Source organism: Coffea arabica, chromosome 3c (genome assembly GCF_036785885.1).
Source record: "Coffea arabica cultivar ET-39 chromosome 3c, Coffea Arabica ET-39 HiFi, whole genome shotgun sequence".
In the NCBI taxonomy this organism is placed as follows: domain Eukaryota; kingdom Viridiplantae; phylum Streptophyta; class Magnoliopsida; order Gentianales; family Rubiaceae; genus Coffea; species Coffea arabica.
Window position 1 is genome coordinate 33,597,328 of NC_092314.1, and position 72,089 is coordinate 33,669,416.

The 72,089-nt window shown below is 37.7% G+C and overlaps 1 protein-coding gene and 1 pseudogene across 1 annotated transcript; both read left to right on the forward strand.

The window, feature by feature from the left end:
• The first annotated feature begins 36,951 nt into the window (after window positions 1-36,951).
• Window positions 36,952-37,752, forward strand: LOC113735820 (uncharacterized). Its single transcript, XM_027262802.2, has one exon. It carries the CDS (start codon window positions 36,952-36,954, stop codon window positions 37,750-37,752), a length of 801 nt encoding a protein of 266 aa, XP_027118603.2.
• A 3,603-nt stretch (window positions 37,753-41,355) lies between these two features.
• On the forward strand, window positions 41,356-55,219 carry LOC113735296 (protein FAR1-RELATED SEQUENCE 5-like; annotated as a pseudogene).
• The last annotated feature ends 16,870 nt before the right edge of the window (window positions 55,220-72,089 follow it).

The following is a 72,089-nucleotide window of genomic DNA, read 5'->3' on the forward strand; positions in this document are numbered from 1 at the left end:
GGGACCCCGCAACCAACTAAGACTAACCCTGGACAGTCGGAAAAAGAATGGACTGGATTGAAGGTACTGGCTCGGGTATATTCTTTAGAGCACCATCAGGTCCCTGACTCGTTTGGGGACGTAGAAGGTACAATCCGTTAGGTACCTTAGATTTTGAAAGATTCCGTTGATAAGAAAATTTCGAGAACGAAATTTCTTTAAGGGGGAGAGAGTGTGAGAACCCGTAATTTTCTTAATTGTTAGGTTTTATTTTCTATTAATTGCACGCTTTTCCACATTTTATTTATTCAAAAAATTGTGAAAATAATTTTTATGAGTAAAGATGGTTTTGAAATCATTTTTTTCTAGTATAAGTTAGTTTATGAGATTTTAAGAGTGTATACCGGATGTGGGACCCACTAGTGCAGTAAGTTAATAAAATTCGGCCAATTAGATTAAGTTTTGTATACCGGGATTAATGTACTAGGTGATAAGAGGTAATTCGAGGTTACTTAATTGTATTATTGTTGGATTAGCATTGGAGGGAAAAAGGATAAGCTTTAGGGCCAAAAGGTGACAAGTGTCACCGTGCCATTTATTCTTGGACTTTGACTAACTTTCCTACTTTACCATTTAATCAAAATTTGACCAAAAATTCATCACATTTTGCTCCCCTTTGGCCGAACCTCTTGCTCAAGAAAATAAAAAAATTCTCCAACTTCCTACTTCATAATCTTGCTCTAATCTTCAAATCAAACCGATAAAACTTCAAATCACTCCATAAAATCCCTTTGCCAAGTGGTCTTGAGGTAGTTGGTGAAGTGGTATGAGAAACAAAGGTGCTTAGTTGGCTCTTCTCTTGAGTTGCAAGGTGAGTAGCTAAGGAGTTCATTCTTTGGTCTTGCTAATATGAAATTGATAGCTTGTGTTAGTCAAAGATGTGATTTGGTGGAAGATTTCATGACTTTTAGTTGAGAATGGTGACTTTTATATTTATTCTTGAATTTTTCTGTTTTCATAGGTTTAATATTGTGTGGCCATGGATGATGACTTGGGATAGTTTAGAATGAAGCTACTGTGCATAAATTGCAGCTAATTGCGGAAAATTTCCACTTTTTGCTGAAAATTCCAGATTAGGGTTTCATTTTTTCTCCAATTCTACCCGGTACTGTTACACCTAGTTAGAGAATGAATTGGCCTTATCACAAAACATGAAAGTTATAGGGAATGATGTTTTATAGTAGTCTGCAAAATTTCAACTCAATCGGAGCAACGTAACTTGTGAAAATATTGAAATACCCCTACTACCCTGTTTCTATCCAAATATGCTAATCAGCTTCTGTAATTGGTTGTTTTGACCAGGAATACTACTGATTTGGTTGTCAATATCTTCTTAAGACTTATAGACTTGTATCTTAGCTTTCAAATGGCTTTGGAATCACTTGAATTGGAATTGTATATGCTGAGATATGACTGCATGAATCAGGACTGCCACAGTAAACTTCGAATGGGAAAATCTGGGGTTGTTTTGGTGAATTTGATCTATATACATTGTAAAATGGACTGAGTATCCTTCATCAAAGCTGTAACCCTCTGTTTTAGCTTCTCAACGGTATAAATTACACCCCAATCCGATAATTTGAGCGCCGGTTGTGTTCAATACGCTAAATGACGTCAAATCTATTTTTGGGTTTTAGGACTTAACTTTCATTTCCGATCATTTTCCTAGCTAAATTTTGTACTTGAATGACTTTGAGCCTATTGAACAGCTGTTGTGATGAATTTATATTGCATTTGACTTTGGGATTGATTGAGGAAAATAATGAAGCCATAAGTGGTTGGGAAAAATAGGTAAATACAGAGGGCATGCTGTCCAAAATTTTAGGGCTACACGATTCCTTCAATTGGGTTGATCTTAGTACAAATGTGAGATTTTGGGAGTTGTTTGTAACCCTAGGACCAACTGTTATCTTTTTGCTCAAAAGTCATATTTTATTCTTTTGTACTAGTACTTAACCTGGAAAGGTGTACGACGTGTAGTCGAGTCTCACTTGTACATCCCGTTTACTCGATTTTGGATGTGAAACCTTCAATTGTTTTATTTTGATGATTTTAGGGTTTCTTGGCGATTAAAGCCAGTTTGAAGTGAAAACTTTTGAAGTATCTGTACTTGAACCGGTAAGTGTACCACTCCCCTCATTTTCTGTTTAACTTGGTTCCTGTCCCTGCAATCTGCGATTTAAATGACTGCACTATCTGTTTATTCTATTTGAGACAAGGGTGTACTTTATCACACTCGTTCTCTTGTCAGTCCATATGCCTATTTACTGTGTATAATCTGTTAACTGTATCTGAATCTGTTCGGACGTCGTTTGGAGGCTGGTATCCAACGACCTTTCTGTGACCTCTAAGCTCAACACCTGTGGCTAGTTACTCAAGTCGGGCCGGCAAGGGTCTGGTCGATTAGATAACAAACCACGGTAGTCTGTTTTGGGAATCTTTGGGTATTGAGACTCTTGATTCCGGTATACTCGAGTATTACCATTACTGTTCCTGAATGGAGTTCGGGCCCAGTAGGGGTATGTTTGATGGACGGACATTGGTGTAAAGTGGAGTCTACGGATATGTTGGTTCTATTGACGTTGACGGAGTGTCAACGGGTTCGGATCAAGTACTGCAAATGAAAATCTGACTCCTGAGAGTCACTTGTATCCTTTCCCTTTGAATTACTGTGTCTAAATGCTTTCCTTGATATTTGGTATATGTATCTGATTGATTAAACGTGAAAGGCCATGATTTTACCCCTATATGTTTGGTACCTCATTGAGCGTAAGCTCACCCCCTTTCTGTTACTTTTGTTTTCCTTACAAGGGACAAACTTGAAAATCACAGTTTTGGAAGAAAAGGGGCAAGCTAGTATATATGTCATGTTGTTAAACTCTTTAAAAACGAAACCCTAAATGTATTTTGTGTAGTGTGAGTACCTCGGCTCGCACTGTATGTTAATTTGTTCAAGACTTCAATGTAAATATATGTATAAGTGTTTGACCTTGTCGATTAAATGTATTCCATTGAGACTATGATTTTATGGTTTGGTAGGCATGTTCTCACCTTAGTAGTTTCCGATTGTTCATTTTCTTTGGGTCCTATCGCGTGTACTATGCTGAGTTTGTGTGAATCGAGTCCGTAGTGCTGGCGAGAGCTGGGCAGGCGGTCCGCCGAACCCTTTGGTTCGCCTTAGGGTGAGGTGGGGCTGTCACACAAGAACTTTCTTCCTCAAGTGACTCCACCAAAAGCTTCCCTCCAAGCACAGCTTAAGATTAATCGGTGTAGATTTGGGTTGGTGTTTGAATCCCTCATGGATTGAGCATGAAATCAAGGCAAGGAAAATGAAAGTTTTTCTCTCTTATCTTGTCTCTTAAATTCGGCCAAAAGGAGGGGAAAATGATAGAATTTTGGTGAAATATTCAAGATAAATACTAGGGAGGTCTTTGGTCAAAGGTGGTGTTGTTTGCCAACACTTGGCATCCCCCAATTTTTTCTTTCTTTTCCTTTTCTTTAGTCAATAATGGTGGCTGACCTAAGGGTTAATTTAGGGAGGATTAGATGAAATAAAAATAAGAAGATTAGGGTAAGAAAGTATTGGTCAAGTGGGGTACTCAATCAGAAGCAAACGGTGCACGTCGGTTCTAGTCTATTTTTATTTAACTCTCTTGTACTTGTATTTTTTACTTATGGTTCACTAGCTTATTATTATCACTTCTAATCACACACTTTTTTTTATCTAAAACTCACTCTTAACCACTACATTTAATACACACACCTCACCAAATGATCAGACGGCCAAAATATGCGAAAACCCTGATTTATGCTAACTATAAAACTAAAGGTACAACCCTTGATTCTATGATTTATTGTAACTATTGAGGGAGTAAATGAGTAGTAAAGATGTTATAAAGTAATCTAATCAAAATAAGAGGGAATTTTCAGAAAATATGAGCGAATTTTCCAGTCGTCACATTTTGTACCATTGATTTGCATGCATGCTTTAATTTTTTTTAAATTAATAGGGATGCCATCGCTTAATTTATTTATATCCGAAAAGAGTACAGCGAATTAGAGGGGGGCCAAACCTGACCTCTGTTAAAGTAAAAGAGACAGCTAAGGATCAACAATAATATGCACATATGGAAAAATCTGCGAATCTAAACACATAATAGATGAATCGAAGGAAATCATCCACATGAGGGTGCCCCACATTTGTGGGATTGTGAGTGAGCATGGGAATTTGATTTAACATCTTGATGTGTTTGCATTGTTTTACCTTTTTTTGAAAGCTGCTTCCTAGCTTTCTTTGCATGCTTTAATTCGTTTCGGCACTTTGCATGTGATGAAGCTTTACATACCAGTTTGCCATGTCTTGAACTTGGGAAATTGAATCATCAACTTATTCGAAGATAATGTGGCTTTCGGATTCCTAAAGCTTGTGAGCAATTCCTTCATGTTCTGTTGATAAATCAGAAGTATCTCAACCAACTTGCATTGAAATCTCACCACTTCATAATTGTTTAACAAATCAAAGTGACAATCAGAGTTTCACCATGAAATTGATTAATACATTGGCCACCTTAATTGCATGCATGACTTCTTACAATTGAAACTCCACCGATTCATGTGTCTGGTCAACTTGCCATCCGAAGTCTAATACTCAAACATGCCTTGATACATGATTGATTTGCTAAAATAATATATACTCTAACCTCTTTATCAATTGTTTGTCAACATCCCATCTCACTTTTGCTTGCATAATATTGTTAGAACCAATTTCAATAGAAAACCAGCACCCCGCTCAAGGAATTTGAAACTCAACAACTAGGTAACTTGATTACCAAAGTTTCACAAAAACAAATTCTTTTCGTCCACTTACGTTTGTTTTTACAAAATTTCAGCAACCATGTAAATTAAGAACTATGCCACGGCACTACCACATATTTCATTAACAGATGAACGGAGAGGATCTCAATCGAAGAGTTTGTCATTATATGTTAATAAACCCACAATTGTCATCTTTGTTGAGTTTTTTTTACCTCTTGAATGATCCTTTCATCTTGAAAATTGGACCAGCAAGTGGATTAAGAAAGTTGTACCACCATTGACTTTTTCTACCATGTCACGAAAGGAGGAAGTGGTTGTGTTAAATTTATCGTTTCACAATAGAGATCTAGGGATAGCCAAATTCACGCTTGTGAGAACCCGTAAATTCCCTAATAATTTTCTAGGGTTTATTTCCTTTAATGGCATGTTTTCTGCATTTTCTGGTTTAGGAAAATTCTCCTGATGCATTTTATGTGTAATTATAGTTTTTATATGAATTTTCTAGTATTGGAGAGTTTTTGAAAAATTAAGGATAGATAACGGACGTGGGACCCACTAGTACGATAAGTTCGGAAAAATTCGGCCAATAAGTTTAAGTTTCGGATACTGGTTGAAATTTATCGGGTGTTAAGAGATAAGTAGAGGATGTCATTTGGATTGCTATGAGGGGGAACAAAGAGATAGAGATTCATTAATTAGGTGACAAGTGTCACCATTTGATTGGATGGACACTATTCACTTTTTGACTTTTTTTTCCAAGTGATTAAATATCTTAAAATTTCACAAAAATCACCATTTCTTCTCTCTCTCATGGCCGAACCTCTTGCAAGGAAAAGGAAGAAAACTTCTCCAAGTTTCAAGCTTCAAACTAGCTCAATCTTCCATTCCAACCGATTAAACTTAGAATTGTTCCATAAAATCCCTCTAGTTGGTGCTAGTAAGTGATTTGGTGAAGTTTTTTTGAAGAGCTAAGGTGGTCTACATCTCTCCCTCTCTTGTTTACTTGGTAAGTGGTATATGAACTTCCTCCTACACTTAATGATGTTTAATTTGTGCCTAATGGGAGCTAAAGTGATGGATTATGTGATTTATTTCTTGGTTTGTGATGAATTGGTGAAGTTTTTATTTTTTTGAGGAATTTTCTGGTTTGATATGATCATGGTGTTGTGGTTGTTTATGATGGTTGATAATGAGGGGTAATGACTATGGTAGGTGTGAATGATAGATAATTGCAACCAATTTTGGATTTGGAAGGAAAAGTGAAAGTTAGGGTTCTATCATCCCCAATTTCTGTCCGGTTTTATATCATGTGGTTAGATGCCGAATTAGACTTTACTCAAAACATGAAAGTTGTAGGTATTGATGAGTTTGAAGTGCCTGCAAAATTTCAGGTCATTTGGATGAGTGTAGAGTGAGTTATGCCATTATTACTGTAGCTGTTCTGCTTTGGACAGAATGCGAAAACTGCGATAGTAATTGGCTATTTTGACTGGAATTGGTTTGGATTTTTGAGTTGGTGTCTTCTGATGAAATGTAGCTGAATGTCTTAGCTAACATATGCCCTTGGAATTTCGGTATTTGGACTTGTATGGACTGAGATATACCGATTACAGTTTTCTGTGTTTTGCAAACCTGTTTTGGGAATTCTGGGTTAGTATTTGGCATTTTCGACCTAGTTAAGCTAGGAACTGGATTGAGTGACCTTCTACATTGTTGTAGCCCTGTTTCATAGCTTCGAAACGGTGGGTCTTACACCCCCATCCGATAATCGTAGTGAAATTGACGCCATTACCGCATTAGGAGGTCAAAACTGTTTTTATTGTTGGAACAAATGAGTTACATTTCCTGATTTTCTGGTTTGCTTTAATGCTTATTTATGCATATGAAACCTTACTGGGGTTGTGGTTGGCATGGCTATATGACTCGTTATCGAGTCTCTTTTGGGGCTTGCTTTCATTTCGGTTGTTTCCTAGCTAAGTTTTGTACTTGTACTACTTTGAGCCTAGTGAACGGCTTTTGGGAAATGAGATGACTTTTGTGTGAAATGTTGGGACTGATTTGAGGATATAATGAAGCCTTAATGGCTGGAAAAGTAAGAAATTTAGGGGAAGTGCTGCCCAATTTTCTAGGCCGTTTGGTTTCTTTAAGTTGGATTGGCCTTTTTGTGGAAATGAAAGGCTTTTGGGTTGTTTGTGCCTAAGTCTTCATACTAACTTTTCGTTTTCAAGAAAATCATGTTTTTGTACCCTTGCATTAGTATGTCTCACTTGTGCATTCCGTTTATTCGATTTTAGATATGAAACCTTCAATTGGTTTATTTTGATTATTTTAGGGTTTCTTGGCGATTAAGGCCAATCTGAAGTGAAACTTTTTGAAGTTGAATTGGTGAGTGTACCACTCCCCTTCATTGCTGTTTAACTTGATTTCTGCTCTGTAATTTGTTAAATTTGTTTGAGACGAGGGTGTACTTTATCACACTCGTTCTTTTATCTGTTCATATGCCAATTTTGAGTGCCTATCTGAATCTGCCGTCTGAATCTGCTATCTGAATCTGCTATTCTGTATCTGTATCTGAATCTGTTATCTGTATCTGCATCTGTTCGGATTTCTATGACTTATGAGCTCAATCCTGTGGCTAAGTTATTCGAGTCGGGCCGGCAAGGGCCTGGACGATTAGATAACGAACCACGGTAGTCTGTTCGGGGATTTTTGGGTATTGAGACCCTTGATTCCGGTATACTCGAGTATTACCATTTCTGTTCGGTTACGGTGAGCGGGCCCGGTAAAGGGGTGTTTGGTGGACGGAATTCGGTGTAAAGAGGGGTCTACGGACGCGTTGGTTCTATATGCGTTGACGGAGAGTCAACCGGTTTTGATCAAGTACTGCACTGGAAATTTGGCTCCTGAGAGCCACCCGTATCCTTCTGATTTGACTCATTAGTTCCTTTGCTTTACATCTGACATGTGTATCTGATTTGTTAAATGTGAAATGCCATGACTTTATTGCTATCTGTTTGGTACCTCATTGAGCGCAAGCTCACCCCGTTCTGTTCCTTTTGTTTTCCTTACAGGAAAAATAAATACTTTTGGACTGGATTTGATAATCGGTTGCCGACTTGAGCTAGTTGGACATATCTTTTGTATAGCTCATGTATTAAAACCCTAAATGTACTTTTGGTCCGTTTCTCTTTTGGATTTGGCAAACCGTACATGTATCCACTTTTGAATCACTTTGGTATGCCCCTTTTGGGAAGTATATGCTAACTTGTGAGATGTAAATATTTGCTTGACGTTTGGTTGGGTTTTGACGTGTCGGTTCCTCTTCATGGCCGACTCCGACTTTGTTTTTTCTTATTTTGTGGATTCGACTGGTTTTCACGCGGTTGTATGACCCGAAAAGTATTAGATCGCGCTAATCTGATCCGTAGTCCTGGCGAGAGCTGGGCAGGCAGTCCGCCAACCCCTTTGGTTCGCCTTAGGGGAAAGTGGGGCTGTCACAAGTGGTATCAGAGCCACTTCGCGTGGTCTCTGCGCGGAGTGAGACTGGGCCAAGTGGTGTTGTGGTCCTAATTTCATGAATATGTCTAAGTGCTCGTTTGAGCGTAAGTTATGAACCGGGCATGTGATAAGTGTACGAATCATTATCATGGGACTCGAGGAAGCTAGGTATGTATGTCGGTAGGAATCCTTAATAAAGATGGTTTACTCTTGGGACCGGCCGGCTCGAGTTGTGAATTATCTTAGATGGGATTCTTGCGCCCGGATACGAAAGATATGAGGGCCTAGGTTAGAAAGGATTTGGTGAACTAGAAAGGCTATTCCTCGGTGGATTGTCTATGTTTGTACTTGACTTAACTGGCTGTATATATGTGTGTGGCTTAATTTTGACCGACTTGTATATATATGTTGTGATCATGTTTGCAATGTATAAATGTGTGTTAATGTGAAAGTTTTGCGTATTACTTACATGCTTTGATATTGCTTTGGTTTAGCATTCTTGCCTAGACCGAGTGAAATTTATGGAAGGAACACGAAGTGGTCGGGGACGTGGGCGCGGAACTAGACAACCCACGCCGGTTAGGGAAACGGGGGAAACCTCTACTGGACCCAATCCTGAACCCCAAATAGACCCCAATGTGCAGATAGCTGCCGCTATGCAGCAAATGACAAACCTACTAGCACAAGTAGTACAACAACAGGGCCAGAACCCAAACCTTAACCCTGGAAACCCCGGAAACCCTGGCCATCATATCGAGAGCGAAGATAGAGCTCTCGAACGATTCCAAAAGTTTGCTCCGCCAAAGTTTGTTGGGGGACCTGACCCAGACGTTGCCGAAAGATGGCTTGAAAAGATGGTGGATATATTTGCAGCCCTACACTACCCTGACGAACGGCAGGTGACTTTTGCCGTGTTCCAGCTTGAGGGGGCAGCCCGTTCCTGGTGGAACGTAATTCGGCAGAAGTGGGAACGAGAACAGACACCTAGGACTTGGGTGAACTTCATCAGAGAGTTCAATGCGAAGTTTTTCCCTCCTCTAGTTCAGGAGAGGAAGGAAGACGAGTTCATTCGACTCCGCCAAGGAGCTCAAACTGTGGCGGAATATGAGAGCCAATTCACCCGCCTATCCAAATTTGCGCCCGAACTCATCATGACCGAGCAGCGGCGAATAAGGCGTTTTATCCAGGGCTTGAACGTAGAAATTCAAAAAGATCTGGCGGTAGCCCAACTTAATGCCTTTAGTGACGCTGTGGAGAAAGCTCAACGGGTTGAAGATGCGAGGCTACAAGTTAGAAACTTCCAAACCAAGAAAAGGGGCTTTCCGGGGAGCAGCTCAGAACAAGCGGATAATAGTACAATCTCTAAGGTTCGCAAGGGAAACGGGGAAGTACGGCAACCAGGGGTGTCGCGTGATGTCCCTCAGGGAGGACGGGTCTCTGCTACACGTGGTCCCTGTGGGTATTGCGGAGGACCAAGTCATACGGAAACAAATTGCTGGAAGAAAGAAGGAAAATGCTTGCGCTGTGGAAGCGCTGAACATCGGATTGCTAACTGTCCAGCTCGCCTGCGCGAGCGGAGAGGGACTCTGCCACCAACCAAGCCTAATTCTCAACAACCCGCCAAGAGCAACCCTGGACAGACGAAAGGAGAAGGGACGGGATCGAAGGCACCAGCTCGAGTATATTCTCTAGAGCAGCATCAGGTCCCTGACTCGTCTGAGGATGGAGAAGGTATGGTCCGTTGGGTACTTTAGATTTGATAGAGTCCGTTGATAAGAAAATTTCGAGGGCGAAATTTCTTTAAGGGGGAGAGAGTGTGAGAACCCGTAAATTCCCTAATAATTTTCTAGGGTTTATTTCCTTTAATGGCATGTTTTCTGCATTTTCTGGTTTAGGAAAATTCTCCTGATGCATTTTATGTGTAATTATAGTTTTTATATGAATTTTCTAGTATTGGAGAGTTTTTGAAAAATTAAGGATAGATAACGGACGTGGGACCCACTAGTACGATAAGTTCGGAAAAATTCGGCCAATAAGTTTAAGTTTCGGATACTGGTTGAAATTTATCGGGTGTTAAGAGATAAGTAGAGGATGTCATTTGGATTGCTATGAGGGGGAACAAAGAGATAGAGATTCATTAATTAGGTGACAAGTGTCACCATTTGATTGGATGGACACTATTCACTTTTTGACTTTTTTTTTCCAAGTGATTAAATATCTTAAAATTTCACAAAAATCACCATTTCTTCTCTCTCTCATGGCCGAACCTCTTGCAAGGAAAAGGAAGAAAACTTCTCCAAGTTTCAAGCTTCAAACTAGCTCAATCTTCCATTCCAACCGATTAAACTTAGAATTGTTCCATAAAATCCCTCTAGTTGGTGCTAGTAAGTGATTTGGTGAAGTTTTTTTGAAGAGCTAAGGTGGTCTACATCTCTCCCTCTCTTGTTTACTTGGTAAGTGGTATATGAACTTCCTCCTACACTTAATGATGTTTAATTTGTGCCTAATGGGAGCTAAAGTGATGGATTATGTGATTTATTTCTTGGTTTGTGATGAATTGGTGAAGTTTTTATTTTTTTGAGGAATTTTCTGGTTTGATATGATCATGGTGTTGTGGTTGTTTATGATGGTTGATAATGAGGGGTAATGACTATGGTAGGTGTGAATGATAGATAATTGCAACCAATTTTGGATTTGGAAGGAAAAGTGAAAGTTAGGGTTCTATCATCCCCAATTTCTGTCCGGTTTTATATCATGTGGTTAGATGCCGAATTAGACTTTACTCAAAACATGAAAGTTGTAGGTATTGATGAGTTTGAAGTGCCTGCAAAATTTCAGGTCATTTGGATGAGTGTAGAGTGAGTTATGCCATTATTACTGTAGCTGTTCTGCTTTGGACAGAATGCGAAAACTGCGATAGTAATTGGCTATTTTGACTGGAATTGGTTTGGATTTTTGAGTTGGTGTCTTCTGATGAAATGTAGCTGAATGTCTTAGCTAACATATGCCCTTGGAATTTCGGTATTTGGACTTGTATGGACTGAGATATACCGATTACAGTTTTCTGTGTTTTGCAAACCTGTTTTGGGAATTCTGGGTTAGTATTTGGCATTTTCGACCTAGTTAAGCTAGGAACTGGATTGAGTGACCTTCTACATTGTTGTAGCCCTGTTTCATAGCTTCGAAACGGTGGGTCTTACACCCCCATCCGATAATCGTAGTGAAATTGACGCCATTACCGCATTAGGAGGTCAAAACTGTTTTTATTGTTGGAACAAATGAGTTACATTTCCTGATTTTCTGGTTTGCTTTAATGCTTATTTATGCATATGAAACCTTACTGGGGTTGTGGTTGGCATGGCTATATGACTCGTTATCGAGTCTCTTTTGGGGCTTGCTTTCATTTCGGTTGTTTCCTAGCTAAGTTTTGTACTTGTACTACTTTGAGCCTAGTGAACGGCTTTTGGGAAATGAGATGACTTTTGTGTGAAATGTTGGGACTGATTTGAGGATATAATGAAGCCTTAATGGCTGGAAAAGTAAGAAATTTAGGGGAAGTGCTGCCCAATTTTCTAGGCCGTTTGGTTTCTTTAAGTTGGATTGGCCTTTTTGTGGAAATGAAAGGCTTTTGGGTTGTTTGTGCCTAAGTCTTCATACTAACTTTTCGTTTTCAAGAAAATCATGTTTTTGTACCCTTGCATTAGTATGTCTCACTTGTGCATTCCGTTTATTCGATTTTAGATATGAAACCTTCAATTGGTTTATTTTGATTATTTTAGGGTTTCTTGGCGATTAAGGCCAATCTGAAGTGAAACTTTTTGAAGTTGAATTGGTGAGTGTACCACTCCCCTTCATTGCTGTTTAACTTGATTTCTGCTCTGTAATTTGTTAAATTTGTTTGAGACGAGGGTGTACTTTATCACACTCGTTCTTTTATCTGTTCATATGCCAATTTTGAGTGCCTATCTGAATCTGCCGTCTGAATCTGCTATCTGAATCTGCTATTCTGTATCTGTATCTGAATCTGTTATCTGTATCTGCATCTGTTCGGATTTCTATGACTTATGAGCTCAATCCTGTGGCTAAGTTATTCGAGTCGGGTCGGCAAGGGCCTGGACGATTAGATAACGAACCACGGTAGTCTGTTCGGGGATTTTTGGGTATTGAGACCCTTGATTCCGGTATACTCGAGTATTACCATTTCTGTTCGGTTACGGTGAGCGGGCCCGGTAAAGGGGTGTTTGGTGGACGGAATTCGGTGTAAAGAGGGGTCTACGGACGCGTTGGTTCTATATGCGTTGACGGAGAGTCAACCGGTTTTGATCAAGTACTGCACTGGAAATTTGGCTCCTGAGAGCCACCCGTATCCTTCTGATTTGACTCATTAGTTCCTTTGCTTTACATCTGACATGTGTATCTGATTTGTTAAATGTGAAATGCCATGACTTTATTGCTATCTGTTTGGTACCTCATTGAGCGCAAGCTCACCCCGTTCTGTTCCTTTTGTTTTCCTTACAGGAAAAATAAATACTTTTGGACTGGATTTGATAATCGGTTGCCGACTTGAGCTAGTTGGACATATCTTTTGTATAGCTCATGTATTAAAACCCTAAATGTACTTTTGGTCCGTTTCTCTTTTGGATTTGGCAAACCGTACATGTATCCACTTTTGAATCACTTTGGTATGCCCCTTTTGGGAAGTATATGCTAACTTGTGAGATGTAAATATTTGCTTGACGTTTGGTTGGGTTTTGACGTGTCGGTTCCTCTTCATGGCCGACTCCGACTTTGTTTTTTCTTATTTTGTGGATTCGACTGGTTTTCACGCGGTTGTATGACCCGAAAAGTATTAGATCGCGCTAATCTGATCCGTAGTCCTGGCGAGAGCTGGGCAGGCAGTCCGCCAACCCCTTTGGTTCGCCTTAGGGGAAAGTGGGGCTGTCACAAAGAGGTGCTCACACGTACTGGCAAATTTGAACTGTCTACACGTCAAGGTTCTCCTACGATTGTTGTGAGAATATTTTATGAGCTTTCTTCAAATACTAGTGTCCTTCGATGAACACACTTCATATACCTATTAGGGAGTTATCCATCACACTTTGGGACCTTTATTGACTTGGTGGTTTTCCAGTTAATGGCTCATTCTTCGATGAAGTTGTCCCTTCTGCGTAGGAACATTTCACTTCTAATAAGGAAGAAAAACCGCTTCTCCCTGGGAAGTTGCAGGCAGCTCTTTTTCGCTTACTACCATCTTTGGACAAATGACTAAGGAGTGTGGATGAAAGGCTGGATCCAAAGGAGAGGCTAGATATAAAGCTCCTCCAGATAGGGCGAATAAAAGAAAGGCCACATCTAGGCCAAAACTGACATACAATCCTTCTGGAAGCGTAGAGTCTCATCACCTTGCTGATACAAAGGATTTTAACATTCATTTTGACACATTAAATATCACTGGGTCATTGAGAAAAGAAAGCTACATTGCGGCATTCATAGCATATTGGATTTGCAAGTTTCTTTTACCAGAAAGTTGATCACATTCGGCCAAATGTCTTCAAAGTTGCATGCTTGATAGCCATAGGAAAGAAATTTTGTCTTAGAGTTCCCGTCCTTGTGAGCATATATAGTGAGTTGAAGGAGATCGTCTACACTCCTAACATTGGAGAATACGGTGTTGCTTTTCCAATCCATTTCGTCTATGCTTGGGTTGGCCAATACTTTGACATATACTGTGAAAATAACTAAGCGAGTAGTTGCTACGTGCATATGATAAGATTTAGTGGTGAGAAAATGATAATATTCTATGGTAAATCAAAGGCTGAGAAAGTTTTCAAAGAAGTAAATCACTTGACGCTCTCCAAATTATGCTGGAATAGAATGAAGAAAAAGTGTCAATTGACGATTAATCCTTATCATCAAAGCTTATGAGCTACTTTATTAGTCAACGATCTTGCTACTATACTCTACGTAAGGATAATGTCTTCATTATTAAAAGATATAATCCTTATAAATTTAGTAGACAATTTGTCTTCTGTCAGGACATTCCAAACAACTTGAAGGAGATTACTCAAACCTAAACCTTTGGTGAAACTATTCAACTATGGGATTGCTCAATTCGCATGCAGACACGACCTAGAATGACAATCCCAATGCATAGGAAGCATCCATTAATCACAAAAAACTATGATACCTAGTGGTCAACAAGGTCAAATAGCGTTCCTTCAATTTCTTTTAAATTCACAATCAAGATTCCTCAACAATCACCAAAGAAGGGCAAGACTACCTTTGCTAATGAATCAACGCATCACAGTGGAGTTATAGAGATTGAGATGGATCCTACTACATCTTCTTTGCAGAAGGGCAAAGTTACTAACACTGGCTTAAAAAATGTTATCATGAGATGCAAGTCTTCTAAGGATTCTCAATGGACCGTTAAAGAGGCGAAACAAGCGACTCCTATAGAGAAAATGTCATCAACAATTTCAAAATCTTTGACAGTGACTTTTACGTGAGAAGATGTCAAAATTGAAATATTGGATTATCAAGATCCTGCCAAAACTATTGAAAAGGAAGGAACTCAAGTCAAGTGTACCAGATCTATTCAAGAAGGAGTCCATTCATTAGCAAGCGGTAGAAGCAGCCAAGGCCGTCATTCGAATCGCTGAAAGAAGAGAACAAAGTCTTCTGATGTGAAGGAGATTTCATTTTTATTATCATTGGCTAGAGTGTCGCCACTTAAGATAATTAAACTTATATCATCTCTTATCATCCTCCTTTTCTTGATTTTCATGACTTCTTTAATTTTTAGCCCTCTTTTCTTGAATTTTGCCGAGCAGAAGTTGGCAATAATTCACCGATTGAAGCTGAAACTGCTGGTGCAGTTTCAAATAAAAAAGATCATGAAGTCATCATCAACAGTCCAAGACAATTTACCATCAGTGGGTCTACCCATCGATGTATAAGAAAGAGTTGATCAGTTCACATGAGATCCGAAAAAAACCTAAGGTAGCATTGATATCAGAATTTCATGGACAAAAATTGATTCAAACACATCAAATAAAATATTTGTAAAAATTGATTCAAATATACCAGTGGATGAATTTTCGCGAGCAGATTCTTGACACTCCTATAGAACAAATTTCGTCATTGAAAGAGTGTGCGGAAGAAATTATTAGTGAGATCATGTAGGTAGATCCTACAAATGGACTTCCTTTAAAGGAATTATTGGCAGAATTATTTGTGAAAGCCGCAGCATATGATTCTTCAATGTGTTCATCAAAGGAAAAGATGATTAAAGAAAATATGCAAAACTTCTTTCCAAAACGACCACTCAACTTAAGGAAGTTGAAAGAGGGGAAGAAGAACTGACCACTGGTATCCAAAGCCTTAAAAAAAGTTGCAATCTAATAAAGATAGAAAGGTAATTCTTCAAAAGGAACTTGCTGATTTGAAAGAACAGAGCACGAAAATCAGTTCAACCATTGATGAAAAGCATAAAGGCTTCAAGAAGATCCAAACCAAAGTAGTTCAAGTGCATGATGATATCTCTTCTCTTGAAAATGCCAACATGGTAACTGATACTGCAGTGAAATAATTAGAAGATATAAAGTGTTTCCTTAAAATATAAAAAGTAGTTGTGGTAGATCATAAGTTTGACATTTAAATGTCTTTTCTCATGTTCTACTTTTTTTTTTGCTGAAAATTCCTTCGCCTTTTCCTTATGTAATGAAACTTTTCTTTAAGTAATAGAACACCCCTTTTTTTATCTTGTGATTTTTTGCTATAAGGAACTTTGAATTTAATACTTTAATATTAAAGAAAATGTTTATAAGGAAAAAAGATTTGATTTGAAGGGTGTAACTAAACTTAGAGGTTGCCTCCTGAACTGCCTACATATTCCAAAGGAAATCAAGTGATATATAGTTCTTACCATTCACAGTTTAATGTCATGCAGGTCAGGAGTATCTATTTGTTTATCATCTTAAATTTGGTGGAGTGTTTCAACAGTCTAGTTACATACTACACTATTAGTGGTTGCCCTTCACAGTTTTAGTTTATGTGGGCTAGGAACAACATGCAATTTTAACTCATGTGTTATGGAACTTTCAAATTATGCATAGTACTTCTTTAGGTATTTGCCATTGATGAGGCCAACCTTTAATCCATTTTCAACAACAAATTTATATGAGCCATTTGTATATATTTTTTGAACAATATATGGACCATTCCATTTAGGGGTACATTTCTTTTGTCTACCATGAATAAGAATGATTGGTTTCTGAATAGCAAGTTCTAAGTCTCCAATTTGAAAAGAGTGGGATCGGACGTGCTTATTGAATGCTTTTAAAAGGCGAGTTTGATAGCACTCAATTCGTTGTTGAACTTCTAATCTCTTTTTATTAAGTGCTTCTAACTCCTCAAGGGAAAGACGAACATTATCTTTTTCATTGAGCCTTTCTTGAATTGCAATTCTTAGTGAAGGTATTTGACGCTCAAGTAGAAGAACAATTTCAACACCGTAGACAAGTACATATGAGATTGCTTGCGTAAGAGTTCGAAAAGTAGTTCTATACGCCCAAAGAGTTTTTTCAATTCGAAGATGCCAATTTTTTTTGACTTATCCATAATCTTCTTCAATAGATTACACAAGGTCTTATTGAATGTTTCGACAAATCCATTTGCAGCAGCGCAGTACATTGAAGAATTATATTATTTGAAATTAAATTTTTTGCAAAACTTAGTTATTACAGGTATTGCAAAAAAACTTATATTATCAGTGATGATGTAACGTGGCACTCCATATTGGTAAATGACTGCTTCAACCCACTTTGAGAAATAATCTGTTGCCAGCAAAATAAAAATATGTCCACAAAAGATTTTTGAAACCGTCTAACTATATCCAATCCCCAAGTGTCAAATGGCCAAGAAGCCACAGTTAGGTGCAATAATTCAAGGGATTGATGGATGAAATTGTCATGAAATTGACAAACTTGACATCTTCTAACAAAGTCAATACAGTCTTTCAGCATCGTTGACTAGTAGTATTACATTCTCTTAATGCGAATGTGTAACTTAGAGTCAAATTGATGAGCACCACATATTTTAGAGTGAACTTCCTCCATTGCTTGCACAGTTTCATCTTCTCCAAGACATCATAGAAAAATACTCCATCAAATGATTTTCGATAAAATATCTCCTTGTAGTAGATAAAACGTGGCACTCAGCGGTGTATATCAACTCTTTTCTTGGGATATTTCAATAATTTTTCATAATTAAGGTAAGCAATGATGGGATGACGCCAATCCTCCTTTTCAATCTCATGAATAGAAATATGATAGGCATTCTCTTCCTTATCATTATCTTCTTCACCAAATATCGGAGATATGACCTAATTTTGACATATTAAAATTTGATTTCGATGAGAAGATAGATTGAGTATGGAAGCCAACCTTGCCAAAGAGTCGGGTTGTTGGTTAAATTTTCACGAGATATGTTCTATGGTGATATTGCCTAAATATCTCATGAGTTATTTTGCATAATTATAAAATGCGATCAATTCAGATTTCTTAACATTATAAATATCAAAAAGTTGATTTACCATTAATTTGGAATCACTGTAGACCCTAAGATGTAACTGTTTCATATCTACAGCCATCTCAAGACCAAAAATTAATCATTGATATTCGAATATTAACGTGTCAAAATGAAAAAGTACTGCAGCATATCTGTTTGAGAAGTATAAAAGACGATTCCCGCACCAGTCCTATCACAAGGGGTAGCCTCATCGAATACATCGATTACGGAGATTCAACCGTAAACACTTCTTTATCAGGGAGTTCATCAGTCAACTCTCATTCGGCAAGTATAGAATGATCAGTTAGAAAGTTTACCAATACTTGTCATTTGACAGCCTTTGCAGGTACATAGATAATTTTAAATTGTTGAAATTGATGGTACCATCTTGAAAGATAATCAAACAGCACAGATCTTGTCATAACATATTTAATGGGATTGGTCCTGGATATCAGTTGAATAGTATGTGTTTGAAAATAATGCTTTAATTTTTGAATGGCAAACATAAGTGTCAAGCATAACTTCTCAATAAGTAAATAATTCAACTCATTTGATGTCATAATCTGGCTTAATTACCACAATGCATTCTCCTTACCTGTATCATTTTCTTGAATAAATAGAATCCTAACTGATCGTTCTTGAGCGAAAATGTAGAGAATCAATGGCTTTCCGGGAACTGACGCAGCTAACACATAAGAATTTATGAGATAAGTCTTAATACTTGTAATAGCATTTTTAAACGCTTTATCCCACTTGAGAGGTGTCGCGTCCCATTTTTTGAAAATGAAAAATAAAGGTGTTTATAAAAAAGGAATTTTTGATTTATTTTGAGTGAACAGGCATTTTTAATTAGAAAGTGAATAAGGAAATGAATTTTGATCAATTTTCGAGCGAAAATGAGTTTTGATAAATAGAGAAAATAAATTAAAAAAATGGACCTAAATATGGGGTTTGAAGGTGCGACGATTTTTGGCCCAAAATATAGTTTAAATAATAAAAAAATAGGAGTTGCCACTTGGTATGGAGTTAAGGTGTACCAAGTCACCTAAAATGAATTTTTAAAGAAAAAGTAGAGAAAACCCTTTTTAAACGAGTCCAAGTTTTCGAAAATCAGAAAAAAAGAATCGTAAGTCACGGTTGAAGAAAAGAAAGGCAAGGATAAAATCCAAGGCACCCTTTTAACCTAACCAAAGCTAGTTACGTGATTTAGTAAAAACTTTTCTTAATTTAACCTAAAAATTTATCATATTTGGATGTCACTATATGAATGTAAACCTAGATCTAATGGTTATCGAAAGGGTCAATATGTCTCTTCAAAGCTCGATTGGCATTAATCGCATTAATTGCAATGTCCAAAAGTGACTTTTTGAAGAGATCACGAATATGCAAAAATATGAGACTCTAAGAAAAAGAAAAAAAATAATATACAAAAATACATGACTTAAAGGAATGCATCATGATGGGTACGGAGAACTAAGATTCGTGACTAAATTTTCCCCTTTTTATAGAGGGAATACAAGCATGTTAAGGTTATAAAAGCCACACTCGTCCATATCCCATACTCAAGAGATATTTTTCCAATCTAATCAAGTAAATGTACTAATCTATCTCTAATTTTTCTTATATGAAATGTAAGTCTAATGTCATGTCCCACACATAGGGTTATATAGAGGGAAATATGGGATAAGGGATATATATATATAGGAGGAATATGGGATAAGGGATGTGTATACAAGGGAAATGTCATGCGAAAATGATAAAAAAACCTTAATGAAAAATATGCATGAGAGTGTAGTGATTGTCACACAGACATGGTCTAACGTACGAATGGTTCCTAAGGGTCTAGTGTTGGACTAGCCCATGTCTTTATTTTTTCACTAGCGTTGGACTAGTAAGAAATCGGAAAAAGGAACCACAACTAGCGTTGGACTAGTGTGGAATCGGGAAAAAGGCCACAACTAGCGTTGGAATAGTGTGGTGACGTCACACATTGATTATAACTAAATTAGTCATATAAAACATAATAAAGCAAGTAAATACATACGATCACATAAACACATAACACATAAGCATGATATCTAGATGCAAGACCCTAAGAAAGCGGTAAACACATAGCATACAAAACACACAAGGCAAATAAAGCAAATAAAACCCTAACTATTATATTTGGGGGCCCTAACTACAATCTAAAGGGGGTCAAGAATGAAATAAAATAGTAGCCTAACTATTACAATTTTGGCATTTAACTGCCTTCCAAATAATTACAAATTAAATTAAAATAAATATACAAAATCGAAACAATTAAAGTGACTAAATAAATAAATGAAAATAAAATAAAACATTCAAAAATCATACAATTACACACATAAAATCACATAGGAGCACATAGGATTAAGTAAAATCAAAATAAAGGAGTAGAGTATACCTCCCTTAAATTGGTGACCCAATGAAATGAAAATTTTCCTTATTTACCCTCCAAAACAAAGAAAAAGGTTAAGGCATCACTTTAATTAACAAATAATCATAACAATGGAAATAAACACGAAATTGAATCAATCAAATCATGCAAATAAAAATAAACAACCCATATTTAATAAATTAAAACAAACAAGGACCCAATTGCAAGAATTAAAGAAATTTGAGGGGTTCAATCATTATTATTACAAATATTAAGGGTCTCAATTAAAATAAAATAAAGTTTAAGGATTTAAGACAAAGCCTACCAAAACAAAATGCTAAAGTTCACAAAATAAATCAAAATCCTCTCATTAAACCCCAAAACAAAAATATTACCCAAAGATTTAATTGTTTTACTAAAAATCCAGATAAAAACAATAAATCTAGAAAAGGTTATTAAACCTTCAAATTCGTCCTAAAACTCACTAAAAATCTATCCAAAAATCATGTTAAGACATATTAAAGAAAAATAGCATGTTATAGGGACAAAATTGATTAAGTTATTCAATTAATTGGGCCATAGTATCATTACTTAGAAAATTAGGGGTCAAAGTGCAATTTGTTAAAAATCCCATGCAAAACTTCGGGCAAGCTTATGCTTTTGCAGTTCCATTTCCCACCCACCATTCTTCCTGCAACTTTCATTCATCCGAAACATATTCACGCGAAGCAATTCAAAGAAGCCTTAACTGATTCGACAACTAAACCCGAATGCATGAACTTGGGATGAGGGAAAAAGGAAAGATAACATGCAACAAGGCTCTCGGACATAAAATACAGCAAAGTGATATCAACATTTGCAGCAACTTTCAACCCACAGATCGTCAAAAAAAAAAAGCAAACAACCTAAGACCCGAGCTTCACGCATGAAAGAGAGCTAATGGCTTCTGTCCCTAAGTTCCCAACAAGAAGATTCTAAACACAGCTTTGATAACAAACATGTTCATGGCATCCCAGTCAAGCAGCAAACAAAACAAGGACGTCAAACAAGCCACAACTTCAGCAACCAAAGAAAGAAAAGATTATCTGCCCGTACTGCTGCAACAAGCCGAGAGCTTCGATCTTGTTGCAGCAGATTTTATGCACAAATCTCAGCCAAACGCAATCTAAACCCAGGCAACAAGATCATCAAACATTCTTCATACTTTGCAACATAAAACCTTTGGATTTAAGCATAAAAAAATCAGAATAAAAACATGCAAAGCTAGAAACTTTCTGTGACTTCACAAACCGAAAGAAAACTTCTGCAACCTCCTTATGGGTTATTTATTAGTCAGTAAACCCTACCAATAATCGCCAAGATTTGACCCAAAAGAAGACTATGAAACACCATCCACTACACAACACTTCAGCATCTAAACACAAACATTCTAACCGAACCATTAGTCAATCTTGCGCAGGAAACAAAACCGAAAAGGAAAGCATAAACATAAAACTATCATGGGTAAGGGATGGAACGACTCTGGTTGACACCTTTTACCCCTTTTTGCAGCAAAGAAAACACTACACAATGCAAGAATCATGGATCAAAACCTTTCTTCTTCCCCCCCCAACCAATGTTTTGAAAACCGGACCGGACCGGCCAGTTCGACTGGTTGAACCGCGAACCGGCCATGGCAGCGTTCCGGTTCAATGACATTGTTGACTTTGCTAGAAACCCGGTCAAAGACCGGTTGAACCGTGAAAACCGCCGAACTAGATTGAACCGGCGGTTTTCCGGTTTTCAGCTTTCCTTTTTTTTTTTTTAAAATTTTTAAATTTTGCAAAATGCAACAATCAAGATTCGAACCTAAGACCTTTGTAATAAAAGACCAATGTATTAACCGTTGTACCATCACATCTTATTAGTTTTTTTTGATAACTTATTTATATAAAACAAATACTCATATTTCTTTTTTCCATTTTTCTTACAAAATCTCATCCCCTCATGGCTCTTTCTTTTTAATTTTCAACTCTCTCTCTCTCTCTCTATCATCTTTTCTTTTGTCACTCCCTTTTTAATCAAACCTCTTTATTTTTAATTTATTAATATTTTCTTCCATCTTTTAATTTTGTTTTTGTCCATTAAATTGAAAAAATTTAAAAAAGAATTTTTTTAACCCAAATTATTTAATGCTACAACCACTCACTTTTATCTTATTTTTTGTTTCTTATCAAGTTTACATTTCTATTTTCGATTTTCTTGATTTCCTTCGAACTCCAAATTTTCTTTTTTAAATTACAATATCTAAATCTCAAAACGTAAATTAAAATTAAAATTCATAATATCTAAATTCTCAGAGACATGAATTTTGTATAATTTCAAAATATTGTGATATTTTGGGGTTGGATTTAGATATAATTGAAATTGAGATGAAATTTATTTGTTTTAACTTATAATTAAAAAAATTTATTTTTAAAAATCCAAGTTATTAAAAAATAGTAAACTTTTCATCATATAAAATATTAAATTAGTCCATTACATGTCTTATTTTGTACATATATATATTTATATAAATTATTTTTAAAAAAATTCATTGAACCGAGGTTGAACCGGTCCGACCGGTTGAACCTCGGCCCTTTCACTTCACCGGTTCAATTAACGGTCCGGTTTTTAAAACATTGCCCCCAACCAGATCCACGAACAGAACGTACAAGAAGGGAGGAAAACAGAAACAGCTATGAACAGACAAGGTAGAAAGCATCACCTTTTAGCCTTTTAAAAGGCAAAACAAGGTATGAGATGATCGGAAGAGCAAGTCTTTGCAAGGACTCCTGCGCTGCCATTTTCCTCCACGGACTAACGATGTCGTGTGTTTTCTTTTGATCTCACTGATTCTCCTAGGTTTTCCCCCCCTCTTGTTCTTCACTCAGTCTTCCCTTTTCTTTCTTTTCTTGTTTTTCTCCACCGCCCACCCGAAGCTCTTCCCTTTCCTTTTTCGGAGCTCCCTCTTGCTCTACCCCTCTCTCTATCTTTTACTCTCGGTAGCCTTTTCTTTTTCTTACCTAGCCGCCAACTCCTTTTTTCTCCTCCTAACCCTCTCGTTTTGTGGCCTTTTATAGGCACTAGATACCCCCAAAACTTAGCATCAATGGTAGTTGTTTGCTGCATTTTTCTGGCCAAAATTTGAGCCCTTAGATGGCTCTTGATTCTGGAAAGATCTTGATGATTCATGCTGATGAAGTATCCTCTTGTACTAAAGTGCTGGAAAAATGCCAAAGAAAAATGAGTAAAAATTGGACAAATGGCCGCTGCAATTTTTGAGCTTGCTCCTAGCTTCCGTACGAATGAAGAAGAAAATGGCACGCGTGGAATAGTTTTTTTTTTTTTTTACACAAAATTGATTTTCATTTTTTCTGTTTTCCATTCTTTCTTTCTTTCTAATTCTTATCTTTCTAATTTTCTTTTTTTTTTTAATTTTCTAAAATGATTTTCCTCAAGAAAAACAAAATAAACAAAATTTATGAATAAAAATGAATAAAATAAAATAAAATGATGAAATTTTGGTGTCTACAGTTTGCCCCTCTTTGTCCGGATTTTGAAGAAACTTGAGACAAAGACGTAGACACCAAATTACTTACCTGTCTAATTCTGCCGTGAGTTGAAACATGCAAACATATGAATGTCAGTGGGATAAAACCCGATCTTATCGAGGTTGGTGGGATAAGATTCAAGACCAACGATAAAACGGTTAGTGGGATACAACTCAAGCCTACTAAGATTCGAAATCCAACACGATAAACGGTCAGTGGGATACAACCCAAGCCTGTCGAGATTCGAAATCCAACACGATAAAACGGTCAGTGAGATACAACCTAAATCTGTCGAGATTGGTGGGATACAACCCAAGCCCAACAAGTGATTTGTCAAGAAGAGAGATAGAAGAGTACGCGGCAGACTCTGAGACTTTACCAACAAGAAATTAAATTTGATTTTGTCAAGAAAGGGATAAAAGGGTACGCGGTGGACGCTGAGACTTTACCAACAAGAAATTAAATTTGATTTGTCAAGAATGGGGGGTAGAAGGGTGCGCGGCGGGCGCTGATACTTCACCAACAAGAAATTAAATTTGATTTTGTCAAGAAGGGGGATAGAAGGGTGTGCGGCAGACGCTGAGACTTCACCAACAAGAAATTAAATTTGATTCGTCAAGAAGGGGGTAGTAGGGTGCGCAGCGGACGCTGAGACTTCACTAACAAGAAAATTAAATTTGATTTGGCAATAAAGAAGCGTTAGTGCATGAAGAAGTTTTTGAATACTCACCTGGGGAATTTTTTCAGAAAATTTTGCCCTAGTTTCAACCAATTATTGTGCAACCGATCATTCGCTTTGCATTATGACATTGTTGCTCCCCCTTAAGACTTTGATTCACACCTCTTCCTCGGTCTGAACCATGAATATTCAATTCTTGGGCGACATTCCACAATTACATAAAAATTTGCCCCAATTTTGTTATTTGAAACAAGTATGGACTTGCAAAAGAAAGAAAAAATAATGCCACCACCATTCGATCAATTCCTCCTTCAAGAAATGTGTAAACATGAGTATTTTGATGTTTTCCCCTTGACACTGCAAAACTCAACTTTGCTCTGTGAATTGTATCGAGTTTCGTTGACTTCCAACGCTAATGAAGTAAGACATTTGGTATCCAGGGAATTTCAATAAATCAGAGAGATTGCCATTTGATAAGCCCAAAAAGATAAATGAGACCATGAAACACAAGAAAAATATTTTATTTACACAACAAATGATGAAAATTTTAGTAACAATCACTTATTTTTATTTGAAAGAAAATTAATTTTAGAGAAATGAACCTGTAAACTTAACAATTTATGTTGGATAAACCAAAACACTTTGATCTCGAACAAATTGCCATACTTGACCCTTTGGATATCGTCTTTTCGGAGTTCAATGTTGACGACCGAACCACAAGGTGAATAGAAACTTTAATGAACTAAGTCTCCAGCCATTCCATTCCAAGCTCATCTTTCCTCATAAAACCCTACATTTGCGCCCTTTCGGGTTTTTACTAAGACTACCCCCACCTTTTTAATTTTCTTTTTCATTTATTTTCATTTTTCATTTTTACTTTTTCATTTTTCATTTTTCTTTTCAAATGTGCCCTTTCGGGTTTTCACAAATGAACCAATCCTGTTAATAGCCTTTGATGGCATCAGTGCGACAAACTTCCCTTGCAAAATTGATGAAAGTGTATTGACATCGTTTGCCATTTGATTAGAAAATCTCCTAAAAGAGGTGATGCAAAGAACGAAAGCCAGGACTTTTAGTTTTTGTAATGAGGTCTGGTAGGGTGCTTAGAAAAAGTTAAGGCTTGAAGGCGGATTTCCAAAAGAAGTTTAAATGATCTAAGATCACATTGTTGCGCCAACCCTATTTTGGGGTTAAATCAAAACTTGCCTGTGACGACCCCACCTCTCCCTAGGACGTACCCTAAGATTTAGCGGACCGCCTGCCCAACTCTCGCCAGGACTCACTCACTTATGTCTGGAAAATAGGGTGCATCCTCAATAATGAAGGAAATAACAATTTCCAAGTTTGGAACGTATAAATACATTCATTTCTATCTCAAACATCCATACAATCCCAAATATATCAAAAGATTTAAGTTCTCAGTACATTCAACCCTATTTGAGCGACTAGAGCCAGTACAATTGCAAACATTCAAAACTAGACTATGCTAACTTGTACCAGTCTCATGCCTTCGCTCGTATCCCCTGTAAGAAAAACAAAACTAAAGGAATGAGTTAAAAGTCCAGTGAGGTTCCCAAACAAGAAATCAAGTATAGAAATCAAGGAAATGTTACATATAGCAATTTGCATATTTTGCACAGTAATATCCAGTCATTCAAGAAATAAACACTCAATCATTAAAAGGATATGTGCTCACTTGGAGCCATTCATTCAAGTCGTTCATTCATTCATTCGCCAGTCATATTTCTTATCCCTCCGACATTAGAAAAACATTTGCAAGTGAAAACTCCTCCCATTCTTGACATTCATTCATTGATTTCATTTCTCGCCACTAGCCAATTCACTAGCCAGTTCTCCACCAACCTTCATGGTCATACTTGAGTATACCAAAACACTGTCCCAGGGTCACCAGCCGCCCGACCGAGTCCGCTTCTGGCTCGAGTCAACTGGCAACGAAGGGCAAGGGCCCAATTCAGCGAAAAGGCTTACATTCGTGCACAAGTAGCATTCAATCATTGAAAATCAACTTTAGTTTGGATCGAGTGTGATAAAGTACACACTCGCCCATCAAAAATCCATTTAACAATCCTTAGAAAGCATTTAACATTCAAGCAAACATTCACAAATAGTCACATAGTCACTTATTGTACAAACACACAATGGAACACTCACCCGTCTAAGCCAAAATAACGTCAAAAGTTTTCTTCCGAATTATGCTCTTGATCATCGACAAACCCTAAGAATAACCAATCCCAAATTGAAGTGAGCAAATGTAATTTAAGATCCAACTAACCCTAAATCCAAACCTTACATCTTACTAATATTCATAAGAGCAAGTAATAGAAATTTGGGCAGCATGTCCTTTGTATTTCACTATTTTCAGCCATTTATGGCTTTATTATTTTTCTCCATTCAGCCCCAAAACCTCACATAAATAATCTTACCGCAATAGCCTTTCAATAGGCTCAACGTCATTCAATTACAAAACAATGCTAGCAAATTGACCGGAAATAATGGGAATGTTTGGATAGCACAAATATCTTAAATAATATTTCGCTTGCATCATAAAAACATTTCCCAACCCACTTTTTATATTCTCAATTACCTTTTTATTTCACATACATCACATCACAAAAAGTGCTACAGTAATTATTCCAAATAATACTCTATCCAAACAAACCCATTTAAGACAAATAACAAAATAACAGGTTTGATGTCTCTTAGCGTTTCGGTCATAACCGAAGCTATGCTTATCAGATTGGGGTACACTTTATATCATTTTGAAGCTAAGACAAAGGTTTACAACTTTTATGAAGACAAATCAACCCAGTTCATAGTTGATCTAGGTCGAATTTGCAGATTACCGAACCAGAGTTTCATTGTCAGTCTAGTTATCAGCACTGGATTTAAATGGCAGTAACTCAAACTACAAAATTCCGATTGAGGGGTTTTTAGATGCATTGGAAAGTTGAAATGTAGGGCTAAAATTTTTATGTTTTGGCCAAAGGCTGATTTGATACGGATCAAAGTGAAAAACAAAGCCAAAAATGTGAAATCTCAAAACTGCCCACGGAAAAGAACATTTGGCAGTCAGGGGTATTTTAGTCATTTCATATGTTACAGTGCTCCGATTGAGTTGAAATTTTACAAAACGCTATATAACACCATTTCCTACAAATTTGATGTTTTGACCTAAGCCTAATTCGGCCTCTAACATGGACTAATGAAGCTGGTCAGAAGCAGGGCAGTTCAATCTTGAAGCTAGAAATTTGATGAACTCAAGGTATAAAATTCTCATTCATGTCTTGAACCACTACTCCAACTCCCTATATAATCTTATTAACATCATATGCTACATAATCAACAAGAAACACAATTGAACAACTCAAACCCTAGCTCAAAAATCTACCATATCTATCAAAACTACTTAAATAACTATCATTAGCCAAGAGTATGAGTTGCTATACAAACTTAAACAAGATTAAGGGAGAGAAAAAGGAAAGACAGCCTTAATACCTTGCCAAAGATGCTTGCAAGAGAAACCTCAACCTTTCCTTCCAAACCTTAAGCACACCAAGCTTCCCAAGTTCCCAAATAAGACCTTAATCGGTTTAGATTTTCGGTTTCACTCAAACTAAGCTAGAAATCAAGATTGAAATGAAGAGGTTTTTCTCTCTTTTTTTTCTCCCTTAAGTCTCAGCCACAATGAAGCTAATGAGGCAGAAATAGAGCTCCAAAAAAGGATAAGAAGCTAGGACTTGTCTTGGGTTAAAGATGGTTGGATGACTTCCAAGTGTCACCACAAGGTCAACTCTCAAAATTTTTTCTTTTCCTTGGTTTTTATTAATCAATAATTTCGGTTCTCTTGAGCTGATTAAGGGCTGATATTTATGCACTAATAACAATGATATTAAGTTAATAAAGTGGTGGTCAAGTACTGTGTTCAATCGGTGGTGAACGGTACATGTCTGTTCAACCCGATTTTCCTTAAATCGCGTATACTAATGTTTTAATGTATGATTCACTAACTTATTATTATTACTTCTAATCACACAATTTTTCTTATTTAAAACTCACTCTTAATCACACAATTTAGTACACACTCCGTACCGATTACTCACACTACGAAAAGACTTAAAAATCTTAGTTTACCTTAACGATGAAAGTAAAGGGGAAACCCTTGATTTTATGATTAATTGTAACTATGGAGAAGGTAAATGAGTAGTAAAGCTATTATAAAATAATTTATTCAAAATAAAAAGAGAATTTTAAGAAAATAAGAAGAATTTTGTGAGTCCTCACACTCTCTCCCCCTTAAAAAAATTTCGTTCTCGAAATTTTTACCTTCCATCTTCTCAGATGACTCCGGAGTCTGTTGCTTGTCCAAGGCATATACCCGGGCTAGTACTTTTGGTCGTCTCCCTCTGTCATTAGTTTGTCTAGATTTGGTTCTATCCACTTATTGAGCACTATTCCCTCGTGACTGCTTCTTCGGACAGTTGTTAATTTGATGGTCGATACTCCCACAAATCAGACACTTGTGCCCTTTCACCCAGCATTCATTTTCAGTATGATTTGTCTTCCCACAATATCTACAAGCCGAGCGGGGAGCCACTTTTTGGCTTTCTCGAGAAATTCCCTCTTGTTGCCCTTTTCCTATTTGAATTCCTCTTGAAGAACCTTCTTCCAATTGTCCTAATGTCCAGGGTGGGTAGTGTGGAAAGTCCATTCTTCTTACTTTGGAGGGCGTTACATTTTCCTTAAATTCCTCAGGTGCACCAGTAGGTGTACTCCTCTTTCTCGCATGAAAAGCCTTCACTTGCGCCTTCGCAATTTCAATTCTTTGAACTTTTTCAAGGGCTTCCGTGAATGTATTAATTTGTGCAGCCGCCAAAGCTTCTTGCATTTCCACATTTAACCCCTGTACAAATCGTCTCACCCTCCTTTGCTCCGTAGCTATCAACTGGGGAGCAAATTTAGATAGTTTCGTAAACAGAGTTTCATACTTAGCTACACCTAGGGTTCCCTGACGAAATTTAATAAAATCATCTTCCCTCTTCTCCTGGACTATCGGTGGAAGATATTTCTCATTAAACTCTTGCACGAAATTCAACGAGGTCCATGCAGTTCCCTCTCTCTTCCACTTAGCTCTAACTACATTCCACCAGGCTCTGGCTGGTCCTTCAAATTGAAAGAGGCAAAAGCCACTTGTCTTTCCTCTGTATAATGCAAGGTTACAAAAATATTTACTATCACCTCCAACCAGTTTTCAGCTACTTCTGGGTTAGACCCTGCAAAGAATTTCGGTGGAGAAAACTTTTGGAAACGCTCTAAGGCCCTATCCTCTCCTATCTCAGGTTTCTTAGGCTGATTCACTGGAGCTCGGCCTTGTTGCTCCACCAATTGCGCTAAGATATTAGCCATTTGTTGTATTGCCGTTGTTGCTTGGTCCCCAACTTCAACCCCTGGTTCCTGTTGCTGCTCTGCTGCCGCATCTCTTGTTTCTCTGGGTTCTTATACTTGTCTACCGCCACATCCATGGTTAGCCCCTCGTCCTTGATTTCGTCTACCCTCCATACCCTTCTCTCTCTTTTATTTTTTTCAAAAGGTGATATAGTACGTAAACAAAATGAAGTGGCTAAAGCGGCAAGATAAAGACAATTTTAAACCATAAATCCAAGGATAAGGAAATATGCTTAGCATATCTATAACACACCAAATTCACAAAGATACATATCAAGTTGAACAAAATCAAGTGCAGCAAGTACTATACATGTAAGCATTGACATGTCACGAGCAAACTACATATAGTGGCAATACAGTGGCAAAACAAGAAGAAAAACACGACATGCCGTTCCAGCCACCCTAACTTACTTTCTACAGCCCCAAGGTCTTACGTTTCTAGCTTTGGTCATCACTAAACCAGTTGATTCCACTTCTCTCTGGCCGATATTGTCCCACACTCGGTTAAAATATCATCTGTCCAATCTCTCACCTCTCTTACTCCTCAAACTAGACGTCCATTCACCCCTTGCACTTGCCCTCTCAAAACATTAGCCCGTTCTTGTTTTCCCGCGGTGGAAATCTCACGTCCTTAGCATTACCCTCAACTCTTGAGTAATCGGGTACAAGAATCTGAAATAAGATAATTTACAACTCAAGCCGGCCAGTCTCAAGAGTAAATCACCACTTTTGAGATTCCTACCCAACATACATATCTAATATCCTAAACAATGGACATTTGTTCCATACTTAACAAGCCAATCCGCACAGTTTGACAACCCTCTCACGGCATGAGCTTGATAAGAGTTCTGATACCATCTGTGATGACCCCACATCTCCCTAGGGCGTACCTTAGGATTTAGCGGACCACCTGCCCAACTCTTGCCATGACTCACTCATTCACGTCAAGAAAATAGGCTGCAACCTCAATAATGAAGGAAATAACAGTTCCCAAATTTGGAATGTACAAATAGATTCATTTCTATCTCAAACATCCATACAATCCCAAATATATCAAAAGATTTAAGTTCTCAATACATTTAACCCTAATCGAGCGACTAGCGCGAGTACAATTGCAAACGTTCAAAAACAAGACTATACTAGCCTATACCAATCTCACGCCTTCGCTCGTATTCCCTGTAAGAAAAACAAAACTAAAGGAATGAGTTAAAAGTCCAGTGAGGTTCCCAAACAAGAAATCAGGTATAGAAATCAAGGAAATGTTACATATAGCAATTTGCATATTTTGCACAGTAATATCCAGTCATTCAAGAAATAAACACTCAATCATTAAAAGGATATGTGCTCACTTGGAGCCATTCATTCAAGTCGTTCATTCATTCATTCGCCAATCATTTTTCTTATCCCTCCGACATTAGAAAAACATTTGCAAGTGAAAACTCCTCCCATTCTTGACATTCATTCATTGATTTCATTTCTCGCCACTAGCCAATTCACTAGCCAGTTCTCCACCAACCTTCGTGGTCATACTCGAGTATACCAAAACACTGTCCCAGGGTCACCAGCCGCCCGAACGAGTCCGCTTCTGGCTCGACTCGACTGGCAATGAAGGGCAAGGGCCCAATTCAGCGAAAAGGCTTACATTCATGCACAAGTAGCATTCAATCATTGAAAATCAACTTTGACTTGGGTCGAGTGCGATAAAGTACACACTCACCTATCGAAAATCCATTTAGAAATCCTTAGAAAACATTTAACATTCAAACAAACATTCACAAATAGTCACATAGTCACTTATTGTACAAACACACAATGGAACACTTACCGGTCTAAGCCAAAATAACGTCAAAAGTTTTCTTCCGGATTATGCCCTTGATCACCGACAAACCCTAAGAATAACTAATCTCAAATTGAAGTGAGCAAATGTAATTTAAGATCCAACTAACCCTAATATCAAACCTTACATCTTACTAATATAAAAGCAAGTAATAGAAATTTGGGCAGCATGCCCTTTGTATTTCACTATTTTTCAGTCATTTATGGCTTCATTATTTTTCTCAATTCAGTCCCAAAACTTCATAAAAATAATCTTACCACAATAGCCTTTCAATAGGCTCAATGTCATTCAATTACAAAACAATGCTAGCAAATTGACCGGAAATAATGTTTAAGACAAATAACAAAATAACAGGTTTGATGTCTCTTAGTGTTTTGGTCATAACCGAAGCTACGCTTATCGGATTGGGGTACACTTTATACCCTTTCAAAGCTAAGACAAAGGGTTACAACTTTTATGAAGACAACTCAACCCAGTTCACAGTTGATCCAGGTCGAATTTGCCGATTACCCAACCAGAATTTCATTGTCAATCTGGTTATCAGCACTGGATTTAAATGGCAGTAACTCAAACTACAAAATTCCGATTGAGGCGTTTTTAGATGCGTTGGAAAGCTGAAATGTAGGGCTAAAATTTTTGTGTTTTGGCCAAATGCTAATTTGATACGGATCAAAGTGAAAAACGAAGCAAAAAATGTGAAATCTCAAAACTGTCCGCAGAAAAGAACATTTGGCAGTCAGGGGTATTTTAGTCATTGCACACGCTACAGTGCTCCGATTGAGTTGAAATTTACATGCAGCTATGTTTTGACCTAAGCCTAATTCGGCCTCTAACATGGACTAATGAAACTGGTCATAAGCAGGGCAGTTCAATCTTGAAGCTGGAAATTTGATGAATTCAAGGTATAAAATTCTCATTCATGTCTTGAACCACTACTCTAACTCCCTATCTAAGCTTATTAACATCCTATGCTACATAATCAACAAGAAACACAACTGAACAATTCAAACCTTAGCTCAAAAATCTACCATATCCATCAAAACTACTTAAATAACTATCATTAGCCAAGAGTATGAGTTGCTATACAAACTTAAACAAGATTAAGGAAGAGAAAAAGGAAAGACAGCCTTAATACCTTACCAAAGATGCTTGCAAGAGAAACCTCAACCTTTCCTGTCAAACCTTTAGCACACCAAGCTTCCCAAGTTCCCAATAAGAGGTTAATTGGTTTAGATTTTCGGTTTTCACTCAAACTAAACTAGAAATCAAGATTGAAATGAAGTGGTTTTTCTCTTTTTTTTTTCTCCCTTAAGTCTCGGCCACAATGAAGCTAATGAGGCAGAAATAGAGCTCCAAGAAAGGATAAGAAGCTAAGACTTGTCTTGGGTCAAAGATGGTTGGATGACTTCCAAGTGTCACCACAAGATCAACTCTCAAAATTTTTTCTTTTCCTTGGTTTTTATTAGTCAATAATTTCGGCCCTCTTGAGCTGATTAAGGGCTGATATTTATGCACTAATAACAATGATATTAAGTTAATAAAGTGGTGGTCAAGTGCTGTGTTCAATCGGTAGCGAACGGTACACGTCTGTTCAACCCGATTTTCCTTAAATCGCATGTACTAGTGTTTTAATATATGATTCACTAAATTATTATTATTATTTCTAATCACACACTTTTTCTTATCTAAAACTCACTCTTAATCACCAAATTTAGTACACACTCCGTACCGATTACTCACACTACGAAAAGACGTAAAAATCCTAGTTTACCTTAACGATGAAAGTAAAGAGGAAATCCTTGGTTCTACGATTAATTGTAACTATGGGGAAGGTAAATGAGTAGTAAAGCTATTATAAAATAATTTATTCAAAATAAAAGGATATTTTAAGAAAACAAGAAGAATTTTGTGAGTCCTCATATTGCCCCAATTTATTCTCAACCGAGGCTCGTTTTTCTTTCATTTTTCTTCTTCTTTCTGTCATTCCATTCGTCTTTTAAAATGTTCACAATTTGTTCCAGTTTATTTTTAACTGAGGTTTTCTTTTGTTCATTACCTTTTCTTTCAACTTTCCTTAAAAAATTGAATTTGCCCCAGTGTGGGGTTTGCGATCCTCAAGGGTTGCCAAACGAAATGATTTATTTTGAAGGTTCAAAAAAGGATAACTAGGGATTGAATGTTTAATTGGAAAGAAGAAGGCCTGATTTTCAGTGCATTCCTCGCATTAATCTTAAAAGGAAACTTCCATTTATCAGATGAAGAATTTCTTATACGTATCCGAATTGATCGGCTAAGGAAAAGCTTGTCCATCCAGTTCTGCGAGAATAAGTGCTCCACCTTCTTGACGATAAAAGGGCCTTCCAATTTGGTGCAAAAATTGCCCTTAGCCTCCTCTTGCACTGGCAAAATCAGTTTTAATACTTTATCTCCTTCTGTGAATAGTCGTAGTCTGACCTTCTGGTTGTAAGCACGGGCCATCCTCTTTTGCTAGCACTAACCATGACAAATGGCATTTAGCTGCTTTTTATCAAATGACCACTGATTTCTATTTCCTTAATCTTGATCCCAATTCGGCTTGAGTTTCTCTTTATACCATTCGGGCCTCTTTGAAACATTTTTGGATGTCTCTTCGCTACTACTCTCATTTTGAAATCCAAAATCACATTCGTGAGATATTGAGATTGCTGCCATCAAATTTCGGAACAGTGATATCCAAAGGGTCGGAGGATTTTATTCTTGGCCATCTGAAAAGAATGCATAAGTAACACAGTATATATAAAAGTGTACATTTTATTGTATTTCAAGATAAAGATCAAACTTAATAACATGTTACTTGTTAAACAAGACGTGTCTTCAAAAGCCACTTGATTCAAAACTATTTACAAAACATAGTTAAACAAAAAACACATGCATGAATGATTTTCATGGATTTAACCAAAGACAACTCCCCAAATTTATCGAAACTTCCCTTCAAGAGGGAGGGTAATCAATAGTCCAATAGGTGGAAATTTTTTTTTTTTGAGCTTGAGTGTGAGGGGATTGATGTGGATATTTGGATGTATAAGTATGTGGTAGACTATGAGTGGGATATGTGACAGGTTCCTCAGGTGGATTTACGAAATGTGGAGCAAAAGAGATTTGAGTATAGGGTAGGAGTAGCGGTTGCGGTTCAGGTTGACCAGCAGGTAAGGGATCATGTTGTACACCACAAGGTCGGCTGATGGTGTTGTTGCAAACCTATCGGATGATTCAGAATGCGTACTCATGTTTACACTATTTCTTAAACCTCGGCTATGTGACCGTGTAATGATGGGGCATCGTGTAGCTATGTTTGCAAAACACCTGACATTTTAGGAAAAACCCTATTTAAATTCCTCTCTTGACCTGCTATTGACAAAGTAAGAAAAGAAAGAAAAAGAAAAAGACATGAGTTAGTATATATTGAGGTAATTCGGATGCATGCCCTATTGGGGGATCCTTTTTATGCCAAGGGTTGGCCTAGCATGAAAATGCAATCCTTCAGAATAGGCATTATACAATACCCGATGGATCCGATCAACTTATTGCCATTCGATTGAAAGGTAATTTAAAAATTTTGACCAATTGACCGACGGGAGATTTCTAACCTGATAGAACAAGGGTAAAGTTCGAATGGATTGATTGTTTTGATTGATACAAGAATTTGTAAAAACACACCGATTTGACCTTGAAGAACTTTCTATCGGAGAGATTGAAATTTGTTGACAAATTTTCTCAATAAAGCATGGATCGAAGCCCCAATCAATCAAATGGTTGGATACAATGGATGGTTTTCTCAAAATCAACAAGCCATTCAATTTCTAAATTTGACATCGAAACCCTAAGTTGTCAAATGTATCGGATGAACATGATGAACTTTGCTGGATAGCCCTAAAAATGGATACACTTGGTCCAATAGATTGAATGAATTTGACGATTTATTCAAAAATGACTAGATCATCCTAAAAAAGGGTAAACTGGTCAAATGAATTGAATGAAATTTGATAATTTATTCAAAATTGACTGGATCACCCTAAAAAAGGGTAAATTGATCAAATGAATGAAATTGATGATTTATTCAACATGACTAGATTGTCCTAAAAATGAATGAATGGATTGAGTTAATGATTTATCCGAAAATGACTAAATTGTTCTAAAAGTGAATGAATTGATCAAATAGATGAAATGGAGTTAATGATTTATTCAAAAAATGAGTAATTTGTCCAAAAATGATGGATTGAAAAAAGGGATTGGATGAAATTGATGAATAAAATGGTCCAATGGATTGAATGGAATTGATGGTTTATTAAAAAATCAATTGAATTGTCTACCCATTGGTAGTTTCAAAAAATTCATTGCGATACATTAATCTATGAGCCTTCTAAAATCAAGATTTGGCCTCAATATATTTATCGTCTCAACAATGAGGAATTATTTGTGAATTTCTTCAACTTAATGTCCTTTACGCAAAGGGATTTTTACTAGTTTTTGATAAAATGGCCAAAAAATGATTATTAGAGACTTATATTCTAAATGTGCAAAAAATATTCTATCCTTCTCAATGTCATCCTCGTGGAAGGGATCGGATCCTATCTTATCTCGTGCACTCCCCCTTTGGACGGTACAAGAAATATAGATGTGCAAGTCTCATCGGATTACATATCCCAGACACAAGGTGGTTTATTCCTAACACGAGATTCCCTAAATGGCATTCCCTCTAAGATTTATGCATGATGCAAATTTATCAAAGCAATTAAATGTGCAATTTGAAATGAAAACATGACCTAAAGGGATCTTTTGTATACCAGGGTGGGTCTAAAATGATGTGCAATTATTAATCTACAAATGCAATACATCGAAATTTTAAACGTGCAATGACCTATCTAAAAGGGTAGATTCTAAAAGAAGATCATGCCAGATCTCTTATTTTCTAGCATTTGTGAATGCAAAAGACAAGAAAACAAGGAAATGTTAGTTCAACAAATAACACATTACACACTGGAGTCAAGTTTGGAGGAGAATCTCTACCCTGTTTGGTTTTCAGTTGCGTAATTGCTCGAGTATGGCGTCGGTTTTTATCTCTTGGTACTTCACTTCAGCTTCATCGGCGAAAAACCATATTCGGGTTTTTATGCCAATAGTGGTGTGCTGGTTTCTTTGGGTAGCTAGGAACCAGGAGCGCTTTCAGGGAGTGCGGTGGGTGGTTGACAAGATAATCCAAGATGTGGATTATTTTTGGGAGCAGCTTGGGAGGGCAAATAAGCTTCGTCGGTCGCATTTCACGGGGGATGTGGATTGTGAGTTGGTACAATGGATCAAGTCTCCTTCTAGGAGAAGGGCCCCGTGTGCGATTGCCTGGGTCAAACCGCCACTTGGTGTGCTGAAATTTAACTTGGACGCCAGTGTGTTTCAAGGTAGGGCCACGGGTGGTGGTCTGCTGCGTGATTGTCAGGGGAAATTGATTTTTGCTTTCTACAAGGAGTTCGGGGAACAGGATGTGTTAGGGGCGGAGTGTATGGCATTACTGTTTGGTCTGCAGTTGTGTTTACAAAAGGGGCTGCGTCCTTCGTTGGTAGAGGTGGACTCCAAGGCTTTGGTGCAGTTGGTTGTTTCTGGGGCGATTGCTAAGTGGCCTTTGTGTAACAGTTTGAGGAAAGTTAGAGGTCTCCTGAAGGACTTCTCTGCTTCCATTTCACATGTTTTCCGTGAGGCCAACGTACCTGCAGACAGGTTAGCAGCGGTTGGGGCAACTGGCGCTCAGGTTTATGAGCATGACCTCCAGCTGCCGGCGATGGTTAGGGCTGCTATTCTCCTTGACTCACGTGGGGTGCCGGGTTTGCATTGGATAAATGAAGGTGGTTAGAGTAGTGTAATTCTTGGAGGCTGTAATTGGGAAGGGTGGTTCCCCATTTCGATCTTTTGCTTTCAATAAAATTTGGGGCGCTTGTCCTCTTTAAAAAAAAATAATAAATAAAAAATAATAATAATAATAAAAAAAAACATTACAAATTGGAGTAATTTAGATGATACAAAAAGTGAAAAGAAGAAAAATAAGGAAAGAGGGGTGGAATCTCTCCCTTCATGCCTAGTGTTCCTAGTTGGGTACGATCGACTCTACCCTAAGCGATTTCTAATATGGATGCATGAGGTTGGGCTCACTAATGCATCTAAACTCGATAAAGTTTTCAGGCTCCCAAACCTTCAGACCAAAGGCGGAGGGTCATCAATCCCAAGGCCTAAGAGACGGTGGTTCGAGTGATCCCTCGGGCATTGCTATGCACACGTCGTGCCACGGCCACATGTTCAAGTGGATCGATCCTAATCCTAACGGGTGGAGTGGTGTAACAACCACTAAAAGTAAAAAGAAATGAGGGTTTATAAAAGTAAAACATATGCACGTATGAGTGTCCCTATTGAAGGGAGGGATTGAATACCATTTAAAAGCGAGTAAAGGTTGTAGGGTGACTATTTCCCTACACCCAAAATGCAAGCGCGATATACAAACACAAATGAAAAGTAAACACATAAACGATCACATGCGTGGATATTTGAGACGATTCTGTGTTAGATGCAATAAACCCTAAAAAGGAAAAATTCAACCCTAAACCTCCAAATGTGATATATAAAAAGGTTAAAAGAAGAAAAGGATTAACTAAATCAAATGCTCGGACTCTTTAAGTCCCCAGTGGAGTTGCCAAACTGTCGCGCTCCATTTTTTAAAATGAAAAATAAACGTGTTTATAAAAAAAGAATTTTTTATTTATTTTGAGTGAAAAGGCATTTTTAATTAGAAAGTGAATAAGGAAATGAATTTTGATCAATTTTAGAGTGAAAATGAGTTTTGATAACTAGAGAAAATAAATAAAGAAATGGGCCTAAATATGAGGTTTGAAGGTGCGACGATTTTTGGCCCAAAATATAGTGTAAAAAGGGTTTTTAATAATAAAAAAATAGGAGTCGCCACTTGGTATGGAGTTCAGGTGTACCAAGTCACCTAAAATGAATTTTTAAAGAAAAAGTAGAAAAAACCCCTTTTAAACGACTCCAAGTCTTTGAAAATCAGAGAAAAAGGATCGGGAGTCACGGTTGAAAAAAGAGAAGGCAAGGATAAAATCCAAAGCACCCTTTCAACCTAGCCAAGGCTAGTTGCATGATTTAGTCAAAAATTTTCTTAATTTAACCTAAAAATTTATCACATTTGGATGTCACTATATGAATGCCAACCTATACCTAATGGTTATCAAAAGGGTCAATATGTCTCTTCAAAGCTTGATTGGCATTAATCGCATTAATTGCGATGTCCAAAAGTGACTCTTTGAAGAGGTCACAAATATGCAAAAATATGAGATTCTAAGAAAAAGAAAAGAAAATAATAATATACATAAATATATGACCTAAAGGAATGCATCATGACGGGTGCGGGGAACTAAGATTCGTGACTAAATTTTCCCCTTTTTATAGAGGGAATACGAGTGTGCTAAGGCTATAAAAGCCACACTCGTCCATATCCCATATTCAAGGGGTATTTCTCCTATCTAATCAAGCAAATGTACTAACCTATCTCTAATTTTTCTTATATGAAATGCAAGTCTAATGTCATGTCTCACACATAGGGTTATATAGAGGGAAATATGAGATAAGGGATATATATATATATATATATATATATAGAAGGAATATGGGATAAGGGATGTGTATACAAGGGAAATGTCATGCGAAAATGATAAAAAAACCCTAATGAAAAATATGCTCACACAGACATGGTCTAACATGCGAACAGTTCCTAAGGATCTAGCGTTGGACTAGCCCATGTCTCTATTTTCTCACTAGCATTGGACTAGTAAGAAATCGGAAAAAAAAAAACCATAACTAGCATTGGACTAGTGTGGAATCGGGAAAGGGGCCACAACTAGCGTTAGACTAGTGTGGTGACGTCACGCATTGATTATAACTAAATTAGTCATATAAAACATAATAAAGCAAGTAAACATATAAGATCGCATAAATACATAACACATAAGCATGATATCTAGATGCAAGGCCCTAAGAAAGCGGTAAACACATAGCATGCAAAACACACAAGGCGAATAAAGCAAATAAAACCCTAACTATTACATTTAGGAGCCCTAATTACAATTTAAAGGGGGCAAAGAATGAAATAAAATAATAGCCTAACTATTACAATTTTGGCATTTAATTGCCTTCCAAATAATTACAAATTAAATTAAAATAAATATACAAAATCGAAACAATTAAAGTGACTAAACAAATAAATAAAAATAAAATAAAACATTCAAAAATCATGCAATTACACACATAAAATCACATAGGAGCACATAGGATTAAGCAAAATCAAAATAAAGGAGTAGAGTGTACCTCCCTTGAATTGGTGACCTAATGAATTAAAATTTTTCCTTATTTACCTTCCAAAACAAAGAAAAAGGTCAAGACATCACTTTAATTAACAAATAATCATAAAGATGGAAATAAACACGAAATTGAATCAATCAAATCATGCAATAAAAATAAATAACCCATATTTAATAAATTAAAACAAACAAGGACCCAATTGCAAGAATTAAAGAAATTTGAGGGTTCCAATCATTATTATTACAAATATTAAGGGTCGCAATTAAAATAAAATAAAGTTTAAGGATTTAAGACGAAGCCTACCAAAACTAAATGCTAAAGTTCACAAAATAAATCAAAATCCTCTCATTAAACCCTAAAACAAAAATATTACCCAAAGATTTAATTGTTTTACTAAAAATCCAGATAAAAACTATAAATCTAGAAAAGGTTATTAAACCTTCAAATTCGTCCTAAAACTCACTAAAAATCTATCCAAAAATCATTGTAGACACCAAATTTTTGGTGTAATTTCATTTACTGTTTATTTTTAGTTTTTTTTAGTCGTGTTAGTTTATTCGGTTTTTAGTTTTTAGTTTTATTTTTTTTATTTTTAAGTTTAGCATAGAATTTCTTGGAAAGAAAAAAAAGAGAGAAAAAGGAAAAATGGAAAAATGAAAAAAAGAGAGAAAAAGGAAAAATGAAAGAGAAAAGAAAAAGAAAATGGTCCACAAAATATGTTTATTTCCTTTTAAATTCAATCTTTTGGTATTTTATTTATTTTGTTAAGTTACTTTGAAAAATCATAAAAAGAAAAATAGCAATTTTGTTTATTTGGTTTTATTTATCTATTTTTTGTCATTTCTACTTAATTTATTTTTTTGTTTTCGTTTGTTTCATTAAAAAAAAAAAGAAAAAGAAAAAGATTTTTACATGCAAGCTGCGGAAACGCAGCTTGCAAAGGACCGTCGCGTATTGGCTCATCGGAGGGCTGGAAAATCTTGGTGAAACCAATCCCTTATCCTCACCTTTGAGGTGAGGGTTTAGGGGTTGGGAGTGACATATAAAAGGGATGAGAAACCAGAACATAAAGGAGGTTTTTTCTTGACGGCTGAAACGAGAGAACAAGAAAGGGGAGAAGGAGAGAGTAAACGGAAAAAGAAAAAGGGGAGGTTTTAGGAGAAGGACGGCTAGAAAAAACCAATGAGAGAGGTTACGGGCTGAGAGTTTTTGGAAGGGAGAAATCTGGTGAGCAAAAAGAGACTAAGTAAGGGAAAGAGCAAAAGAAAGACTGAAAGAGAGAGAGGGGGCAGAGTGACGGAGAGGTTTTTGACAGCCGCAACTTGGGCAAAAACAAAGGAGAGAAATCAGGAAGCAGCGGACGGCTAGGAAGAATCTGGAGGAGGTTGACTAGATAGAGGAGAGCTTGATAGAGGAGAGGAACTGGAAACAAGAGCCATAAGAGAGAAAAGCCAAGGGCAAGAGGGAGACTTGGAAAATTCTCGGAGAGAAAGGAAAAATCTGGGCAAAGGGTGGCGAGACTAAAACTCTGGAGTGAAGGTTAGGTTTTGAGAGAAAATTTGAAGAAAGCTTCGATCTTTGGGGGGAAGCTTTTGGTGATAACAGCTGAGTAAAAGACGGCTAAGAGAAGGGTTAAGAAAGAAAGCAACAAGGGAAGGGAAATTGCTGTGGAAGAAAGCTGCAGCAGCCATTGAAGTCGAGACTCCATCACCACTGCCATCACCGCAGCCCCAAAGCCATTGACGCAACTTCAGTAGTCTAGCCGCTCCATTTGAGTTATTTTCCTGGGTTATCTCACGCTTCGTCCGTGAGTAAGGTGATGTTCTCAGTCCTTTCTAGCCAAATAATGTGAGATTTGGATCAGAATATTGAAATCATTGCTACTGCATTTTCTTTCGTGGGCTGTTTGTTGAATGTTTGGTTTATAGTGAATTCATTTGCTGCTCTTTACACTAGTATATACTGATTTCATGGGTTGGGTTGTTTAGATTTTGTATGCTTTGAACTTGAATCTTGACAAAACCCAGCTAAGGAAACTCATGTCATCCGAATTTGATGCATAAAAATTTCAGGAAATGGAAAAAGATTCGGGTTTGTTTGCGCTAATGCTTCGTTAGTGGCTGATTCTCTTCCTCTTGTTGTTTGTATGTTTTGGATGTGGAACTTTGTCCTTTCCTGCTTAAGATTACTGTGTGATGTTGGATTGGGATGTTGACTGTGCTTGGATGAAAGACCCATTTGATGAAAAATGTAGAGGACCGTAGCTGGAAAATTGCAGAACTGTGTCTTTTCTCTGTTGTCCGAATTTCTGGTGCTTAAATATAAAAGTTTTATGTTAAAAAATAGGAGGAATCTTTGATATTCTTGTTGCCTGCTTTCATGTTTGCATTGCGCCTAAGTTTGCCCATAAAGATCTGCTGCAATAAGCCTGGACTCATGATTTGTCGTTGCAGCTCTCCCTTTCTTTGGTTGCTGAATTTTCTGGAGTGGTTTGAACTCTTTTGAATTTTGCTTTGTCTGCAATCCGTGTCTATGCTTGCTGCAATTTAAGGCAACAATATGCGGTGTCATAGCAGGCTGCAATATGGCAGGCCCATTTGTTGCAGCCATAGATTCATTTTGCTGCATTTTACCCCTAGCTGCTGTGATTAGTTTCTTTTAAGGATAGATGACTGTGGTTGGGTGAGGTTAACAACATGAATTGAAGTTTTTGCAGTTGTCTTCAGTTTGTTGCATTGATAGACGTTGCTTGGGCTGCCTTACACAAACATGTTTGAGTGAATAACAAAGGATTGATGCAACTTCATACCATTAGGAAAAGCTTTTCTTTTGCCGCAGCAGCCCCACAATGCTGGCTTAGTCATCTATCTTGCTAGTTTTCAGTTTTGCAGCATGAATTAGAAAGAATAAACCAAAGTTACTGTTTTTTTTTAGCATTTGAATGTTCTTGTTTTTCTGGATTTTTGTGTTCCGAGGAGGGGGAAGAATGTTTGATCCCCTTATAAGTTTTCTTGTTTGTCCGGATTGCGTTAGTTTAGGTGTTTCATTGCTTGGCTGGGAATTGTGAAAATGCATCAAGTTTGTTGCAGAAACTCAAGTTTTTACGTGATTTGCATGGTTTTTGCATGAAAATAACTTCTGAAAATTACACTTTAACCCCTCAAGTTTCATCTTGTGCTATTATGACCCGGAAAATTGAGAAAAGTAATCAATTGGGTCCCTGTGACTTTTGCAACAATGCACTATGGCCCAAGTAATTGGAATACTTAATCAATTTGACCCCTTGGCTTCTAACTAATGCCGCTATGACCCCACCAATTGAATAATTTCCTCAATCTGGTCCTTGGAAGTTTTAACTCTACAACTTCATGGCTTGTTTTGTTTCAAATAACTACCATGCTTTGTCAATTGCACTTAAGTCATGACTTTAGGGGTTTTATGACTAAATGAGATCGTGTTTGCCTATTTTCCTTAATTTCCCTAAATAAATTGGTTGTTTAACCTTTTCTTGGCTCTTGGGACCTTTGGAGTGCTTAAATGTTTTGTTTAAATTCGAATGGCTGACTAAGGTTTGCAATTGGGTCTTTAGTTGGTAATTGGGTCCTTGGTGGGTCCTTTTCTTGAAACTTATGCATTATTTGATTTCATTTAAATTGCAATTAGGAGAGATTTAGTGACTTTGTTATACTTTACTATTTGAGGTACCTTGACTTTTTTATTGTTTTGAAGCCATTTTTTTCTTTCATTTGGACACCATTCAAAGGGGCGGTATAATTTCTTTTATCCCTTTTGTTTCTCTCCTATGTGACCCAACGTGTTAAGTGAATTGCATGCCTACTTTGCTTTCCTAGCTTTTCCTTAATTCCTTTCATTTATGTCGTTTACTTTCATTTTCATTAAGTTTTTCTTTTAATGGGGTATGTGTACACCTCTTGGCTTGTAATAGATAGGGCTTTGGCGAGCAATTTGGTCCATTTTCCCCTTCCCCTTTTGTTTTAGTTAGTGAATGTAATAAGTTCATTAGCTTGGTTGCATGCCTATGTGTTACGTGTTACTTGCTTTATTAGGTTTTGCATCTAGTCAAGCATGTTAAGTGCTACGTGCTACGTGTTTATGAGTGTTTGGCATGTCTACTAGCTTTCCGTAGTGTAGATGAATGGAATGGATGATTGTACGTTTCCACTAGTCCAACGCTAGTCGGAATTCATAGAATGGGCTAGTCCAATGCTAGACTCTTAGGGATTTCCCCTCGTTAGTACATGTTTGCATGTTCATTACATGTCATGCATTCTTTTTAGTTTTATCATTTTTGCATGCGCCTCGATTCCCCTTTCCCCTCACTTTAGGTCTTACATCTCATGCTAGTCAGGGTACATTTGCCTGAAGAGTCCCCTTTTGATAAGGGAAACGAGCGAGTGTGGCTACTCGATAGCCTTAGCACGCTAGTTTTGCTTTCTAATCAAAGGGAAAATCGAAGTCGAAAAAGTTAGGAGTCATTCCCATACCCGACCTGATGCATTCCTTTAGGTTCATTCATTCTCATTTTATCACTTATTCATTTTTCAATTCACATTTCCTCATCACTTTTCCTTTCCTTATTGTTCATTTTGATTTCTACTTCACAAAAGTGCACTTAATTACACCTATATGCACTTATCACTATATTTCATACACTTGCACACAAATACTTGGATTTTTCATACAATTTCATACATGCACCTTTTCATACACTGGCACACAAACACTTGGATTTTTCATACAATTTCACACGTGCACCTTTTTATACACTTGCACACTTGTACTTTAGCCATCATTTGCATTAATCGACCTCTATAAGGTTTTCCTTTATTGGCCGCCACAATTCATGTGGTTGGGACCAAAAACCTTACAAGAGACATTTTAGAATTTAGGTTTGCATTTTTTCTTTTCTTTTCTTTTGCATTCATGTAGTGCATCCAAATGTAATAAATTCTTTGGTTAAAACAAGAAAAACTTTGATTAAATCACGCAACTAGCCTTGGTTAGGTCGTAGGGGTGCCTTGGATTTTTATCCTTGCCTTCCCCTTCGTCAAATGTGACTCCCGAACCTTTTTCGTTGGTTTACGTGGACTAGGAGTCGTTTAAAAGGGGTTTCTTACTACTTTTTCCTATTTTTCCTTTAAAAAACTCATTTTTTAGGTGACTTGGTACACCTTAACTCATTACCAAGTGGCGACTCCAATTTTATTATTTCAAAAACCCTTTTTAAACTACAATTTTGGGTCAAATCGTCGCATTCTCAAACCCCCATTTAGGCCCACTTTTCTTTTAAATCACAATTCATTTTTTTCAATCACAAAAATACATTTTTAAAACCATTTTATTTATTTATCAAAAAATGGGGCGCGACAATCATGTTAAGACATATTAAAGAAAAATAGCATGTTAAAGGGACAAAATTGATTAAGTTATTCAATTAATTTGGCCATAGTATCATTACTTAAAAAATTAGAGGTCAAAGTGCAATTTTTTAAAAATCCCATGCAAAACTTCGGACAAGCTTATGCTTTTGCAGTTCCATTTCCCAGCCACCATTCTTCCACTTGGGATCCTCGGTGACATGAATCCAATGCCAAACCAGTGCCACCTATAATATTGCGCCACTTGGCCTATTATTATTTGCATTTTAATTTTTTAATAATTCAACTTGGTTTGGTGTAACACAAATTTTGTGTTAACTCTAAAACTTTGAACCAAAGTAACCAACCGGTCTAATTCCATTACCGGTGCTTTCATACAGCAACCACTCAAGATCGGTTGCTTTGGGAAAAAGAAAAAGATAACCCTAAACAATTGCCTCCAAAGTTCAAGCCTTCTTATCGTTCATTGCTTAGAACAATCAACCGTAGCCTAATAAGCTAAAACTGCAGCCGCCGACTATTGAAGCAAATTGACTACAAAGATTCAGGAAGTACTCAAATTAAAGCCCAACCATCCCTAGCTTTCTCCAGCAAAGAACAAACCAAAACGTTTCACATCATTTAGGTAATTATCCAACCTTGCATCCGGTTTAAGTCTAGAGTTTTTTCAGCTTTGATTTATTAAATCAATATCACTATTTGCTCCATGATCTTGATTTCGAATTTCAATTTTTTTAATATTAAGAAAGTTAGGAAATAGACAACAACTCGTAAGTTACATAACAACTCATAAGCAATATCACCCTACCTTATGTTATGCAATTTTATATCTTCGTTTTCAATTTCCATTAAAGTGAAATTTACATTGAATTGTGAGTTTGGAAAGATTAAATATTAATTGAGTGGTCAAATTGACTACTTACACGCTAATTGTAATATACCTGGAAAATAAGTTACTTTGTGGGATTAAAAAATTATTTATTATTTCAAGAATTGTTATAAATTTTACTAATGTACCAAATTAAAAAAAAAAGATACAAGAAGTAACAATAGCTTTTCTGACTAGTTGCAAGTAGTAGTAGTGAACAAATAGAATTGGAAATTCAACTATTTTAATAAATTATTGAGGGAAAAAATTTGCTTACATTTTTTCCTTATTGTATTGCAATTAACTTGCATGAAATTCTTTTATTAATTTAGGGTTAATTCAGTCAGGTTTCAGTAAGAAGACTTGTTGAGATTCAAAATAGTAAAATACATCTGGACCTGGTTCCTCTTTTGACCCTATTCCTTGGCGGTGTTTGAGGTTTTAGTCCTTACCATGGGATTAATTTTTCACCAAATTTAAAACCCGTGGTTCCTTAATCGTGCAAGCTGTGTGTCGAATCATTCTACCTGCCTAGGACAAGTTATTTGATGATTCAATTCAACTTTAGCAATTTTCTTATGTTACCAGCTAATTGTTATTGTTCACTCCTCGGAACAGGTCAGGTTGGTGCTATTCAATTGGGCATCAGCCGGGCACTGCAAAACTGGGCACCAGATTTACGTCCTCGTTTGAGAGAAGGTACATTTCCTTGCAGTAATGTTATCTTTATTAATTGGTTTCTTCACCTTGCTGCTTCTTCCACCTAACAATAGGGAAAGACTAGATTTTTGTTTCTTTCTTCACCAAATCTGAATTTTTTTGAGTACAAGCATGCATGTACTGATGTTGAAAACATGATGATTAAATCAAAAGTAATCTATTATTTTGTTTGTATAGTTGTACGTCAAATGTGTGTTCTATTGCGACCTGAAACATTGCCTTCTTGCATTTCACGTTTCGTTGTATGTCAAATTTGGAGCTTTTGACCTTAGTTCTCATTTTTAGGTGGTTTTTGTTGACACGGGATTCGAGGGTTATTGAAAGGAAAAAGCCCGGAAAAGCAAAAACAAGAAGGAGCTTCCAGTGGGTCAAGCGTTAGAGCAAGTCTTGCCTGTGTCATGACTCTTGAAAGGTTGCAGGATATGGATGCTAAGGCTTCTATGGAAACTGAGGTATCATCCTGTCGCAGATTGGATTTTGACAAGGTAGATCAAATTACCAATGATGAGGTTTCCACTCCACCAGTTTTAAATGTGATAAAGGATATAAATAAAATTCATACATTGATTCCTTTTGAACTAATTCCGAAGATGGGCATGGAATTTGAGAGTGAAGAAGATGCTTATAATTTTTACTTAGCATATGCAAAGGAAGTTGGTTTTGGAATCAAAAGAAGTAGCTTCCACAAAGATAGTAATGGTAAGCTCATGGATAGGGTATTTTGTTGTAGTGCTGAAGGAAAACGAGGAAAGGATAAAAGAGATCTCAATGTAAGCGCCCCTCGTCCTGAAACACGATTTAATTGTTCGGCGAAGATGAAGGTTAACAGTAGATAAACTGGTAAGTTTCGTATATGTCAGTTGATCATTGAGCATAATCACTATCTTTCAAGTCCCAACAAAAGTCATTTACACAGATCACATAGAAAGATAAATTCTGTTCATGCAGCTGAAATTGATATGGTATACCGTGTGGGTATAGCACCAAAAATTTCTGATGAACTTATGGCACTACAAGTAGGAGGACGGGAGAACTTAGGTTTCATTCCTGAGGATTACAGGAATTATTTACGTTCTAAACGAACAATACAAATGGAAGTTGGAGATACAGGAGGCGTACTTGAATATTTGCAAAAAATGCAATTAGAGGATCCTGATTTCTTCTATGCAATTCAAGTGGATCAGGATGCTTTGATTACAAATATTTTTTGGACTGACGGATTAATGAGAGCAGATTATGCAAGTTTTGGAGATGTTGTTTGTTTTGACACGACGTATAGAAAGAATATTGAAGGCCGTCCGTTTGCATTATTTGTTGGAGTGAATAATCATAAACAGACTGCAATATTTGGGGCTGCTTTATTATATGATGAAACTGCTTCAACATTTGAGTGGTTGTTTGACACTTTTGTGAGAGCAATGTCAGGAAAAAAACCAAATACTATACTTACGGATCAGGACGCAGCAATGGCTAAAGGACTAATTTCTACATGGCCTGAAACACGTCACCGTCTTTGCATATGGCATATATTTCAAAATGCAGCTATTCATCTCAGTCATGTGTTCGAAAGTTTTAAACAATTTGCGAATGATTTCAGTAAATGTGTATATGATTTTGATGAAGAAGAAGACTTTATATCTGAATGGAATACTATGTTGAAGAAGTATGGACTTGAAGACAATGATTGGTTAAAACGTATGTTTGAGATTAAAGAAAAATGGGCATTGGTGTATGGAAGAGAAACATTTTGTGCAGATATGACAACAACTCAAAGGAGCGAAAGCATGAATAGTGTGATAAAAAGGTATGTAACCTACAAGAATAAATTTCATGAGTTTTTCAATCATTTTGAGAGGTTAGTTGATGATCGTAGATATAAAGAACTTCAAGCTGACTTTAGAGCATATATGAGTACTCCAGTACTACCATTTGATGTTGATGTTTTGAAACAAGCTGCAAGTGTTTATACTCCTGAAGTATTCAAATGGTTTGAAATTGAGTGGGGTAAATCTTATGATTGTGGTATAATCACCTACAGTGAGGTTGGAACAGTGACAGAATATAAGATCACTCCTAAAGGCAGAAAAAACTATCATATGGTTAGATTTGATTCAATAGGTGATCAGACTTCATGTAGTTGCAAGAAGTTTGAATTCTCTGGGATTTTATGCTCTCATTCTCTGAAAGTTCTTAATATAAGAAATATCATGAAGATCCCTAGTCAATACATAATAAAGAGATGGACCAATAAAGCAAAAGCTGGATATGTTAAAGACAACAATTGTTGCAATATCAATAATGATTTGGATCCGAAAGTGGCTTTTACGAAGCGTTACAGAGATTTGTGTAGACTATATACTCAATTGGTCACAAAAGCTGCTTGTAGACACCAAATTTTTACTCGTTTTTGTTTTAATTATCAAATTTTATCTTAGACATTTTTCAAGCATTTTGGACATCAAATCTTTTAATTTAGTTTTATTTGTTAATTTTATTCATTTTTGCTTATTTGTCTGTTAATTTTAAGATTTTGTGAAAAAAGAAGAAGAGAGAATTGCCCATGAAAATATTCTTTAAATTTTTAGATTCAAATTAGGAAGGTTTATTGTTTATTTTGAAAAAAAAAAGGAAAAAAAGGGAAAAAAAAGAAGGAAACCCGATTGCGGGTTTTAGGCTATTTAAAAAAAATTAAATAATATAAATATACGCGACTTGCAAGCTGCGTATTGTCGCAGCTTGCAAAGAAAGGCTCGGTCAGCCCTTGGGTTGCAAATATAGAAGAAAGGACTGAAGGTTTAGGGTTATGATTCCGGTATAAAAAGAAAGAGATGCAAGAGGGGAAAAGGAAGGGGGGAGTGACGGCCGCAAATCTAGAGGAGAAAAAAAAAAGAAGAAAAACAGCAGCCGCAAAGGGGAAAGGATAGAAAGTGACGGCTGGGCTAAGAGAAAAAAGGGAGAAGCGAGAGAGAGCGAGAGAAAGCAAGGACGGAAGGGGACGTTGGCGGCTGAGGGAGGAAGCTACGGCAGTAAAGGAAGCAACGGAAAAAAGGAGGGGGAATCGGTGAGATAGAAAAACATCAAAGGAAAAAGAAAGGCTGGAGGTTTCCGTGTGGAGAACTGGAAAAGAGAGGGCTGGAGAGGAAGGAACCAAGGAGAGCTTACCAGGAGAGCCGAGGGTTTTGGATAGAAAGGGAGAGTGAGGCTGAGCAAAGAAAAACAAAAAAAAAGGGAAAATAGCAACGGGCAACTCAACGAGAAGAGAGGTGATGCAGAATCTGGAAGGCAGTTGCAGCAAAAAGATGAAACTTTTCCCAGCTTTGTTCTGCTTTGCGCTGAGATTCATTGTTCCTCCATCCCGACGCCGTCTTTCTGCAATTCAAGGGAGCGCAGGTAACCTTTCATTCTCTGCCCTCTCGTTCATCAAGCATCAGGCCATTCATCTGGGTGTTAAATGGAATTGTAGCTAAAACTTGTTGTGAGGTTTCTTCCTTCATGTTACTATCTTTTGTGCATCTTGGGAGATGATGGATCTGTGTCATGAATGTCCTCTTGGTTTTTCTGATGATAAAGCTGTAAACTTTCAATCAGTTTCCGATGATATCATTATGGGTCTCCTCAAAAAGCAAGCCAACTACTTTTGCCCCGTGCATCCTTTATGCTTGTCCCTTGATTTGATCAAGCAATGGTCTGGAACGTCATTTGTTATAGCTGTTAGGACCCTTAAGAGTCAGTTTTAGAGTCTGCCACCACAAACTTGAAATGCTGGGTTTTGTGGCAGCAACACGCACGGGCAGATTGTTCTCTCTTTAATTGCTGATATTGTTTAGGTGGAAGTTTTGATTTACCAACCATTTTGAAATACCATGTCATAGTTTCCTTTTCCTCTGTTGCATTGAAGTTTTGACATACTTGAAAGGTTCATCCTTGTTGGGTATTTTACTGCTGTGAGTTATCTATGCGTGCCGCAAGTCTTGATTTTCCCTGCTGCATTTCGTGTCGCATTGCTGCATTTAATCTTCCCTCTCCCCGTTGTCCCAAGCTTTGTACTGGAGTGAGTTAGGAGTTGTACTTAGTCCCTTTTAAGACATTACATTAAAGCTTAAAGAAATCAAGAGTCCTCTCGATCATATTGCTACTTAGCGAACAGTTTTTTTTATTTCTCTTGGGTTGTTGAAGTTTGTTTCTGTTTGTTCAATTCTTAGAACTTTTTGTTTTTTCTGGGTTGCATTGGTCCTTTCTTTTATTTTGGAGTAGCATGGTGTAATGGGTGCGTAATGGACATGATGCCCTTAGCAGCAGAAAATTCCGCAGCAAAGAACAAAAGAAATTGCATTTTCTGTTCTGTTTTCTTTTCCGTAGCTGTTCATCGAGTTCTTATACTTAAGCTGCATGCTAAATCTGGTGTGGAGGGCAGGGAATGGAATGATTTGGTGTCGGGTTTGCGTGTTTGGGGTCTAAAAGAATGCTTAGGCTATGATCAAATGCTTGCTGAAAGGAAACGAGTCATGATTGCTAAACCATTTCTGCACAAACTTCTCCAGCGTTTGCGTGACTTCCCTTCTGTGTTTTGGCCCGTGCTGGATATTGAAGTCGTGAATCTTGTTGTTAGTCAAAGTTTTGTTGCCTGGCTGAAAGAATTTGGACTGAAATTGTGGTTTTTGGGTTCGAAATGCTGAGAATAAAAGCGTATCAAATGTTGCAGAAGCATTCGTGGCTTTTGCATGCTTTCCATGCAAAAACAGCTTTCAATAATTTCATTTTGACCCCTTGGCTTATAACTAATGTTACTATGACCCAATCAATTGAATAATTTCCTCAATTTGGTCCTTGGCAGCTTTAATTTTTACAATTTCATTGCTTGCTTGCTTCAATTAACTACCATGCTTTGTCAATTGCACTTAAGTCATGATTTTAGGGGATTCATGATCAAGTGAGCTTTGTTTTGCACATTTTCTTTAATTTTTCCAAATAAATTGGTACCTTGACCATTTCTTCTATTTTGGAGGATAAATAAGCGACTTCACTCCATTTAGGGCATCGACTCAAGGGAGGTATAACTTCTTTTATCTTTTGTGTTTCTCCCCTATGTGATCCAACGTGCTAAGTGAGAATTGCATGTCTACTTGCTTCCCTTGTTTTTCTTTAATTCCTTTCATTTACTTCATTTACTCTTACTTTCATTAAGTTATTCTTTTAATAGGGTATGTGTACACCTCTTGGCTTGTAATAGATAGGGCTTGGCGAGCATTCTTGTCCATTCTTCCCCTTCCCCTTTTGTTTTAGTTAGCGAATGTAATAGGCTCATTAGATTGGTTGCATGCCTATGTGTTATGTGTTACTTGCTTTATTAGGTTCTTGCATCTAGTCGAGCATGCTAAGTGTTATGTGCTATGTGTTTATGAGTGTTTGGCATGTCTACTTACTTTCTATAGTCGTAGATGAATGTGATGGATGAATGTACGTCACCACACTAGTCCAACGCTAGTCGTGGCTCATTGTCCCGTTTTTCACTAGTCCAACGCTAGTGGGAATTCATAGATATGGGCTAGTCCAACGCTAGACCCTTAGGGATTTCCCTCGCTAGTTCATACTTGCATGTTTCACTACATTTCATGCATTTTTCTTAGTTTTCTATCATTTGGCATGCCCCTCCAACCCTTTTCCCTTCATTTTAGGTTTTTGCATCTTCATGCTAGTTATAGGGTATATTTGCTTGAGAGTCCCCTTTCGATAAGGGAAACGAGCGAGTGTGGCTACGAAATAGCCTTAGCACGCTAGTTCTTCCTTCTAATCCAAGGGAAAATCAAAGTCGTGAATTTAGGAGTCACTCCCGTGCCCGACTTGATGCATTCCTTTAGGGTCATACACTTTCATCTTTATCATCACCTCCTCACTCTTTTGGCCACATTTTCTCACTATTTAGATTTTTCTCAATTCACACTTTCTCACCACTTTCTTCCTATCACTTATTTATGGCACCCAATTGCACTTATACGTATCTACTATCATATTTTCATTCATTTGCACACACAAACACACCTTTATCTTCCCACACGTGCACACTTACACTTGAGTCCTCATTTGCATTAATCACGACTTCTATGAGAGATTTCCTTATTGGCCACCACAATTCATGTGGTTGGGACCAAAAAGCCTCATAAGAGACATCTTAGATTTAGGATTGCATTTTTCTTTCCTTTTCGCATCCATTAGTCATATCCAACATGCGATACATACCTTGGGTAGAAGAATTAGGAAAAGTGGGGCTAAGTCACGCAACTAGCTCTTGCTAGGGTAAGGGAGTGCCTTAGGCTTTGCCTTTGCCTTCTCCCTTATCAAATGTGACCCCCGATCCCTTTCTTTGGTTACGTAGACCTAAAAGTTCTTAAAAAGGGTTTATTTACTTTTTCGTTCAAAAACAAAAATCATTTTTTGGTGACTTGGTACACCCTAACTCTATACTAAGTTGCGACTCCGTTTTTCATCCAAAAAACCCTTTTTGAACTTTATTTGGCCAAACCATCGCATTTCACAATCCCACGGCCTTTATTTTCACTTTTGCACACGTTCACATGCATTTCACACACTATTTCCACACCATTTCAGAAAGTGGGGCGCAACACTGCTCAAGCAGAAGAAACTTATAAAATTGCTAAAGAAGGCCTTTTGAAAATATTGGATTTCGTTGATGCAAGGTTACATCAAGAGGGGTCGAGCAATGAGATGTCAAATGCAGCAAAAGTTTCCAACCCCACAAATAACACTACTAATGCAAGTGGTATCAATATCAAGGGTATTAAAAAAAAGATGAAGACTATTTCAGGCAAGAGATTGAAGAGTAGTCTAGAAAAGGCTACTAAGAGAAGAAGATCAACCAAAAAAAGTTTGCAAAATAGTATAACTATGGAGTTACCAGCGTCATCACATAATGAGGTTTTATTACATTATAAGTTTACTATATTTGTAATTCAATATTTTCTTATATTATGCATCCAATCTTTGTTTTTTCTTTTCATTAGCCTATAGGAGATACTATAAATATTGTATCTACGAGGTGCAGTATGCAACAGCATGGATTACAAGAGGTAATGATTCGACATTATATGTAGACTAACAATTAAGTATTATTTACTGTCAAACTATTTATAAATGTGTTTATTTATTTTTATTTTTAGGCAAATACAAATGAGGGGAGCATGGTAGAATCTTTACGGTATCAACAAGAAACTTTTATCCAACCATGTTATTCTATGCCAATAAGTGTGATAGAATCTTTGCAATCTCAACAAAGCAACTTTGTGCAACCATATCATCCTACACCGGTAATTTTTTAGTTTCTTATTTGCATAAAATTATTTTATAAAAATTTTATGTTTTGGTTTGTACTAAAGTTCATGAATATTTTTCACTTTTGTGGTTGATAGTTTGTGAATTTGGATGTTAATCAACAAAATTATGGCCAGCTATGCACTTTCAGTTCCACGAACATGACCGGCTTGCTCAAGGTAAATTATTACAGTTGTGATCATGAATAATTACTTCTTTAAGAAAAGATTTTTTATTGTCTTTTTTTATTCATCCATTTATTTATGTGTTCAATTTTTTGGTGATATAATTCTAACCATAGGCACAAGAATTACATGGTTTCGAAGGAGCGAAAATAAATCAGTTCGAGTTGAATGACAACTCTTGCACTATGGGACAAGAAGTTGGAGTTGATTGCAATGATAGGTGTGGTTGTCCAGTTCCATGCATCAATGATATTTCGTGCAAGTGTTCAAGTGGACAAAAGACCTGAAAATTTGACAGAAATTGACAATGGAGCTTTTCGTGCTTCCCAAAATTAATGCACATTCTTCTATATAGAATATATGTTTCAATTGACACTAGTACTGAAGTTTTTAGATCTTTCATTTGAACACTTTGTTACCATTCCAAAATTCAATATGACATTTGGATACTGTGGAATGTGAAGAGGCTTGGAAACCATAGTATCATTGACTATCGCCCCTCTTGACATAAGTTTATATTTTCAATTCTGATAATGGACACAACACAAGCATAATAATCCCTGTAAAACATTAATTATTTAGCATGAACTTCAATTTAACTGAAACAAAAGCTGACATTGTTCATTTTGCATGCAAATAGCGAATATGGAGTGCATACAGTAAACAAAGGGATAAAAACTTCACGCCGAGAAAATGCAGTCTACTCTTACATATCTTGTGTCATAAAACATAATTGACTTAGATGCTATGCTTTGACAAAGAACCAACAGGACAAAGTTCTTGTTGCAATTTCCCTGCTGCTCATGTTTCTGCTTCATATTCTTCAAAAGAGAAGGATGTCTTGGAACAAGGCTACGCCACTCTTCTTTGTCAATCTTTCCATCATGCTTGGTATCAGCTTCCTCAAAGGTCTGAAAACAGAAAATGGATTAATATATTAGCTTCTTGCTCCAAGAAAGTGTTCCAAATAACTTCTAAGAATTTCCTGGAAGCGGATGCATAAAAGGTAAATGCTTGTCTTATCAAGAACAAAAGGCATGAGTTACTGCAATCGTTAACAGAGCATCATGAACCATTTCCCTATAGAAACAACTATAGATAATAGCAAATTTTTCTGCATTGCAAAATATCAAAACTTTGCTGTTATATTTTCTAAACTATTCCAGCAAGTGTTGCGACTACCATTTGTTTTACCTACAGTGAGATCACCAAAAGTCAAGTTCCTTCCAGCAAGGCAAAGACCACAGAAAAAAAATGAAATGGTGAAAAACAAAGGATTCCACAATGTTTAGAATACGTCAAGGAAAACTTTGAAATTCATGCAACAACCACCTCTGAATTATGAAAAGTAAACCAAAGACATTAAGGTTAATTACAAATAGATTAAACAAAGACATCACAAACTTAACATCACCATTCAACTAATTCTAGTCATGGATTTAACTAGGATCATTCTATAAGTTGCAACATAAAGGGTGTTACAATTGATAAAAAAAGAATAGGTTCCCTATATTTCTCCTTTGCATTTGTTCTCCCTATACAACTGATACTAGACTGCATTACAAAACCAAGTACCTACTTAACATCTCCCTGGCGTGTTACACTTTCAAAACCAAGTACAATTCTATTTCTTTCGTTCTTTCTACAAGCAACAAACTGTGAGCAAAAAGATTTGCTGCATGACAAAGCTAAAATAATGGAGCATTTCATCTTACTTTCTTCCAAGCAACTGAAGAAAAGAAAGACAAAATTCCAGGCCGAGAAAAACCATATATCATCATATACTTGTAACGATTGATGGTTGCTAGCGTGCTTCACATTTAATTCTAGAAAAACTATAACTTCCTTACAAATCATAAACAGACAAGTAAAATATAACACAATGATACTCAAAACCGAAAATGGGCATGGAAATTTCAGCAATTCCCTACTCAAATGAGGTCTTGGTTGGCTCAAAATTGTTCAATCAACAAGAGATTTCGGTCCAATTCAGCATATAAGGCACATACAATCCAAAATTGTGAACAATTAATAGGAAAATTGTAGTGAATAAAGGCTCGGCAGACTGCTTTGTGAGCTTGACAAGAACTGAAATTTTTAAAGAAAAGGACTTACAGTGCTCTTGCATTGAATGGCGGCAATGGTGGATTCCGGCTCTTTCTCAGCCGCACACCTCTTCGTCCACCGCCATCCTTTCTTTCTCTGTTTCTTTCTGCCGTCATCCCCTCTTCCCTTTCTTGGTTTTTTTTCAGACGAAGTCCTCAGTTCCTCTCTTTTGCTTGCTCCTTTCCATCCGTTTTACCCTGCCCGGAATTCCTCCTCCAAATTCCAGATTTTCCCCCTTTCCTCCGTTCTTTCAACTCTCCATCCGCCGCCCCTATTTCCTTCTCTGTTTTTTTTTTCGCTCAACCCCAAAATCTCTCCCCCGTCGCTTGTTTCCTTTTTCTTTTGCTCTCCCCAAAGCTCCTCCGTTCGCCGCCCTCCTTTTGCTGTCACCTCTCCCTCAATCTTTCTTTTGCCCTCAACTCTCTCGGTCTCTTCTCCTTTAGGCTCTCCGTCCGCCGCCCGTTTCTTTTATTTTCTTTCCCTTGGCTCCCAGACGAAGTTCCCCTCTGCTTTTTCCCTTAGCTTTTTCCAACCCCTCTTTCACCTTCCCTTCTAACCGAAGTCCTCTTGCTCTCTTTTTCTCTCCTTTTTCTTGTTCCCCCATTTTCTTCCCTTCTACAAACTCAGCCATGAAGTACATGGTATCCCTGCCAGTGGAGAGCTCGAAAGAGAAGGGCTTGTTAAGGACGTCCTTGGTGCCTTTGACGGTGAGGCAATCGGCAGTGAAGGTGATGCCACGTGGAATGGCGGAGCCGGTGGTGGAAATAAAGGACGACGACTCTGAAGATGTGGACCTCATCAGAGTGGATTGGAGATGTTGAAGGTAATCAATGATGAAAGCACCGGTAATGGAATTAGACCGGTTGGTTACTTTGGTTCAAAGTTTTAGAGTTAACACAAAATTTGTGTTAAACCAAACCAAGTTGAATTATTAAAAAATTAAAATGCAAATAATAATAGGCCAAGTGGCGCAATATTATAGGTGGCACTGGTTTGGCATTGGATTCATGTCACCGAGGATCCCAAGTGCCATTTTTCCTGCAACTTTCATTCATCCGAAACATATTCACGCGAAGCAATTCAAAGAAGCCTTAACTGATTCGACAACTAAACCCGAATGCATGAACTTGGGATGAGGGAGAAAGGAAAGATAACATGCAACAAGGCTCTCGGACATAAAATACAGCAAAGTGATATCAACATTTGCGGCAACTTTGAACCCACAGATCTTCAAAAAAAAGAAAACAACCTAAGCCCCGAGGTTCATGCATGAAAGAGAACCAATGGCTTCTGTCCCTAAGTTCCCAACAAAAAGATTCTAAACACAGCTTTGATAACATACATGTTCATGGCATCCCAGTCAAGCAGCAAACAAAACAAGGACGTCAAACAAGCCACAACTTCAGCAACCAAAGAAAGAAAAGATTATCTGCCCATACTGCTGCAACAAGCCGAGAGCTTCGAGCTTGTTGCAGCAGATTTTATGCACAAATCTCAGCCAAAGGCAATCTAAACCCAGGCAACAAGATCATCAAACATTCTTCATACTTTGCAACATAAAACCTTTGGATTTAAGCATAAAAAAAAGTCAGAATAAAAACATGCAAAGCTGGAAACTTTCTGCGACTTCACAAACCGAAAGAAAACTTCTGCAACCTCCTTATGGGTTATTTATTAGTCAGTAAACCCTGCCAATAATCGCCAAGATTTGACCCAAAAGAAGACTATGAAACACCATCCACTACACAACACTTCAGCATCTAAACACAAACATTCTAACCGAACCATTAATCAATCTTGAGCAGGAAACAAAACCGAAAAGGAAAGCATAAACATAAAACCATCATGGTAAGGGATGGAACGACTCTGGTTGACACCCTTTACCCCTTTTTTGCAAAAAAGAAAACACTACACAATGCAAGAATCATGGATCAAAACCTTTCTTCTTGCCCCCACCCCCCACCCCCAACCAGATCCACAAACAGAACGTACAAGGACGGAGGAAAACAGAAACAGCTATGAACAGACAAGGCGGAAAGCATCACCTTTTAGCCTTTTAAAAGGCAAAACAAGGGATGAGATGATCGGAAGAGCAAGTCTTTGCGAGGACTTTTTGCGGGAAATCAGCTCAACTCCTGCGCTGCCATGTTCCTCCACGGACTGACGATGTCGTGTGTTTTCTTTTGATCTCACTGATTCTCCTAGGTTTTTCCCCCCTCTTGTTCTTCACTCAGTCTCCCCTTTTCTCCCTCTCTTTTCTTTCTTTTCTTGTTTTTCTCCACCGCCCACCCGTAGCTCTTCCCTTTCCTTTTTCGGAGCTCCCTCTTGCTGTCCCCCTCTCTCTATCTTTTACTCTCGGTAGCCTTTTCTTTTGCTTCCCTAGCCGCCAACTCCTTTTTTCTCCTCCTAACCCTCTCGTTTTCTGGCCTTTTATAGGCACCAGATACCCCCAAAACCTAGCATCAATGGTAGTTGTTTGCTGCATTTTTCTAGCCAAAATTTGAGCCCTTAGATGGCTCTTGATTCTGGAAAGATCTTGATGATTCATGCTGATGAAGTGTCCTCTTGTACTAAAGGGCTGGAAAAATGCCAAAGAAAAATGAGTAAAAATTGGACAAATGGCCGCTACAATTTTTGAGCTTGATCCTGGCTTCTGTACGGATGAAGAAGAAAATGGCACGCGTGGAATAGTTTTTTTTTTTTTGCACAAAACTGATTTTAATTTTTTCTGTTTTTCCTTTCTTCCTAATTTTCTTTTTTTTTCTAAAATGATTTTCCTCAAGAAAAACAAAATAAACAAAATTTATCAATAAAAATGAATAAAATAAAATAAAATGATGAAATTTTGATGTCTACAATAGGTACCCCTTTCTTCATCGAACGACTAAAGGATTGGTATCACCCGGCCAAATTAGAGATAAACTTTCGGATATAAGTCAATTTTCCTTAAAAACTCTTTAATTCATGAATGTTTTGTGGTTCAAACATATTGACAATGGCATCAATTTTAAATTGATTAACCTCTATCCAATATTGATGAACGATGAAACCGAGAAACGACTCCAAATGCACACTTTAAAGGATTTATTTTCAATTGATATCTTCGAATTCGTTGAAAAACTTCTCGAAGGTTTTGGATGTAATCTTCTCACTTGTTTGATTTCATCACAAGATCATCAATGTAGTACTCCACATTTTGATGGACCATATTATCAAAAATTCTTTGCATTGCCCTTTGGTATGTTGCTCCTGTATTTTTCAATTCAAACAGCATCACCTTATAACAATAAATTCTTCTTAGAGTGCGAAAAGCAGTGAACTCCTCGTTTTTTACTGCTATGCGTATTTGATTGTAGTTAAAGGATCCATCAAGGAAAGATAGAGTTTCATGTCCATTGTAGCATCTATTGTTAATTCTATAATGGGAAGTGAAAAATCATCTTTTGGATAAGATTCATTTAAGTCTCGAAAATCTACCCACGCTCGAATTTGCCTATTCTTCTTTCTCACAGGAACGATGCTTGAAATCTATGTTGGGTATTTCACTTCTCGTATGAATCCAACCTTAATTAACTTATTTACATCATTCTCTATCAATGGAATTAACTCGAATTGAAAGCGTCTACGAGCTTGTTTGAAAGGTTTTGTATCTCATTTGACGGACAAGTTATGAATAGCGATCTTTGAATCCAAACTAGGCATTTCTGAGTAATTTTAGGCAAAGGCATCCTTAAACTCGAGCAGCAAATCAGCATACTCCTTTTTTTCTTCAGGAGTTATCCAAGAGTTTATGTAGATTGGGCGAGGATCATCACTTGTGCCAGGATTGATCACTTTTAGCATATCGACTGTATTTTTTATTCCTTATTCAAATTCAGGGGGAGTGTTATCTACGTCTTCTTTTTCTTCAAGATCATTGATTATAACGTGATGGCAAGAAGTAATACTTTCTTAATCTCATTCTTCAAAAATGGTTTCGATTCTTACATTAAAAAAGTCTCCATAGTATATGAAAAAATTGGAAACTGGCTTTTTTAAACCATTTTTCTTTATTGGAGCAAGACATTCTTTTTTGGTAGCGTGCTGCTCTTGTTTTTTGTTGCCTGCTCTCTCATGAATGGGTGGTTTCAAATACTTTAATTGTGGGTCATGTCTGTCAAATGCAGAAGTACGTTTCAACTTATTTCCCAATCTATCGAAAACAGACCTATTTTGCTTGTAACCTCCCTTTTCTCATTCACATAATTACAACTTGTCCTTTTGATCACTATATGAACAGGTGAAGTGATTGATAATCAAGATTTATTAATGAGGTTTCAACATTATAACCTCTTTCTTTCAATATTTTCTGCGTAGGAGTCAGTCCATGAACTTTCTTACCAGTCACCTCAGAAAGGAGTTTACCTAATGTATTCTTCTCGTTTGGATTATAACCGACCTTAGCAAGAAATCTATATGCATTTAGATCAAAATCTTCTTGAATTCGAGTTGTTGATAATGAATAATGTTCTACTACAGGTTCTTCTTTGGGATGGACAAATTCTTGCAAGTTAATTTTCTCACTTTTAATAGTCTATATTTTGGTGAGTGATACATTTAATGCGTCACATATGACAAGAGAAGGCTAACATTCTTTTCTTTTTAATTTTGGGATGTAACAATTAGGTACTTTGAAATATTGAATTTCTTTTCTCACCGATTCTTTTCTTTTTTTTTTTGGAGAATAAAATTTAGCGTCGAGAAAGTGTGCTTCAGTTTCAGTGAAGGGTTTATCATCAACAATAACTTTCTTGATTATACCATTTCGGTAATATTTAAAGCATTGATGAAGGGTAGATAGTATAATTTCATTTTTATGAATCCATGGTCTTTTCAAGAGCATGTTGTAAGAGGTTTTGACATCAATAATATAAAATAACGCACTTGAAGACAACTCACCAATAAGCAATTCAAACTTTATGAGGTTAATTACTCTTTGTCTCCTTGGTTAAATCTTTGGATCATGAGGTGGTTTTGAGAGACCTCATTGCTTGAAATTTAAAACTCTTTCATAGCACGTACAAACATGATATTGAGTATCCGATTTATCTTATGTTCTCAAACATATGCACTAACAAACAAGGGTTGACTGTGGGTTTGGAGCCAATCGTCAAATCATCATTGTCAAAAATGATAGTTGTTGCACAATCTATAGGTGATTTATCATCAATTTTAAATTTTTCCTCGAATTCAGTGTCAATGTGTATGATTTGAGGGTTTTCAACCTTGATAACATTACAAGAAGTAAAGTTATTATCATCATCACTTAGATAACTCTTTGGTATGAACTCTTTCAATGTCACAGGTTGCCGAATTTTTTGAAAGAGCGTATGATTTGAAGAGACTGGTGCTATGACCACTCTTTTTGGTTTCTTTGTTGCACTTTATCGTCTCATTGTCATTTTAAATTTTGTCGAATGAATGTTTTTTGAAGAAGTCTTTTTCTTTGTCTTCAACATACAAGTCTTTATTCGAGTGACTAGCGTCCACTCTTCATTATCGTCCTCAATGATATTTTCAATTGAAGATTTTTCATCCTTCTTCCTTACAGACAAAACATTGCTTCATGCGGATGGAACTTCTATTGGAAGATACAAAGAACCAAACATTATTTGTTGTCTGGTTTACAGATACCTTATCCTCCTCGAGAAGGATCTTTCCTTGACGGGTTAATTCCATGACTTTGTCATTAAAGACATAGCATTTAGTGAGAGAGTGACCAATCAAATGATAATAACAGCAATAATTTGGATCATTGATTCAATAGTTTCCTCAAGGTGCTTCATGTCAGGAAGTTCAATAATTTCTCGTTGAAAAGGTCATCAAACATGTGAGGACTTGGAAATTCACCTATATTTTCCTTACAATTCTCTTATTTTTAATAAGTTAATTTATAACTTCCTTTTACTACTAATTTACTCTCTCAATAGGTGTAATATATACTAGGATCAAAAGTTTACCTTTACGTTTATAGTTAGCGTAAATTAGGGTTTTTGTGCACTTTGTCCGTGTGATCACTTGGTGAGGTGTGTGTACTAAATTTGGTGGTTAACAGTGAGTTTTAGATAAGGGGAAGTGTGTGATTAGAAGTGCTATTAATAAGCTAGTGAATCATAAGTTAAAACGCAAGTACGAGAGAGAGAGAGTTAAGGAAAATAGGCTTGAACCGACGTGCACAGTTTGTTACCGATTGAATACACCACTTGACCAATACTTTGTTACCCTAATCTTCTTGTTTTTATTTCATTTAATTTCCCCTAAATTACCCTTAAGTCAGCCACCATTTTTGACCAAAGGAAAGAAAAGAAGAGAAAAAAAAAAGAAGGGAAATCTTGGCTTGACAAGTGTCAAGGATCCAAGCAACCTTTGACCTAAAACATTTCCTTCCTTCTTATCTTCCATTTGGCTCACTTTCTTCCTTATTTCTTCATGGTTTGGCCGTGACTTTGGAGAGAAAAAAGAGAGGAGAGAAACCTTCCATTTCCACCTTAATCTTACTTGTTTGAGTTGAAACTAAAAATCTAAACTGATTAAACTTGCATCTCGATGCTTAGGAAGCTAAGAGTGGTGAAAGTTTTGGAAGAAATAGCTTGGTTTCTCACTTTCAAGAAGGTTTGGTAAGGTATAAGTTCCTCCACTTCTTGTTTCTACCTTAATCTTGCTAAATGTGCTATAGAAGCTTTGAATCTTGGTATATGATGGATGATTTTCTAGTTTTTGGTGGTGTAGTGAAATTTTCAGCTAGGGTTTATATTTTTCAATTTTGATTATTGATGTTTAACTAGCAAATGTTGAGTTTGGAAATGGAATTTGTGAAATAATTAGTGGCATGTTTATTACTTTTTATAGTTGAAAGTTGCATTTCCAGCATTTGGTGGTGAATTTCAGTTTTGCCCTGTTTTTGGAATCAACTTGGGCTGTGCATTTCTCCATGTTTTAGTCTGAATCAGCTTTTGGACAAAACATGAAAGTTATAGGGATTTGAGTTACCTTCTACCTGCCAAATTTCAGATCAATTGGATCATTTTAGCTTATGATTTGGTCAGAGCACTCCTGACTGCGCAAAAACTCTAATTTTCCTAACCTGTTTTTCATGTGCTTCTGATCGTCCATTTTTTACCTTGGAAATGCAAGAACTGGGTGTTAATATTTTCATAGGAAATGTAGGTCTATGTCTTAGTTCGAAATGCCATAATATTTACCTCGATCCAATATACCTAGCTGTAGTTATGACCAAAACATCGAATATGACAAATCTGCCACTTATAATTTCTTCTTTAAATTGGTTTTCAGCTTTGATATCCATGGTGATAAGTTTATTATTTGGTATGTTTGGTTGGTTTTGAGGCCTTGAATAGATGTATGTTGTTGGTTATCACTTGTGGTTGGATTGGAGGTTTGTTGGTTTGTAAATCCAAGTTGTACTTGGATGGGAAAAGTAAGAAAATAGGGGAAATGCTACTCAAATTTTAGCTCGAAGGATAAGTGAGTGAACTTGAAACTTGAGCAACGATTTGAGATCGAAGTGAACTTGGATTGTCTTTGGTGTTCAATTTTCCGTTAGTAGAGGTATATAAGCTGAAATTTGGCCAAAACTCGTACCCTTTAAAAGGCGAAAGTAGCGACCACTCAAAATATGTTTTTCTCATCTTTTAGACCACTTTGCGAACTTAAAGTTTTAATCGCTTCCTTACCAAAACTAAAAGAGCGAGCATGAGTTTTCTAAGGTGTGATAAGCAAAATGAATACTACTTAAACGAGTTTCATTTATTTGATTTTCTTTAAGCGAAACTCCTATGTTTTGAACCCTAGTTGCTTTCAAGTTCTTAAATGATATTTTATCGCAAATATGGACTCCAACCAAGGGGTTGCACCTGAGCGTGAACTTGAAAAGTACTAAATCTTTGGTGAGTGCTTCCAAATACATGATTGAACTTGATACTTGATTTAAATTCTTTACCAACATGATCGGATAATATTTGTTTAGTTTGGTCGGGCAAGGGTGTACTTTATCGCACTTGCCCTAATGTGATATATACTTGTTTATTTGTTGCAATTGACTTGATATATTTGTGTATAACGTGAGCACTCTATGGAATTCCAGAAACCCTGTGGCTAGTTACTCGAGTCGAGCCGGCAAGGGTTTGGTCGATTAGGTAATGAACCCTGAGTCTCTTGTTTTGTCGAGTGGAGTGTTTTCTCCTCGATTAATCGGTATGCTCGAGTATTACCACACATGTTTATCTTGGTATTCGGGCCCGGTAAGGGGGTTGAATAGTGGATGGAGATTGGCATTAAGTAGGGCACTACTGGACTAATTACTTTACTTGAAAATTGACGGAGTGTCAACTACTCTTTAATCAAGCTATAGCGGAGCTATTTTGCAATAGCGGCTGTATCCTTTTACTTGACATGTTAAATATCTAGTGACTGGTTTCACGAAGTGTTATTGCTCATTTTCTTGACTTCATATGCTCGCTATTTTGATACTTATGTTTTTAAATCATGGTTAAATTGCTATTTGGGTCTGCATGATGTTTTGGAACCTCACTGAGCTTTAACTCACTCTATTAGATTTGTTTTCCTTACAGGGGATACGAGCGAGGGCTTGAGACTGGTACAGGTTAGCATAGTCTAGTTTTTGAATTTTTGTAATTGTACTCGCGCTAGTGCTCGGTTAGGGTTGAATGTATCTGAAATTCATATCTTTTGTTATATTTGGGATTGTATGAATGTTTGGAATAGAAATGAATGTGCATGTACATTCCAAATTTGGGAACTGTTATTCCATTTACACTTGAGGTTGTGAACTATTTTATTTGAAATAAGTGAGCGAGTCCTGGTGAGAGTTGGACAGGTGATCCGCTAAACCCTGGGGAATGCCCTAAGGGGAGATGGGGTTGTCACAAAACATTCCTTGTGAGTAAGATTCAAGGAAGGGGAATTTCTTTTCATGCATCTTTTTTAAAGTGGGCATTCTTGCTGACTTATTATGAGAGAAGTCCAACTTCTTAGTGACTTTCGACAAACCTTGGTAGCAATTTTCATGGGAGCCGTATTTATTGCAATGGATTCCTTATTACTGAATTTTGAAGGAGGCTTGCCCCCTTTTTTATTTTCTTGTCTTTCATTGTTTTGACGAGAAGGTTGAATACGTGGAGCTTGAATAGGAAGTCTATCAGTTGCATTGATTGTGATACTCAATTTCATATCATGAGCACGAGTAACTAATTCTTCAAATGAATTTGGACAAATACCTTGCAAAATATAACTTAAAACTCCAATGTATCCCTCGGATGCACATTTCTATGGCAGAAGTTTCAGATAGTCTGTCTTTGCAGTTAAGACTCAAACTTCTCCACCTATCAATGTAGTTGACCACAGGTTCATTTATCCATTGGCGAGTGTTAGTTAACTCTAGCATACTAACGATTCTTCTGGTGCTATAGAGACAATTCAGGAACTCTTGTTTAAGCTATTCTCAACTGTTAATGAACCCTGATGCAAGATCAGTGTACCAATCAAACACATTGCTCTTCAAAAATCTGACAAACTGTTTGACTAGCAAGTTACCATAGGTTCCAACATTATTACAAGTCTCGATAAAATGGGTCACATGTTGTTTTGGATTGCATTTTTCATCGAACTGTTAAAATTTAGGTGGTTGATATCCAACAGGCATCATTAGATTGTTAATCCTCGCAGTGTAAGGTTTGGAGTAAGTAAAGTTTGACTTTGAGGCACTCTCTTTTTTGTCTTTGATCATGTTTTCAACAAATTCCTTCAATTGTTCTATAGGGATAGTTCCCTCAGCAATCAAGTACACTTCTTTCACCTTGTCTTTGCCTTTAAATGATGAAGTTTCACGCTTTTAGTGCTCTTTGGAGTTCATATGGCTTCCTTTAGGGGCGCGATTTTTTTGATTAAGGAGTTGGGCAATAAGAGCATCTTGGTCCTTGATGTGTTTCATCATGATCTCCATCATCTTGGACATGTTCCAGACTTGCTCTTCAAGACTTGAAGTGTTTATCATCATAGCAGGCATTGCAGCAGAAGAAATAGCAGAATCTTCAATGGAAAACCTTGATCGAAGAGTTTCATGGAAAAATGTTGATCCAATACTTGATGATTCATCATTATGCTTAGAAAATTTGGATCCAGATCCAAATTCGAGCATGGCAAGAGTCTTCTCAATCGAAACAGAAACATTTTTGAGCCCCACTATGGGAGAAGAAAGCATTAGTGATGTTGAGCTAAAGATGGGAGTTGATGCAGATGGAACTTCCATGCTACTTTGGGTAGAAGTTCTTGTCATACTCCTTATCACAGGACCAACGGCACCAGCATATGTGACAACATGTGTAGCTTTTTGAACAGGTTTGGCATCATTAGTTTTAGAACGAGAAGTCATGAACTTGTTGTTCTTTTGTGCCATCGTGATATATGCAGTTCAATATTCAAAGAGAAGAGATGGAAGGCAGAAATAATCCCACTGGACGTGCCAAAAATTTGTACGCGATAAAATTTCAAATTTGCAAAAGACAAAAAACATACATGACAAATATGCCATATATAAATTTAAGAAAAATATAAGTACAATCTTTGAAATTTTCTCAAATTTGTAGAGAGACTCCTTCTATTCTTCTCTTCAAACACTTATCCAAGGGCTTTGCAGCTTGTTCTTGAATCGATCGTCAATTCCTTCAAATTTTAATATAGAAGATTTAAAAAACTTGATGAACTCGAACACTTGAAGATTCAAGTCTTGATGTGAGGAAGACTTGAAGAATTTGAAAATGCAGAGCCTTTGTAGCTTGAAGTTTCAGAAAACTTGAGCATATGAGATGTGTCTTGATGTGTCTCAATTTTGGCGAAGTGACCCTCCATTTATAGTCGTGGTATGAGGTAGAGAATGAAGACATGTATACCACTTTAAAAAAAGGAAAAACCCTACGGACTTCAAAACCCTACGGACTTTGCATGGCGGCCGCCAAGCCGCCGGATATCCATGGCAGCGGTGCTGGAAGAAGCTTTGCTGCAGTTGTTGCCAATGGGTCGCCAGTTGTAGTGGGTGATGAAGGGATTGGTGAGGTTTCGCTCTATCGGGGGGAGCCTTCGCTACGTCTCTCCAGGCAAGATATGCGTGCTCTGGCGGCACCATACCGGAACGCACTGGTAGGGAGATTTGCTGCAGCCAAACCTTCAATGGAGGTTGTGCGGAAATTTTTTGTGTCACTGGGACTCAAGGGAGAATGCGATGTGGGGCTGCTGGATCAGCGGCACATTCTGATTCGGCCTACTCTTGAGGAGGACTACACCAGGCTCTTCTTGCGTAGGGTCTGGTTCGTCCATAACGCTCCAATGGTGGTCTCGAAGTGGTCCATGGATTTCAAGACCAATCAGGAGCCTTCTATAGTTTCGATATGGGTAGCTTTTCCGGGCTTGCCGATCTTTTTTTTTGCAAAGAATCTGGTTACCAAACTTGCGGCCACGCTGGGAAGAGTTCTCAAAATCGATTCTGCAACATCCACGCTGCGCAGACCATCTGTAGCCAGGGTGTTAGAGGATATGGATGTTTCTAAGGAGCCGGCGAAAAGAGTCTGGATAGGTGATGATGACTATGGCTTTTGGCAGCCGGTGGAAGTGGAAAACTGGCCTTTGTTCTGTCACTACTGTGACCGGGTTGGCCATAAGGAGGAGGAGTGCTTTAAGAAAAACCCAGCTCTGAAACCTGCTGGTGAGAAGAGGACCAATCTGCAGTAGCATGGGATGAGGGATTCATGACAGGCTTACCGGGTGAAGGAGCGAGATTTCACCAAGGAGCATACAGCGGAGTTACCAGGCAATACCAGCACGATTAATGCAGCGGAACCACCAAATGGAAATAACTTGACAGAGACCAAGGATACGTCGGAGGCCTTAACTAGCAGCAGTGATGTGCAGGTGGTGGGTTCGGCCGCACTTGTGCAGCGCACGGATGAGCATGGGTTGGTCACAGCAGGAGGTCGGAGCCACCAAGTGGAAATAAGTTGATAGAGATCAAGGATACGGCAGAGGATCCAACGAGCGGTAGTGGAGTGCAAATGGTGGACGCACTTGTGCAGTTCGCGGCTGAACAGGGGCTGGTTGCAGAAGGAAGGCCGGAGCTATTCTGCCTTCCGGGTGGCAGGTCTGCTGATGGGCAACTAGCTGCCCAGGAGGAGGGAGCAGATGGCGGAAGTAGCAAGGCCAAATGGAGTGGCCAGCATGTGCAGACGCGCGCTCTGCTGGCTGTGGATGATGGACAGATTTTATCTAGCAAGGATGATGCGATGGCAGAGGCAATGCAAGCAGTGGGGGAGATTACGGTGCATCTGCCTTTGTCAGTAGTTGAGCAGAGGGATTCTGGTGCCCTCATAGCGGTGGCTGAAGGGACGTATGGCAAGTTGAAACAGCCCTCTGATGCCTTGTGTGGGAGTAGAGGCTCAGTGAGCGAGGGGGAGGATGAGGAGGCAACGGAGCAAGAGGATACGAGAGGTGTCGGTGATGGCTCGAGTAGGGAGGACACTTTACTCCGGTTACATATTGATCAATCCAGGGTGATGGACAACGGTGGCAAGCGTGCGAGAAAGAAGGGTCTGGCCCCATCAGATAGACAACTTCGATCGACGGTAACACACTCTCACAATACTCTCCAAAGATTATCGCATGATTAATGGTCTGTTTTGGAACATACGAGGGGTTGCCAAACCCCCTAACTTACGCCGACTGATAAGATTGATTCGGTTGCATGATTTTAAGTTTGTTGCTATATGTGAGCCAAAAATGGATGTTTCTCAAATTGACTCGATTAAGATAAGGTTACCCTTTGATTCGGTCGTAGTGAATTCATCGACTGATATATGGGTATTTTATAATACCCCCCTAGTGTGTGCTGTACTTGGTAATCTTCACAACACATAACGATATCTGTCCAGCATCCTTGGCTGGCCCGACCCTTGTGTTTTTCCTTTGGGCACGCTAAATGCACCTTGGAGGAGCGGAGGACTATGTGGCAGGACTTATTGGTGGATAAACCTGATCCAATAATGGCATGGTGTGTGTGTGGGGATTTTAACGTCATTGGGAATCCTATTGAGAAGCGTGGAGGTCGGCCTTTCACTAGTTCTGAAGGATTGGAATTACTATCCTTTATGGAGGAGGCCGAAGTCTTTGATGCAGGTTTCTCTGGGCCTAGTTTCACTTGGTGCAATAATCGGCAAGGGCGGGCTAGAATCTGGAAGCGCTTGGACAGGGTACTCATCAATGGTGGGTTTGCTGAGGGGGCACCAACATTAGCGGTGGTCCACCTGGCACGTCACCCATCGGATCATGCGCCGCTCAAGATTTCACTCTCTTCGCGCATGGGTAATAAACCCAGGGCCTTCCGATTCCTAAACATTTGGACGACGAATCCTGGGTTACTGAATGTAATTCGTCAAGCCTGGCAGGAGGAGACTCCTGGAGCGCCTTTGCGGGCTCTTTGCTCCAAGCTCCTGCGCACTAGGAGGGCCATTCAAGATTGGAATAAAGGGGTCTTCGGGAATGTATTTGAGAATGTTCGGAGGGCAGAGGAGAAGGTTTTAGCTGCGGAGAACCGTACGGAGGGGGATGCTTCTACGGAGGCTCAGGTCGAGCTGAATCAAGCCCAGGCTGAGTTACGGAATGCACTTTTGAATGAGGAGAAGTTTTGGGGATAGAAGGCTAGAGTCAAGTGGCTTCGTTACGGAGATAGGAACTCTAGATTTTTCCATGCAACTGTTCAGCAACGTAGAGCTCAGGGGGCGATCCACAGAGTGAAGAATGAGAATGGTGCATGGGTAGAGGATGATGAGGGGATAGCCGATGTGGCTGTAAGATACTTTACGGATGTGTTCTCGGTTGCTGCTGAGGGGCCATCGAGAGAGTGGGCCCATCTAATTCCAAATGTTGTTACCCAGGCAGATAGGATGGCTCTTGAAGCTTGTCCAACGATTGAAGAGGTGAAACGGGTGGTGTTTGAGATGGATGGGGATAGTGCAGCAGGCCCAGATGGCTTCACCGGTCAGTTTTTTACATTTGCATGGGACATTATTGCGCAAGATGTTTATGCTGCTGTTTTAAGCTTCTTTTGTGGGGCAGAGTTGCCTCGCTTTGTGACCTCTACATCCATTGTCCTAATTCCCAAAGTGCCTAACCCTCAGGATTTTTCTAAATTTCGTTCGATTAGTTTGTGTAATTTTTTCAATAAGGTGTTGTCTAGGATTTTGGCTGATAGGTTGGCAGCCATACTGCCCAAGGTTATATCTCCTCAGCAGACATGGTTTGTCAAGGGCAGAAACATCACAGAGAATTATCTCCTAGCCCAGGAGCTTCTGTCGGGGATCAGACACAAGTCTAGGGGGGTAATGTAGCGGTAAAACTTGACATGGCAAAAGCGTATGATCGGGTGTCTTGGACTTTCACTGTAAGCGTTTTGCGTAAGTTTGGATTTGGTGAAAGGTTTATTGACATGGTGTGGAGATTGTTGTCTAACGTTTGGTTTTCAGTCATTATCAATGGGGCATCGTATGGATTTTTCAAATCGAGTCGGGGCGTCCGCCAGGGCGATCCGCTATCGCCAGCGTTATTTGTCATTGGAGCTGAGGTCTTATCCCGAGGGCTTAATAGCCTAGCTTTGCAGTCGGGATTCTTGGGGTTCACTGTTCCCAGGGGATGCCCTACGGTTACTCATCTAGCCTTTGCGGATGATGTACTTATATTTGCGAATGGCTCTGTCAGATCTTTAAAAGACATTGTACAGGTGTTGGAGATGTATCAAAGGGCATCTGGTCAATTGGTAAATGCCCAGAAAAGTGGATATTTAGTGCACCCATCAGTGTGTCTCTCTCGCCGAAGGGTAATAGAGCGTATTACAGGTTTTCCAAGGCAACAGTTCTCGGTTCGGTATCTGGGATTTCCGCTTTACGTTGGCAGATGTAAATCCTCGTATTTTGGGGAGGTGTGTCATTCCATCTCAGCAAAAATCCTTTCTTGGCGTTCAAAGCTTTTGTCACCTGGGGGGAGGTTAGTGCTAATAAAGCATGTGCTCTCGGCAATTCCGACGCATCTTCTATCCACTGCGGTCATTCCGATGGCTACTTTTAAGGATATTGAGCGGTTATGCGCTAATTTCCTGTAGGGATCATCT

Excerpts from the sequence above, each read along its gene's own strand:
- LOC113735820 (XM_027262802.2), top strand. The coding sequence starts at position 36,952 with ATGGCGTCGGTTTTTATCTCTTGGTACTTCACTTCAGCTTCATCGGCG.